Source organism: Neovison vison, chromosome 8, assembly GCF_020171115.1.
Source record: "Neovison vison isolate M4711 chromosome 8, ASM_NN_V1, whole genome shotgun sequence".
Classification (NCBI taxonomy): Eukaryota; Metazoa; Chordata; class Mammalia; order Carnivora; family Mustelidae; genus Neogale; species Neogale vison.
In genome coordinates this window covers 92,158,556-92,230,644 of record NC_058098.1, presented here as the reverse complement: position 1 = coordinate 92,230,644, position 72,089 = coordinate 92,158,556, and the positions used below count along the sequence as shown (strand labels likewise).

Here is a 72,089-nt window from a genome sequence, read left to right as displayed (position 1 = left end):
ACCCAGGTGCCCCAAAGATTTCTTTCCTTAAAAAGTAACTGGACTGGGGGGTGCCTGGGTGGCTCAGTGGGTTAAAGCCTCTGCCTTCGGCTCAGGTCCTGATCCCAGGGTCCTGGGATGGAGCCCCACATCAGGCTCTCTGCTCAGCAGGAGCCTACTTCCCCCTCTCTGCCTGCCTCTCTGCCTACTTGTGATCTCTCTCTGTGTCAGACAAATAAATAAAATCTTAAAAAAAAAAAAAAAAAAAAGTAACTGGACTAAGTGCTTGAGCAGAACAATTGTGTCAACCAAATCAAGTTCTAGGTAACAGGATCCAAACCAGGAGAGAGGTAAACCAGGATTATAGCTATGCACCAAACCTAGAAGACTTTATCTTTATCTTTCTGTCCTTTTTTTAAAAAAATATATTTTTGAAGATTTTTATTTATTTATCAGAGAGAAAGAGAGAATGAGAGGAGAGATCAGAGGGAAAAGCAGACTCCTTGCCAAGCAGGGAACCTGATGTGGGACTCAATCCAGGGACTCCAGGATCATGACGTGAGATGAAGGCAGTTTCTTAACCAACTGAGCCACCCAGGTGCCCCTACCTTTCAGTCTTTCTATTCAGAATTCCATTTTGGCTATCATATGTTTAATTTCAGAGAACTCTTTCTATTTCTCTGATTGTTTCTTTCCATAGCATCCAAACCCTATTTCATGGGTATAATCTCTTTTCTTAACTCTTTAAATACTAATCTTTAGGTTAGTTGCAAACCTAGAAATAGACAAGATGTATGTGAAGAATGAGACCTATAGGAAGAAAATCTTATGGAAAAAATGAAGCTGACAGAGTCTTCTAATTGAGCTTTTGGCAGCATTTGAGTACTTGGAAAAAGCCAAAGACTGATAGAAAATTAGGTAAGTGAAAAAAAATATCTTTATCTTTTGGCTCAAAGGCTAGTCATGTTTACCTAATCATAAAAATATAAAATCTAACTACTGATTTAACTAAATGTCAAGATAAAATCTCAATTGAGAGGATGGAGGAAGTGGAAGTAGAACAGAGAGAGAGAAAAAAGGCATTAAATCTTCATCATAAAGTATCAATTCTCAATTTATAAAAAAATAAAATAAATAATAACTAAATCATTTAAGTTAAGAAATAGTTAAAAATTATACTTTCACTTTAAGACTTTAGGAGGTAAATACTACAAGAAAAAATTAAGAGTTGAAAGTAATTGCCGGGGCGCCTGGGTGGCTCGGTGGGTTAAGCCGCTGCCTTCGGCTCAGGTCATGATCTCAGGGTCCTGGGATCGAGGCCCGCATCGGGCTCTCTGCTCAGCAGGGAGCCTGCTTCCTCCTCTCTCTCTGCCTGCCTCTCTGCCTGCTTGTGATCTCTCTCTGTCAAATAAATAAATAAATAATCTAAAAAAAAAAAAAAAGAAAGTAATTGCCTCAACAATGAGAAACAAGGACTTAAGACAAATGAATGTGTGTCTCATATTTTTGTGGCAACTGCTTTATTTTTAAGAACTGCTTTATTTTCTTCAAATATATATATATATATACACATATATGTATACATTCTAAAATTAATTAAAATTAATTTAAATAATAATTTAAACAATTTAACAATAATTTAAATAACTCAAATAATTAATTTATATAATTAAATATTTAAATATATACATTTTAAATTTTTACTTCAAAATGTATATGTTATATATATGTGTATATATATGTATATATATGTATGTATGTATACGTGTGTATATACATACATATATATATATATTTGATTTTAAAGTAAAAATTTTTTTTAAATGGGGCACCTGGGTGGATTAGTTGTTTAAGCGACAGACTTTGGATTTCATTTCTGCTCAGGTCATGATCTCAGGAGGGTGAGATTGAGCCCCCAAGTCAGGTTCCGTGCTCAGCACAGAGTCTGCTTGTCCCTCTCCTTCACCCTGCTTGTGCTCTTCTTCTCTCTCAAATAAATAAATAAGATATTTTTAAATATAATTTAATAATATTTAAACTGGAAGTTTTTACAATTCCATATGCCATGTTCAAGTACACTAAGTGGTTTCCTCTTCACTCAGCAAGAGTGCCTTGTACTCAACAACCCAACCATGAAGAAAACTTATTTTGTTTTGCTTAAGGTCCTTCTCCTTTCTTTATACTGTCTCTATGTTCTAACCACTTTTTTAAAACAACCTTTTATTGGGGCACCTGGGTGGCTCAGTCAGTTAAACATCTGCCTTCAGCTCAGGTCATGATTTCTGGGTTCTGGGATTAAGCCCCACATAGGGCAGGGAACCTGCTTCTCCCTCTCCCCCTATCTTTCACTCTCTCTGCTTGTGCTCTCTCTCTCTCTGTCAAATAAATACATAAAATCTTAAAAAAAAAAAACTTTTATTGAGTATGCTGTGTACTGATATGAAAAAAGTCTCCATGGTACACTGTTGAATGGAAAAACCAAGGGAAAAAAATGGCAAATATATCCAAACAGATCTGTTTAGACTCAGATATGCATAAAATATCTCTGGAATGATAAGCAGTGAACTAGTAATAATGCTCACCCAGGGTGGGAGAATTGGAGAAATGAGAATTGAGGACATGAAGTACAAGGGAAAGAGGGAAACTTTTCATTGTATAATTTTTGTTTTACATTTTGATCTTTAACCCTGTAAAATCATTGTCTACTCAAAAATATTTTAATTTTAAAAGTATACTTCTTTATAATCTTTATCTTGGTACAAAATTACAGTCATTTTACACATTGAACTCTCACATTTGTATGCTGACTTGAGAACTTAATTACCAGGCTTTTAATCATTATATAAATTAATCTGTTAAGCTGTATTAAAATAACTAAGGCTCAGATAAAATAGAAAGAATAAATCTTGGGGATGAGCAGGGACATATGGATAATCCCCATTTATCTCTAGGAATTTGATGATTATTTCAAAGACAGAATGGTTTCAATGCCTACATTCATAAATATAGTTTTTGCTTTTTTCCTTCTTTAATCTTAGCTCAAAGGTTTTTAAAGTTTACTGTGCAGAAGAATTTCTCTCAAAATGACAAGGCTGAATATTAAAACAAGCATAATCTGTACTACACTTCAGAATCATTTTATACTTCTTTCAACCAAAATGGAAAAATATTCATACCTTTTAAGTATTTTTTTACCCTGTATTATATTATGACCGTCTTTTGATTTTGTCAGTTTTTTTCTACAACATGACTAGTAATGGCTACATTTACATTGTATTAATATATTAATCCTAATATATTAATATATTAATTAATATAATACAATATCAATATTGCATTGTATTAATATATTAACATAGTATAATAGTAATCATTACATTGTATAGATATTCTCTTATTTAAATTATTTTACCATTTCCCTATTTTGGGACATTGAGTGTTTTCAAAATTTCACCATAATGAGCAAAATCACAACAAATACCCAAATAACTAACCCTATGTACATATCCATTATTATTTCCTTAGAATAAATTCTTAGAGGTAGAATTGCTGGGCCAAAATATATCAAATTTCAAGAATTTTAATAACAATGGGCAAAATGGCCTCTAAAAATCTACTTAACTGTTAATAGGAAACTAAATATACATAAGGGAAATGACAGGATGCTTTAGATTCAACGTGAGTCCTTAGGTACCCGAGTGAATCCCCAAATCTCAAGCTGTGAAATATTGCACACATAACACATCAAAAAGTCAAAAAAGAGGGTAATTAACCTTAACATTAAAACCACAGCTCTTGGGTGCCTGGGTGGCTCAGTGGGTTAAGCCTCTGCCTTTGGCTCAGGTCATGATCCCAGGGTGCTGGGATGGAGCCCTGTATCAGGGCTGCCTGCCTGCCTCTCTGCCTACTTGTGATTTCTCTCTCCGTCAAATAAATAAAGTCTTTAAAAAGAAGAAAACAAAACAAAAAACCATAGTTCTTACACTAATGCTGCAAGAAATGTAGAGGCTTCAGAGAAAGGGGGGAAAGAACTCTTAGTAATGACAGACACATCACTGAAAAATGGCAGATTCGAGTTCTCAAAGCCCTTCAATTTAATGTCATTGTAAAAGTCATAGTATCTCCTGTTAGTTATAACATTCAAAATTATTAAAGCATTTTTTGTCATCACATCCATATCTTAAGGGAGAAAATGCCATAGAAGTTTCTGCTGGTGCTGATATTCCAATGGAGAAAAATAAAATTGTTAACACAACCAATAAGCCCCACACTCCCTGAGGTTGCATATTCAACACCATAATTTAACACTGTTCAAAATTTGGAGCCTGAATATATACATAGTTATGGGCCAAAGCAGGCCTAAGTAAACTGGGAAAAAATAAACTTTCAAAATTGATGACTCAAAACCCCGTACATGGATTTTTCTCTTATTTTTCTGCATTTTGCAAATTTTCCTCAATAAAAGAAAATGCATAAACATACATTAAGAAAGCTAAAACTTATCTAGGAAACAAAAATGTGAGTGTTGCATTCAAACCATTACCCTGACATCAAAAACTATTTTTAAATGAGATACAGCATATTATAAAATTGTAGAAATCACAAGAAACATAATGTAACTTTCTTTTTTTTTCATAATGTAACTTTCTTAAAAAGAGCAATCCCTACAAATTCTTTAAACCATGATATTCTCACAGATCAAAACTGAGTAAGTTTTCCTTACTACCACAAAATGTCCCCAGAGGCCAAAGGTAAAAAATCACACCTGTGATAACTCACTCAGCTCTCCTCTCTAAAACACACTTAAGGTTCAAAAAAAATTTTTTTGATTGCAATTTAAAAAGCACCTTTGTTTCAAAAAGAGGGAAAAAACCTTAAAGTTCAAATAAGAAGTTACTAAGAATCCCGATGGCTAGGGACAGCAAAACATTACTCAAGTCCTTTAAGCATATGCAAAAAAAAAAAAAAAAAAAAAAGATATACAGAAAAGATGAATTAAGGGTGCCTTTTGATTTTACAAAACAATTCATAGCAACATCCACAATTGTAAAAGGGTGTATTTCAAGTACATACACTTTTCCTAATTACTAAATAAAATAGAGCAACATTTTAATTTTCCAATCCCCAATAAGAACAATAATTACAGTATTCTCCAATCTCTGATGTGCTCTCATTAAAAAAAAAAAAATCCATAATCTTCTGATCCTTGGAAAGCAGCAAACTAAATTCCAGCACCTTTTCCCTCAAGCCAGGAACTCCTTTCCCTAATCCTTATGGAAGAAGAAATAGACACTCCTTTTCAATTTAAACCAATAAACGGGGTCTTGGGAAAGAGCAGAGCAAGCTGAAACAACGTCACCAGAAAGTAGATCTAGAAAGGAGCGCCAAGAAGCGTGACAGAACACTGGTCCAGTTCGATTCTGCAAAATGTCTCTCTTTGTCCTCTCTGGACTCCCATCGACTCGCACAAACGCCACAAAGATTGGAGAGGGCAGCACAGCACAGATACGGGGTTGTCAGAGCAATTCACTTAATAACTAACTCTAAGCCTCGATTCAGTCTGCTCCAGAGAGAGGACCAGACGCGGACTCCGGCCACAGAGCGAAAAGAGCTGATGCTGCTACGGAGAACGCGCTCCTGGGCGCCCCCCGCCCCCTTCCACCTCCCCCGGCTGGGATGTGACCAGTATCCTAACAGGTATGCAGCTCGCCTTTCTGGAGACTCTCAGAATGAACAAATCGCAGCAAACAGCCGGCCCGGGCGGGCGTCCTCTTGCCCTGCCGGGACAGCTAGACAGCCTCTTGGCGCAGGGACAGCCCGGAGTCTGCAGGCGGAGCTGCTGTCAAGTGGGCTGGGGGCGGGGCCGCCAGTGCTATTTACACCATTCCAAAGTCTGGAACCTGGGTATGCAGTTGTGGGTGAAAGCAAATCGAAGCAAAGTGGAAAAGCAAAATCCCTCAAAACGGATGACTCAAAAAAAAAAAAAAATTCAAAACACTATCCACGGCTTTTTTTTTTCCTGTACTTTGAGAAATTCCTTTCATTAAGAAATCTATTACTCTAAGAAAGCTCAAACTTACTATTTAAGTAACAAAAGTGTCAACGTTGCATTCAAATGACTACTACCCTGCGATCAAAAACTACTTTTGGATGAGATACAGTGTATTATGCAATGCTACAAAGTAATTTTTTTAAAGAGCAAGCTTTAAAAAATAGCTGCGGCTCGTCGGATCTGTTCCTTTGATTGAGAAGCGAACACCACGCTGTTTGAAGACTCATCACCGCGGCGCCGTGCCCCTGCAGTGTAAACGATCGTTTACTTAATCGTGCTCTCTCAAGACCCGCCCGCACAGCGCCGCGTCCACAGAGCCTGTCCAGACCCGGGGGAAAGCTGCTAGGACCGCGAAGCCAGCGACAAGTGTCCGTGAAGCGTCCCACCGCTATTCGCTGACCGCCCGAAGCCGCCGCACACACAGCTTGGGCGGCGCTTCAGACTGGCCTGCTGGAGAGGTGACAGTCACGGAGGGGAGGGGGGAGGAAGCGGAATTTGAACCCGAACCCCGTGACAGGAGGATGCCTGGGCACCGACCCTGACGGCCCGCCGGCTCTCGCCAGCCCACCCACTGCCAATAGCCCCAGAGGACGCAGCAGGTCGGGGAGCCCAGGGGGCGAAGGAAGCGCTCACCGCCTCAGATGGTCCGAAGCCCGCCGAGCTGCGGTGGTCGCGGAGACCAAGCTCTGCACCGTAGCCCCTGCTGCAGCCCGGGTTGGAGCCCCGGCCGGAACCGGATCCCGGGGCATCGCCTGCGGCTAACACAGCACCCCCGCTGCTGGAGCAGCTGCGCGCACGCAGCCTCTTGGGCCGCAGGGCACTGGGCTCCCCGGCGCGCCCCGCCCACCCCCGAGGAAGGCCAATGGGCGCAGAGCGCGGGAAGCCGGGGGCGGGGCGCGAGAGGCCCGGCCGCCCCGCGACGCAGCGGGCTGAGAGGTTCTCGCCCACCCGCACAGAGCAGCCCTGCTTTCCCGGTCCCCCTCCTTGGTATCATGTGTGTCGGGAGAGTGTGGACAGGGTAGGGGAACCACACTCCTGTGGAGTTAAAGGATCTGTGAGAGTCTGAGACGTTCGGGACACACTTCTGATTTTGCGGGGTCTCTTTTTTTCTTTTTAGACTTCTTCGACCGCTGTTTCCAGATCACCAGCCACCGTGTTTGGAGATGCACAGGAATGAGAAACAGCCCCTACTTTCAGGGGTCTCCCAATCAGTCGGGTGGAGGAGCAGATTGGGAACAGGTAACTAGCAGAGCCTTCTTAAGATGCATTCCAAAATCAAAAGTCAGGTTTTGCAATGGGGAATGTGGGGGGAGGTTCTGCCAGGGGAGAACTAAAAGGCTTGTTACTCTCCAATACTTGTAGCCAGGATTCGCAGTGAACAGTGCATGCATCTTTCGGTTTTCTTTTCTTTTCTTTTTTTTTTTTTTAAGATTTTATTTATTTATTTGACAGAGAGAAATCACAAGTAGATGGAGAGGCAGGCAGAGAGAGAGAGAGAGGGAAGCAGGCTCCCTGCTGAGCAGAGAGCCCAATGCGGGACTCGATCCCAGGACCCTGAGATCATGGCCTGAGCCGAAGGCAGCGGCTTAACCCACTGAGCCACCCAGGCGCCCAGTTTTCTTTTTTTTCTTAATGACATCCAGATAATATGCATGACAGTTAAATATTTCAACAGTATCAAAAATACATTTATGCAATGAGAAAAAAATTTCCATTATCCACTGCTCCGTCCTCCTCAATTTTCTTTACTGTTAGAGTATCCCCGCTAATTTGTTGTATGACCTTTCAAAGACACTCTGTGCAGTAAATACATGTATAAATACATAGTATAATAAATATAATAAAATAAAACTAATTAATAAAATAATAAATGACAAATAAGTAAAAATATACAAAATATATAAGTATATATATATATATAACATATATGCGCTGTGTATTTATATATATACTCTTCCTCAATCTCCTCCCTCTTCCCTCCCTCTCTTTTTCTCTCTCTCATACACGGTACTGTACACAGTTTTGCCATCTTGGTTTTCTTCACTTAACACTATATTTTGGCAAATTTTATTATTTGTGCTGATTGCATAGTATTTCATCAAATTATTGTTTCAAGTTTTTCCCATTCTTTTGCTTTTACAACAATGTTGTAGTCAGTAGTTATATTCTTATTTATAGCCACTTGGCATGTGAACAAACATCTGTCTAGGCTAAATAGCTGGCTGTTGAATGCTGGATCCTAAGGTATGGACTTTAAAAATTCTGATAAATGTTGCCACACTGCTCTCCATACAGTTTGTGTCAGTTTATGTTCCCATAGCAATTTATCAGGGTGTCTGTTTCCTCACATCTCTTTATACAGTATGTTATCAAACTTAATTTTTTAAAAATTGCCATTCTGTGAACTGTCTGCTCATATCCTTTGCCCATTTTTCTGTTCAACTGTTGGTCTTTTTTTCTTCAATGTTGAGGATTTATTTATTTATTTGTTTATCCCTCTCTCTATATCAATAAAATTAGTCCATTGTGAATCAATTGCATATCTTTCCCCCACCTGGTCTTTTGGTCTTGTTTATTGTATTTTTTGCAATGAATTGATTTTATTTTCATATAGTCACATTAATTGATTTTTATTTATGTTTCTGGGGGTTTTTTAAAAAATATTTTTTTCATTTATTTGACACAGAGAGAGAGAGAGATCACAAGTAGGCAGAGAGCCAGGCAGAGAAAGAGGGGGAAGCAGGCTCCCCAGTGAGCAGAGAGCCCGATGCGGGGCTCAATCCTAGAACCCTGAGATCATGACCCAAACTGAAGGCAGAGGCTTTAATCCACTGAGCCACCCAGGTGCTCCCGGGGTCTCTTTTAAAGGGCGCTAATACCACCATACATGAAGTCTCCACCTTTATGACCTAATCATCTCCCAAAGGTCCCACCTTCAAATACCATTACCTTTGGGATTAGGTTTCAACATATGCGTTTTGGGGAGATGTAAACATTTCAGTCTGTTGCAGCTGACAAGTATTATGAACTGAATTTCATCTCCCCAAATTCATACGTTGAGGCCCTAACCCCCCCCCCATGAGACTATATTTGGTGATAAGGTCTTTAGAAAAGTAATAAAGATGAAATGAGGTCATAATGAGTTCATTGAGGCCCTAATCTAGTGTGACAGGTATGCTTAAAAAAAAGGAAGAAAAAAAAGAGAGGAAAAAAAAAAAAGGAAGAGACACGAGAGATATGCATGGATACACACAGAAAAGGCTTTGTGAGCACACAAAAATGTGACTATCTGTAAGCCAAGGGGAGAAACCTTAGGAGAAACCAAACTTGTTGACATCTTGATCCAGAACTTGCAGCCTCTGGAACTATGAGAAAATAAATTTCTGTTGTTTAAGACGCCCAGCCTGTGGTATTTTGTTTTGGCAGCCCTAGAAAACTAATGCAGCAAGAATGTGCAGAAATCGGAACCCTCATACACTACTGGTGGGAATATAAAATGATGCAGCAGCTTTGGAAAACACTCTGGTAATTCCGCAGTTAAACAGAGAGTTACTGACCTTATGGTTAAACAGAGAGTTACTGACCTTATGACCTAGCAGTTGCACTCCTACTATATACCCCAAAACACATATCCACGAAAAACTTGCTTATGAATGCCTGTAGCAAATTTACTCATAATAGACAAAAAGTGAGGAAAACTCACATGCCCATCAACTTTATGAATGGATAAAGAAATGTGATATAACTGTACAACAGGATGCTATTTGACAATAAAAAGGAGTGAAGGACTGATACATGCTATAAGATGGGTGAACCTTGAAAACGTTATGCTAAATTAAAGAAGTCATTCATTAAGGACCATATATTATATGAGTCCATTTATATGAAATGTCCAGAACAGGCAAATCTATAGAAACAGAAAGATTCGTGGTTGTCTAGGTCTGGGGTGGGATAGGGGGATTATGGGGTAAAGGCTAGAGGTACAGGGTTTCTTTTTAGGGTAATGAAATGCTCTAAAGTTTATTGTGAAGATGAATGCATAGCTCTCTGAAAATACTAAAATTCATTGAATTGTACACTTAAATAGATCAATTGTATGGTATGTGAATTATATCTCAATCAAGGTGTTAAAAATCCGTACCTAGACTTCGCTGGACAGAGGTCAAAGTATCCGACCAAATATTCCATACATGGAATAACTCAGAGAAGTAAATTTTGGGGAAATGATTAACCTTGTTGAGAGGTTAATTGAAAATCACAAAGGAGAGTGTTGGCAGAGCCAAACAAAATGGCTGAACTCGTAAGTTGATAAAATTACTTATTAGGACAACTTTTGATGAACATACTGAGGCAAGCACAAAATCTATGAGATTACTCATATTTGTCCCATAATCTACATTTGGGAATATATTCCCTCAAAACAATCCAAGTGAGAAAACCAATTTTCACTAAAAGTTTATAGCACCACTCTTTATAACACAAAACTAAACTGGGAATACCTCAAGTACCTGATAATTGGGAGGGTGTTTATTAGAGTGGGAAGCCTGGGCTGCATTCATAAATGGGAAAGTATATCCAAAATAATGAAAAAAGTAGAATTCAAATGAGTCTGGGAGTGCTGTTAAGTGTACATAAATAAATGTACATTGTTGAGTATGAGGAGGAAATGTAGTGTTAAATGGCACCAGGATTCCTTTTCAAAAGAAACTGTCTTCATTTGGAAAAATAACCTGATAAGCTCTTCCCAGTATTAGGTAAGATTCTAAGGTGGGGGGGGGAATGGGAGCAGTTAAAAGCCCTAGCAATACCAGAAAAGTTGCTTTCCATGTAGACACTGGAGGAATTTACATCTGCTCTTGAGAGAGAGGAAAGGAGCAGTGAGAGGAGAGGGACCACACAAGGAAGGGAGGGTGGGAGAGAGGAGTCAGGAGGGCAAGCTGGTCCCTGCATGGAGTGAAGGGCTACTGGGAAATCTCTGGTGACTGGGCAGAAAAATGGACCTTAAAGAGAAGACTGTCTAATGTATAAATTTTTAGTTGTTTTCTCAAATCTTAAAATCTCACTAAAGCTGTGAGTGAATGGGGTTTTGTAGAAACTGAAGAAGAGGCTGAAGATGGGACAATTGGAACAGGGAAAAACCAGCAACCACAGATACACAGACTCAGGGCAGAGAAGACAAGAAAATGAGCCCCCTGGGGGAAATTACCGGTAATCTTGGGAAGGGCTCTGAACACCTGGATTGGATGTTTGGTCCAGTCTCCTGGAGATTACAAGAGAAGGGAGGTTCTGGCTGACATTTGCCTTACAGAAAGAATGGGAAAATAACATGAAGTAAATGCAGGTGTTTTAAGTTTATGACAGGCTTAAAAGTATGATTGATTGATTGGTTGGTTGATTTTAATCCTCATTTGGAACACCTGGGTGGCTCAGTCAATTAAGCGTCTGACTTCAGCTCTGGTCATGATCTCAGGGTCCTGGGATCAAGCCCGACGTTGAGCTCCCTGCTTAGCAGGGGGCCTGATTCTCCTTCTCCCTCTGCTCCTCCCCCTGCTCATGTTCTCTTTCTCTCTCTCAAATAAATTAGTAAAATCTTAAAAAAAAAATAAGTAACAAAATTCTCATTTGTTCTAAAAATACTGATCCTCATCCAAAGACCAAAACAGAACGAATGGATCCTGGCCAAGCCCCTGTCATGGAAAAATCAAGTGGGAGTGATGTTCAGGTACACCCTGGCTAATGGCTGGGGGAATGGAAATAAGTGTGTAAAATAGAAAAATTTATCTTCATTCTCTCTTAGCAGTAAAGTCTGAAGGGTTGTAGTTAGGCTGTCGTATTATGGAAACATTGTTCTATGTGTTCTGCATTAAAGTGTTATTAGAGCAAATATATGATCAAATGTTCAAGAAGGCTGGTCTGTGGGAAAAGTTCAAAAGAACCAATGTGCAAATCACTCTCAGTGAGCATGCTGAAGTTCTTAATTGCCCAACTCCAGAATTAATGACTTCCACTGACTTAGCCAGAGGAAGGTTACTAACCAGGCCTAATTTACAGATGGCAGGTCTGTGGCAGAAGGCCTAGAAGTGATTTTCCCAAGGTTATAGAGCAAGCCAGAGGGTAAGCCGAAAATAGAACCGTACCTCACACTCCCATGCAGGCTATATGATAACTTGTGTACTGTCAGCAAAGAGTGGAGGAATGAATGTCCTGGAGAGGTTAGCATAGTTTTACCGCTAAAGGAGCCTTGCTCAACAATTGCAAATGCTACCTGACAACAGCAAATGACCTACTTAATCCTATAAACAGTGACAGTAGGCAATTAAGCAAAAGTTTTAAGGAAAAAATTGCTTTTTGAAAATAGCAAAATTTTAAAAATACACAGCTCCATGATCACGAAGCCACTACTTGTGTAATGCGTACACCTTAGTGATAGTCACCCTCTTCCTCTAAAGACTAAACTTCCAAATGATAACTCTCTTTTTTTGAAGATTTATTTTATTTATTTATTTGAGAGAGACAGAGAGAGAGAGAGAGCGCACAAGCAGGTGGTGGGGCAGAGGGAGAGGAAGAAGCAGGCTCCCCACTGAGCAGAGAGCCTGACTTGAAGCTCCATCCCATGACCCTGGGATCATGACCTGAGCTGAAGGCAGACATCTAACCAACTGAGCCACCCAGGTGCCCCCCAAAGGATAGTTCTTAACACGTAATACCAGCAACCTTAGAGGATCTGACAGAACTGCCTAAACATTTTCAGAAGTGTAGGATTTTTCTGGATTTCTAGAAGGGTAGGATTTTAGGTCTCAATGATAATGTTCTGTAAGTTTCCTTACTGAATTAAAAGAACTGGAAAGTATAATGGGATAGTCAGGTAGTTAGAGTTCCAGGGCTTAGCCATGAAATTTATGTTTCTTGGGTACCCAGAAGATGGGTTTGCTTATGAAGGGATTGCTTAGCCAGCTGCTCTGCTTGGGCTAGTATGCTCATATTTTTAGGAAAAACACTAGAGTGAGTATCACTGTTAGGTGACCCTTGTCTAGAGTAGATTTTTACGTTGCACTGATCTAGTCAACAAAAAGCTTTACAAATGTATGTTTTCAAGAGTGTTGCTAATCCCATTCCCACTTTTCAGAAAGGTTCTTTGATGATTGCTGTGCTGGGTTAATAATTTTGGGCCGGGGGTGCCTGGGTGGCTCAGTGGGTTAAGCGTCTGCCTTTGGCCCAGGTCATGATTTTAGGGTCCTGGGATCGAGCCCCGCATCGGGCTCTCTGCTTGGTGGGGGGCCTGCTTCCCCCTTTCTCTCTACCTGCCTCTCTGCCTACTTGTGATCTCTCTCTCTCTCTCTCTCTCTCTCTCTCTCTGTCAAATAAATAAATAAAATTAAAAAAAAAAAAAACTTTGGGAGGCACCTGGGTGGCTCAGTGGGTTAAAGCCTCTACCTTGGGCTCAGGTCATGATCTCAGGGTCCTGGGATCCAGTCCCGCATCGGGCTTTCTGCTCGGCAGCGAGCCTGCTTCCACCTCTCTCTCTATCTGCCTGCCTCTCTGCCTACTTGTGATCTCTGCCTGTCAAATAACTAAATAAAATCTTTAAAAAACAAAAACAAAAAAAACTTTGGGCCAGCTCTAAGAGAATATCACAATCACAGACTATGGACTTCTTGACTGCAAGTTTCCTTCCTTTCACATAAAAGGCTGCAGCATTACTATTTAGCTCAGTGCTTCGGTGGCTCCTTCTATAAGACCCTGACCAAAAAGATAAAATCTAACTGTACAGCAGAAAAAGAAAGTGATACATCCAGCCACTATTTCTCAGAGAACTCTCACTTAACTGGGAAGAGTAATGGAAGCTAGTCCCCTTTCCATAGCATAACATCATATTTGAAACCATCTTACAGATCAAAGTGTTCACTAATAAAATCCAGGTTTTAGTATATGTGCTGCCGAAGCGAGCACTAAAATCCAGGTTTTAGAAGTAGTTATCTTTTGCAGGTATTTTATTTTTATTGTTACTTTATGTTATTGTTATTTTATGTTTATAGTTACCTATTGCCGGTATTTTATTAATATATTACTAAGCCAGTTATTGTGAGGTGAAGGAAAAATCCAAACACCCAAATTTGCATGAAATTTTTTGGCTCTTTCAATCTCTTTTAACATAAATATTTTGACTGCTACCATTTTTTTTTTTCCTTTTAAGCAGTACAGTGACATAGGTTAAGACTTTCTGGGTTAAATACACATAAATACTTAGATTAAACACATTTGGGGTGGGAAGTTAATCCAGCGTTATTCAGAATACCTTTTGAGCACTTTGGCCATTCTGTCTAAATTCTGGCTGTACACAGGGTTTGTTTCTGCTCACTGAAACAGGTAGCCTATGTTTCACACAGAAGGAAGAGAAATCTGAAAAGTTCCAAAGAGTCAATAGTGTATCTGGGTCATCCCTTTGCTCACTTCTACTCCACCCTTCTCAGTTGGACCAATGCTCTATTGTCCAGTTTTATAATGAACCTTGGTTTAGCAGCTTCTGTACTCACAGTTCCAACATATGGACTATTTAATTGATTTCACATAGTCATCCATTTACTCAGCAAGATTTTTGTCACTCCAGGGCACATAAGCATCCTCTACCCTTTTTTTTTTTTTTTTTTTTTTTTTAAGATTTTATTTATTTGGGACGCCTGGGTGGCTCAGTTGGTTAAGCAGCTGCCTTCGGCTCAGGTCATGATCCCAGGGTCCTGGGATCAAGTCCCACATCAGGCTCCTTGCTCGGCAGGGAGCCTGCTTCTCCCTCTGACTCTGCCTGCCTCTCTGTCTGCCTGTGCTCACTCACTCTCTCTCCCTCTGTCTCTGACAAATAAATAAATAAAATCTTTAAAAAAAAAAAAACCTGTTTAAAAAAAAATAAAAAAAGATTTTATTTATTTGTCAGAGAGAGCGTACAAGCAGGGGGAGCTACAGGCAGAGTTAGAAGCAGGCTCCCCTCTGAGCAAGGAACCTGATGCAGGACTCAATCCCAGGAATCCAGGATCATGACTTGAGCTGAAGGCAGATGCTTATCCAACTGAGCCACCCAGGCACCCCAAGCATCCTCTATGCTTAATAAGGCTGCAGTTGTGTGACAGAGATAGCCACCATGATAAACACAATGTAAGAATATACAAAATAAGTGCTAGAGGTAAGCTTTGGGGTCAGAAAGACTTAAGTTAAAATCCGGCTGTGCTATTCCCTGACCAAGTGACCTTGGTAGAATTATTAAGCCTCACTGAGTATCAAGGTCACCATGCAGGGAAATGAGTGTGGCAGTTCTCTTTTAAGATGGTCCTCAGGGATCCTGGTTTTCAGGTGCTTGTATAATCTTCCAAATGTGGGCTGGACCTAGTGACTTGCTTCCAAAAAGAGAACACCATAAAAGTGATAGGATGTGACTTCCACGACGAGGATTCAAAAGACTGACTTCTGTCCTCCTGGCTTTTCTTTCTTCTCTTCTTAGCTTATGTGCTTTAATGAAGCAAGCTGACATGTTGGAGAGCCCCACGTGGCGAAGAATGCAGAGAGGCCTCCAGGCTCCAGCCAGCGAGGAACTAAATCCTGCCAGCATGACTGTAAGTCAGCCTGGAAGCAAATCCTTTCCCAGTAGGGGCTTGCCATGACCATAGCCCAGTGTGATACAGCCCTTGCAGCTGGAGACCCCACTAAGCCAGCCCACACTCTTGACCTTACAGAAACTAAGAGAAATGTTGTTGAAAGCCACTAAATTTGGGGGTAGTTTGTTACAAAGCTATAGATAGCTAGTACAATGGGATAGCATGTTTCTTGAAGAATTACCATGAGGATCGGAATGTATATGAGGAATAGAAGAATGACAATAATGATAACAACAAGGACAATAGAGGATCCCAGGGATCTACGCTTAAATTAAGATTCAGAACCTGGCAAAACGCTGCTATTGTGAAGTTATTTCTAGTGCTCGAGCCCCTGAGGAGTACAAGAGAAAAGAAAGTATGAAGAACTGGGTATCCTATTTCTCAACCAGGCACAGACTATGTCTGACTCGAATAGAAAGGGGCTTGTGATCTGAGCTAAAGTAGCAGGTTTGTGAGAGCCAGTGAACAAGAAGCTTGGGGGCCCAGGTGACAGAGTTTCACCAAGACCTGGGGAGGGGGTCATTCTCCCACTTCTGCTCAGATTGGAGCATGGCTACAGCTATAAACTGAAGTCAAGGGATAGTGCAGTTGTTTAACTCAAGATTCCTGCTTAGGGAGCGTGGAGTGTAGGACCAGGGGGGAAGGGTTTTCATGAGGGACATTGGTCACAGTGGAGGTGACAAGGCCCTCCTGCTTCTCCTAAGATTGGCACATAGCTCTTTCTATGTTTGTGGTTGGTGGGCAGTAAAAGAGACTATGGGAAAGGAGCTTAAGCACATTTGATGCAGGGCAGCTTCCATAAAGGGAAGTTGAGGACTGTTGTCACCATAAGCCAGGAAAACGGGATTATAGGTGTTTTAAAGGACATTCTGAGTTCTGACAGGCAAAGAAAGGTAAATAGACAAACTAGGAGAACAGCACATGGAAAGATTCAGAGCTGTAAAGAGAAATCATTTCTTTAGGGAAAAGCAAGTAGTCCTGGTTGATCAGAGAAACATCTTGTTAACATCTCCTATTCTGATTCTGTATTGGTTTCTAAACTAGTGATTCTTAGACATTGGGTGTTGGTTTCCCTTTACATTCTTAAAAATAAGGGGCAAACTCAAAGAGCTTTTGTTTATGTGGATAATATTTTTTGAATATTTACTGTATTAGAAATTAAAACAGATAACTTTTTAAAATATGTAGTTTGTAAGCATCTAAAATAATGATAATAAACCTATAAATATAAATACCACATTTTTAGGAAAATTAACTGTATTTCCTTAAACACAATAGAAATAAGAGAGAAGAGTGGCATTCTTTTACATTTTTGAAAATCTTTTTCATATCTGGTTTGATAGAAGGCAGCTAGATTTTCTGCATTGATCTCTTGCTATCTCACACATCACATCGCCTCTGGCAAAGGGCACTCAGTGCTCCTGAGAGAATGACAAAATAGGTTTTCATTCATGAAAACAATTTCCCCAGACCTTCTGAAAGAATTCAGGGGACCTATGGAAGTCCCTGGGCCACACATTGAAAATCAGTGCCCCAGAGCAGGAGCAGTAGATGTTCCTGAGAGAAAAAGCCAGAATTTACAACTGTAATTGGTGATGAGAATACTATTAATAATATCGATAGCTCATATTTCTTGGGTGCTTACTCTGTGCTCTTCTAAGCACTCACCAGAACCAAAGAAGAGGTTATAATTATATTTTCCAGATGAGGACAAAGAAGGGGGGGTAATTTGCCCAAGTTGCCATAGGTCCTGAGCAGTAGTGAAGCTGGGGTCTGAACGCAGGCTGGCTGGCCCCAGGGTCTGTGCTCACCACCACTGTCCTGCCTCTCCCAGGGACAAAGGCCTGCAGTGTAAATCACAAAGGATTGAGTCATCCCACTCAGCCACCCCTTCTCCCTCCCTCCCCCTGCCATTTTAGATTTCAATGCTCTTTTCTCTTTCCCTGCGTGTTTCGGGAACTCATATTCCTTTTCACTCTGCAGTAAGTCCTTGTACACTGCCCGTTGTTCATTATTCTCCTCACTCCACAGAAGCTGCTCTCTCTAAAGGCACCAACGACCTTATAATGACCAGATTCAGTGCCGCTTTTCAGTCCTCATCCTCCTTGCTCTTTGAGACATGGGATATTATTGATGATTTTCTTTTTTATTCAGATTCTCGCCTCTATTGGCTATTCTGACACCAGACAACTTCTGCTTCTCCAGTAAACCCTTCTCAGAAAATTCTTGATGAGGTCCTTTACCTTGGCCTATACCTTAAACATCTTCCTTCTTCCATGTTCGGTCCCAGGCCCCTCTTTCTTCTCATTCGATAACTTATCCAACTGCCACATCATTTACCTCCCTGGCTTTAATTACCAAATAAACGCTATTAACACCCAAAGACATTACTTACAGCCCAGCCTGCTGTCATATATCCAAATGATGTCTAGAGATTTCTCAGGTACCTTAAGACATGCAAATCTGTTAGGATGGATCATCTCTCCCTTCAAAATGATTACTCCTACTGTGGTCTCTCACCCAGGGAATTACACCATCATCCTCTGTGAGCCAGATGCTTGAAAGTCATTCCAGACTTCTCTGACCTCACCCTTGTTTAGCATCTGCCCGGTGGTTCTTCTGGATCGACCTCTGGAACATTTTTGCAATATCCCTGACCCTAGCTCAAACCATCCTCTTCTCCTACCTGGATTATTACCCAAGCCTCATGGGTAGCGTACTTTCTTCTGGTTGTGGCTGCTGACAATTCATGCACAGTGGCAGGAGCTGCTCCCTTACATGTCTATAGGGACTGTCATTACATCAGATCCCGTATTACTGGTACTCCCTGGCCTTGGGCAGCACTCAGGCTTTGTACCCACTGCTGCTGAAATATGTCTTCTAAATCCCGTGCGTGACTAGGTTCCTCCATAGCCTGAAACCACTCTGCTCTGTTGCCTTCAGGTTAAATCCCAGACCCCAGCACACTGTTCCAGTTATTATGGCAATGTAACAAATAACTCTAAATGTAGCAGGGTAAAACACTAATCATTTTGTTGGACTTGTAGATTCTGTGGGTCAGAGATTTGGAGAGGATGTAGCAGGAATGGTTTGGCTCTGTTCTTGATGTCTAGGCCCTTATCTGGGGGTGTCTCCAGAGTGGTTTACTGAGATCATCAGAAGGCTCAATCCTCCACATCTGGAACCTGGGCTATGTGGAGAAGATTATTAGGTCTGCAGACTAGAGCACCTTCATGTAGCCTTTCCATCTAGCTTGGTTTCCTCATAGCGTGGTGGCCTCCTGCCTTATGTGACTTTTCAGAGTTCCAAGTACAAGTGCTCTAGCAAATAAGGTGAATCTACATAACCCTTTATGAGGGTTCACACAGTGTCATGTCTAAGTTCTGTTGGTTATAGGCAAATTTATCCAGATTCAAGGTGAGGGGACATAGACTTTACCTCTCCATTGAAAGAGTATCAGGTCACACTGTAGATTAGCATATGAGATGGGAGGCATTGTGGCTATCTATGGGAAATACAATCTTCCACACAAACTATACCAAATCCTGCTGACAAGTCCAGCATCCCCTTATGCCATCTCTCCTTGACCTCTGTACTCTGGTCACGCAAACTTCTGGCCGTTCCCTCTGGCACCTGTTGCTTCCTCTACCTGCACACTCCTACAGCTCCTTTAAGAGTTAGTTCAAGCATCACTTACTGAAGACAGACTTAGAAAGGCATAAATTAAAAAAAATAATAATCCTATAAGCTTCCAACCAGAGAAACAAAAAATGAAAACAAAACCCAGGTGGCTTTAGAGAGTTAAATCCCATTTCAGGAATGGCAAAAGACTAGAGATAAGGATCCCTCAAACAAAACAGAATCCAGGAATAGACTCAAAGATACACTAGAATTTCTTATTTGACATCTGGGTGGGAGGGGAAAGATAGATGCCCAAACACTCATGAAAGAGTCAGCTTCGTCTAGTAGGCATTGGAAAAATCGACATTTGTCGGACATCCCCCTTATCTTCTCTTGAGTTATCTATTCTGGCTCTGCTCCTCCCAGCTTGCCACTTGTCCACCTGGGGCTCCTAGGCACATCCCCCATAGAGTCTGCTCCTTCAATGTCCACACCACCACCACAGAGGACCCTCCAAGTGCGTTCCACTCTATTGAAGGATTGGGGAAAAGGACAGGAAATCACAATGTAGTGAGGGGAACTTAAGAGCTGAATGCAAAATAAGATTTTTCTTCCCCAGAAAACACCTATGATGTTTATTTAACATGTGAACAGTATTTATTTAACATGTATTTATTGAGTATTTTCTATGTATCAGTTCTAGGTGTTGGGGGTAGAATAATGTAGCAGATGGTGTTATGGCTCTACCCTGATACCTTGGGTCTTATAGTGCACCCCATCCCACTTCTCATCTGCAGTATCTGCATCTTTTTGCCTGTTGACTTTCTTCAGCAGCCAGAACATGGCATGGCCAAGGGCGAGTAGGTCCCTCAGGCCAGGAGTACATAAGAATTAATATACCCTAGAAAGAGCCATTCTTTGGTGATTAACAGGAATTGGTGTATGACTATGTCAGCAACCACACCCCCCAGGGTATGTTCTTAGAGGGCCAGGTTCCTCTGCAGGCCCAGTTACATGTAGTGAAGACTTGTGGATAGTGCATTCTTTTTTTTTTTTTTTAAAGATTTTATTTATTTATTTGACAGAGAGAGATCACAAGTAGGCAGAGAGGCAGGCAGAGAGAGAGGAAGGGAAGCAGGCTCCCTGCTGAGCAGAGAGCCCGATGCCGGACTCGATCCCAGGACCCTGAGATCATGACCTGAGCCGAAGGCAGCGGCTTAATCCACTGAGCCACCCAGGCGCCCCAATAGTGCATTCCTTATTGGGAGTCTTCTCATCTCTGCCTCACTTCTCCACACTCCTACTGGTATTCCCTGGAGGTGTGGCTCATAGAAGCAATCACACTCAAACTTTCATTTCAGGTGTACCTCTAGGGAAATCCAAACTAAGGCAAATGATTGAGAAATACTTGAAAAAAAAGGCCAAGTCCTGACCTCTTGAAGACAAACAATAAATAAGTAAACGAATGAATATATGAGTTTAAGAAAGGAGCAGGGCTATGAAGAAAAACAAAGCAAGGTAAAGGATAGATTAGTGGTTTTAAGAGGATGGGATACTATTTAGATAGAGTGATCAAGGAAAGACCTCTGAAGAGGTAATATTTGGAAGAGGCTTAAATGAAGCCAGGGAGGGAGCACTGTAAATGTTTAGTAGAACATTCTTGGTAAAGGTTAAAGATGCAAGAATGAGTTCCAATCTTTGAAATACAGCAAGAAGGCCAGCGGGGGGCCCTTTCCTCCTCTGTATCTACACTTATTCCTTTGGTGATGCCATCCAGTCTTGTGGGTTTGAACACCATCTATAGACTTTCAACTCCCATAATCATATCTCTAACTGGACCTCTTTCCTGGAATCCACACTCATAAATCTAACTATCTACTTGTCTCCATTTGGATGTCTAACGGACATCTCAAACTTAACATGTCCAAAGCCAAAATCCTAGGCTTCTCCCCAGATTTTCTCCTCCCATTGAGATTTCTTCCCCCATCTCAGTAAATGGGCAACTTGGGGGGCGCCTGGGTGGCTCAATGGATTAAGCCTCTGCCTTCGGCCTGGGTCATGATCTCAGGGTCCTGGGATCGAGCCCCGCATCGGGCTCACTGCTCCGCAAGGGAGCCTACTTCTCCCTCTCTCTCTGCCGGCCTCTCTGCCTGCCTCTCTGCCTGCTTGTGATCTCTGCCTGTCAAATAAATAAATAAAATCTTAAAAAAAAAAAAATGGGCAGCTTGGTCCCTCCAGTCTTCCATGCCATGACCGTGGGGTCACCTTTGACTCCTCTCATTCACCTCTCTCATCTAAGCCAGCTACAAGTCTTGTCAGTTCTGCCTTGAGAATATATCCAGAATCCAGTTCCTTCTCACCACCTTCACTGCTGCCATCTCGGTCCAAGCCCCCATCATCCTTGCCTTACTGATCTCCCTCTTGTGCCCCTTGCTTCTCCTATAGTTTATTCCTGCCCAGCAACAGAAGAAATCCTTTTAAAATGAAGTCAGATCATCTCATTCAGAGTAGAAGTCAAAGTTCCTACAATGACCTACAAGATGCTACCCTATGTTCACTCCCACTTATCTCGGTGCTTACTACTCTCCCTCTTACCTACTTCATTCCAGTCATGTGAGCTTTACTTGCTTTGCCTTAAATATGCCAGGCTCATTTCCATTTCAGAACCTTTGCACTTGCTATTCTCTCTACTTAGAATGCTCTTCCCCCAGTTGTCCTCCACCTCCTTCAGACACTGGTTCAAGATTCTCCTTCTAAAGGATATCGTCCCTGCCTGGGGCCACTGGCCAGAGGGACAACTGGGGCATTGAAATCCAGCCTCAGTACATGAGACACAGTATGCACTCCGTAAGTATTTGTTGAATAAATGAATGAATGGACAAAAGAAGGAACTATTAAATCGGACATATGTGACTCCTGATTCAGTATAAACCCTCAAAGAGGACAGGCATTTCTTCACTTGAATATCTAGAGCCTCTCACACTTGTGTCCAAGTCTCCCATTATTATGCAGAATGCTGTTCCTTCCTCTCCCCTTTCTGGCCTCCCACGTTGTGCTCATTCTGGCTTGCTGAGAATAAGAAGCCCAGTAGCTCTTTATGGACTTTCCTCAGTTGCACAAAGACTTGGCCAAGGCTGTGGAGATTACTATAATGTTCTTAGTGACTGAATTACATTCTTAACCCAGAACAACATCTTCCTTGGTTTCTATAAGGGAGTAGGGAGAGGGATTGTATTATCCTTTTTCTTTTTCTTTTTTTTTCTTTTTTTTTAAGATTTTATTTATTTGACACAGAGAGAGAGAGACAGTGAGAGAGGGAAAAAAGCAGGAAACAGGGGGAGTGGGAGAGGTAAAAGTAGGCTGGGGCTCGATCCCATGACTCTGGGATCATGACCTGTGCTGGAGGCAGATGTTTAACAACTGAACCTCCCAGGTGCCCCTGTATTATCCTTCTTAAGAAACAGATTATTCGAGGGGCGTCTGGGTGGTTCAGTGGGTTAAAGCCTCTGCCTTCCTGGGATGGAGCCCTGCAAAGGGCTCTCTACTCAGCAGGGAGCCTGCTTCCCCCTCTCTCTGCCTGCCTCTCTGCCTATTTGTCATCTCTATCTGATAAATAAATAAAATCTTAAAAAAGAAAGAAAGAAAGATTGATTATTCTAACCCATGCTATTGGGACAACTGGTTAACCAGCTTGAAAAAAAAAAATTAGTTGGATTTTCTACCTCAATTTCCAAATCAAATAGATAAATTTCAGATGTTTTGGCACTTAAATGTAAAAAATTAAAACTGGTCCTAAAAGAAAATATAGTGAATATATGGATGAGAGAGACATTTCTAAGCACAAAACAAAAGTCATAAATCATAAAGGAGAATAGATTAGTTTGACCTACACAAGAATTTAAAAAGCTTCTATGTGGTCATTTAGGAGTCATTATAGGTGGGGTAGATTATAAAGAAAAACAAGAAATGTTTAGTACAAAATTCTTTAGAAAGGTAACCTTTGGGGAGAAAGTTACTCGGGATTTTGCCTCTATAAATTATTGTATGGAGTGAATAATACAAATATCTAAAGATATATTTGCAAGAGTATTAATGCCAGTATTATATATTATATATATCATATAGATAATGAAATACATATACTATATATAAATGAAATGGAAGTTCATTAATAGGGATCTGGTTAAATAAATTATGACTTATATACAAGCAATGGAATTCTACACACACATTAAAAATGATGTTAGTCTGCATATATTAACATGAAAAGATATCCACAATATTTTTCCACATGAAAAAGAGGATTAGAGAACATCATGTGTACAATGGTCCTGCCTGTGTGTATGGTTAAATAAAAAGAGAGGTATGTGGAAGGAAATTTAATAGTTGTTATCTCTGGATATTATTATTTGTGGAAACATTTGCCGCCTTCTTCATATTTTTTGAATCATTAGATGTTTATTAATACAACATACCATTTTGTCCATAAAATAGTTTTTAGCTTTTAAAAATTGAAATACTAAAACAGTGTTTCATTAATTAAATTAAAAATGATTAAACATAATCCCATCCCTATTGACCCAGGGTTTTCATATACCTCTAGCATTGAGGCATTCCCTTCCCTTTTCTCACTGTATATCTCAAACCCATGCTGACCCCCACCCCCACCCATAGGTTTGGGTCCCTGCATTATATCTTCTTTCTTTTGGTAGAACTGTATAATCTCCTGTCTCATTACTAGAGCCATTCTAGAAACCTTGGTTGACTGGACTCCTGGCATACCACCTAACTTTTACATCAGTAAGAATAACTATGTGAAAGAAACAGACTATATTCCAAAACATAAAGGATAGCACAGAAGGGGATCTCACCCTCTTAGATGTTAAAATGTATAACAAAGTAACTATAATCAAAATAATGTAGTATCCTTCTGTAAATTGGACTATGGTAAATGGTATCAAGTATGTCAAAATTTAGTACATGATGAAAAGAGACACCACTGAAATAAGTGAGGATTACTTAATAAATGTTATTGTAGTAAGTGGTTTATAGTCCAAAGTAACCTCCAGATGCATGAACAAGCAAAATATTAAAATGTAGTAAAATATATTTAAAAAGTAATGAAATAAAACAGAAGTTAGTATCAGATCCTGGAAAGAAAATGCTTTTAAGCATTAATGCAGTATTATAAATCTAGTCAGCAAATCAACTCTATGAAAATTTGGATTTTGTACTCAAACCAAAATGGTATCACTAAATTGCTACACTTGAAATATGTATGTAACAAATATGACTAACAAGGAGTTAATATATACCCAATTCATGTAACTGATATGAAAACCTATTACCTCTGTATTTAAATCTTTGAAAACTACACAGTGAAAAAGATGGAGGACAGGATTGAATGATGTTAAGATAGAGAAGGCCTTTCCAAGGAGTATGTGAAATTCAGAATACCTGAAGGGAAACATTGAATAGATTTGACTACATAACATTTTTGAAATTTCAAATAGCAAAATGAATAAAGTTAGAGCACAAATGTGAAGAAAATATTTGCAACGAACATCGAAGGATTAATATTCATGACATATTAATGGCTCCTATGAATCAGGAAGATATCATAGGGAGAAAACGAGCAAAGTTATGAAGACACTTCTTAGAAAAAAATTCAAATGGCTATCTATATACATGGGCTTGAACGTCACAGATTAATTTATACTTGGATTTTTTTTCAATAAATACAGTACAGTATTATAAATATATTTTCTCTTATGATTTTTAATATTTTATTTTCTCTAGCTTTATTGTAAAAATACAGTATATAATACTCATACAAAATATGTGTCAGTTGATTGTTTATGTTACTGGTAAGGCTTCCAGACAACAATAGGCTGTTAGTTAAGTTTTGAGGGAGTTAAAAGCTATATATGGATTTTCTTTACTGCATGGGGATATGGGTGCTGCTAACCCCAGCATTAAAGGGTCAACTATATATCTGAGTGTGTATATATATGTAATTTTATAACCTCACTAATAATTAAGGATAAGCAATTTAAATAAATAGTACTATTTGACTATCAAGTGGGAAATATTTTAAAAGATTAAAAATGTGTGGGGCACCTGGGTGGCTCAGTGGGTTAAAGCCTTTGCCTTCAGCTCAGGTCATGATCCCAGGGTCCTAGGATCGAGCCCTGCATCGGGCTCTCTGCTCAGCAGGGAGCCTGCTTTCCCTGCTTCTCTCTCTGTCTGCCTCTCTGCCTACTTGTAATCTCTGTCTGTCAAATAAATAAATAAAATCTTTTAAAAAATGTCCACTGAGTAGTATATATATACTGAACATACAGTATACTGAGTAGTAGTATATAATTAGCACTGTGCTTACCACTGTGTGGAAGTACAGGACCATCACGATCATCAAGTAAGGAATCTCGGGGAGACAAGATTTATATACATGCAACACCTAAATAGCTATCACAGGCTCAGTACATCTTATAGGCTAAAATAAAATGCATGAATAGCATGTATCATCAAAATTTGAGAAATTTCAGTTTCCTGGTCAGATAACAGAAAACCCCAAAGAAGAACTTGGAAAGTATTAGTATGCTGAAACAATTAGCAAATTTGGCTCCTTAGGGCAAAGGGACAGGTGGAAACTCTTTTTTTATTCCATTCCTATTTGTACGTCCTCTCTATGCTCCATAAAGTCCAAAACCTGTTGTTGCTCCTATTTGCATTTTGGTTTTTTTCCACTCCCCGTGTGTCCCTCAAAGACAAGAACCATGTCACATTCATCAGTAAGTCCCTGGCATGAAGCTCAGCAGCTGGTATAACATAGATGGTCAGTAGGTGGGTGCTGGATGGAGGGATGAGTGAACGAGGCAGCGTCATCTAGATCCAAGCCATCTAGACCCACAGACCATTCCTGTTCTTCCTTACGACACTTCCTAACTTTGCTCTCTGCCATACAGATGCAATTAAAACATATGTCATTTGCCAGGATACAAGATGCGAATAAGCAAGTGCTGGGGAAGTAACAAATTAGAATCAGTGTCCTACCTATTTCCCTAGGCCTTGAAGTCTGAGCTCTGCCAAGGGCTCCCTGCCCAGGGACAGAAGCTGGTGTCTCTCTCTTGCCAGCTTGCTGTGCTGACAGCTTTAATTGCTAAATGAGCAGTCTGTGTTTCTAGTGAGAGAGAGGTTCTTAAAAGAGTGTTTGCTCCTGCCACCCTGGGAAGGGAACACAATATTGTGCAATCAGAAACTACCACCTCAGCAGGAGAGGTCACTGCTGCCTTTTCCATTACAGGAGGGGTAAATTTGGAACCTGGAGGCATTCTTGGAATTTTTGTTCCTATAGTATAGAGATCCTTCTTGTCACTGGGAATGTGGATAAGCTTTGCTTTCAGAATGCAAGCTATTATATAAAAATAATGGTTTGCAAAACAAATTGTGTCACAAGTAGTAGAGTTTTGTGGGTTCTGCAAACATATTCACAATATGAATCTTTAAAGGCCATCCATAAATAAATATTTTTGGGATATGTGCATGGGGGGGTAGAGAAATCAAGAATTCTAAATTGTGACCCTTAAGGAAGTGGCAGTATTATTGAGTAATAGATTAGGGAGTCACAACAACATAATTAAAAATGCTAGGCAAGGGATGCCTGGGTGGCTCAGTTGGTTAAGCGGCTCCCTTCCGCTCAGGTCATGATCCCAGCGTCCTGGGATCGAGTTCCACATCGGGCTCCTTGCTCAGCGGGGAGCCTGCTTCTCCCTCTGCCTCTGCTGCCACTCTGCCTGCCTGTGCGCTCGCTCTCTCTCTCTCTCTCTCTGGCAAATAAATAAATAAAATCTTTTTTAAAAAATGCTAGGTAAAAAATGATAAGAATCACAGATATAAACACTCAGAAGAAGAAAGAAGTCATCACTCCCAATATCCTTAAGATAAATCAATTTACAAACAAATATTTAGATTATTAAAATCAGGAAACACCTATGAAGCTGTTGGAGAACTTAAGAAAATATTTTATCAGTCAGATCTGATTCAGATTTAATCTGCAGAGTCTATGTTAAAGACATTTGGCCAAAAGTTTCTGGTCAGTCCTCAACAGCCAAACTGGAAGGAGCTTAGATGCCCTTCCTTCAACAGATGAATGGATAAAGAAGATGTGGTTCATATATACAATGGAATATTTACTCAGTCATCAGAAATGATGAATACCCACCATTTGCATTGACATGGATGGAACTGGAGGGGATTATGCTAAGTGAAATGAGTCAAACGGAGAAGGACAATTATCATATGGTTTCACTCATATGTGGAACATATGGAATTTCAGGGAGGACGATAGGGGAAGGAAAGGAAAAGTGAAGAGGGAGAAATCAGAGAGGAAGACGAACCATGAGAGACTATGGACTTTTGGAAACAAACAGAAACAGGGGGTGGGTGGGATGAGGTAGCCAGGTGAGGGGTATTGAGGAGGACACGTATTGTGAGGAGCACTGGGTATTACATGCAAACAAATCACTGAATCATTGAACGATATATCAAAAAAACTAATGAGGTACTATAATAACCTAAAAAAGTTTCTGGTCAATGTTGATAATTGATAACATTTTCACCCACATAGTCTTGATTTCTCGTGAGTATAATCAATAATTTATTACATAGCTGTATTTTAGTTTCTGATTCATCCACTTATAAAACCTAATGTTTTAGCTTTCTTATTTTAAGTTTTATTAAGAAAAATATTGAAGTAAACAGAAAATTAGAAAGAATAGTACACCAAACAGCAATATACCCATTACTTGATTCCAAAACTAGTTAACATTTTGTCATATTGACCTTCTCTAGGTATATGTATGTGTGCATTGTTAAACCATTTCAAAGCTAATTTCAGGTATCATGACAGTTCATCCTTAAATATTTTATCTTGTAGCTCTAAAAAATTAAGAATTTTCTCTTTATTAACCAAATGCTACCAATTATACCAACAAAGGGAACAATAATTCTCTTATACTAATATCTAGTACACACTTATATTTTCCCAAGTATTTCAAATGTATTTTGCAGCTCTTTTACCTTGTTACTTAAAAGCTCACGGAAATCACCATTACCAATAAGTAATTACTGTTAGTATCACTTTTATCACTTATATTCTAAATTACTTAATAATCCCTTCTATCCTGTGTTAGGCCAAAAACTAACACAAAGGAAGTTTGGGTATCTCGGTCCAACTTACAAGCCCTGGCTAGACTTTTCCCCCATCTTTCCCCTTTGGTCCTCACCTTTCTTTTACCTGGCTCCCAACTTTTTAGTTTTACCTGCTTTTTGCCATCCTTCCAACCTGACACCATGGACATTTATAGTCGTGGTCTTGGCTCACTTCTGAACAGTTTTTAGACCTTCCTCTGTATCTCTTTTCCTCAGCCATTTCTATTCCACTTGACCAAACTGGTGCCAACATTCACCAAGCTATGCCTTGGAGATGTTCCAGCATCCCCATCTAGGGGGATGGGACATTTTTGTATTTAGCCCATGGTGAGTGGGCTAAATACAAAATGCCTAGTGATTCTAGGCACCATGTAGATTCATCTTGCCCTGCCTTTGCTGTGGCTGACCACTCTTTTATGGCTTCATTGTTGCTCTTATCTCTCCATCTAGCATCTTCAGATTGATGCTTCATTTAACTATAGATCTGGTGTGCTTCAGGCCTCAACTACAAGCAGAGTTTTTCTGATTCCAACTGTACTTGTGTAGAGTTTCCCTACTTGTGTAGGGACAGAAGGTCCAGTTCAGGATACACAGGGGCCCAGGGAAGCTGATGATTTGATGCAGCATTAAATCAATGCTTAATAAATATTTGTTCAATGTTTCTTTAAAAAAAAAAGACTTGGGGTACCAGGTGGTGGGTATTATAGAGGGCACGGCTTGCATGGAGCACTGGGTGTGGTGAAAAAATAATGAATACTGTTTTTCTGAAAATAAATAAATTGGAAAAAAAAAGACTTTATTTATTTATCTGAGAGAGAGAGAGAGAGATCACAAGCAGGGGCAGGGGTAGAGGGAGACTCCCTGCTGAGTGGGGAAGCTGATGCAGGACTCCATCCCAGGACTGAGGGATCATGACCTGAGCCGAAGGTAGATGCTTAACCCACTGAGCCACCCAGACACCCTGCTCAATGTTCCTTTAGAGGAAAAGTTACACACTACGTGGAGTGGTGTGGAGAAGGACAGTAGGTAATCACATACCACTTGCATACTTGACTGAGGAAAACAAAAACTTTCAGCTAACTGGATCCACTCTTCTTTAAATAGTTGGAAGGAAGAAAGGAAGCAATGTTGCTGAAATTGAAATAGAGGGAGGAGCAGTGACCCAGAGGACCACTTCATTCTAGCTGTTCTTGGGGGCAGAATGTCCAGAGCCAGCTGCTGTTAGTCCCATGCTGTCCTCACTGTCTGAGTTCCTTGGCCTCTCCAGACTGAGGTCCAATGAGCAAAGCATCCCTTGAAGGACTCATGCCTCCCACCCATCAGCATTGATTGGGTCCCTGGAGCCAGATGGACATCCCCTACAGAGAGCCTGAGGAGCTGCCCTGTTAGCACCTCCCTCTCCCTAATACAAGCGTTCAGTTGAACAGGTGCTCAGCCTGAGTTTCTGCCAAACAGCTGCATTCCCTCTTCTAGCCTGCAGCGGAAGCTCTTCTCACTAACCACAATACCAATTTCCCCCAGTGAGACCCCAGTGACCTTGGTAAAGAGCTCCTCCCAGGGTTACTGAGGCCCCAACAAAGCTCATCACCATATCTGGAGGCATCGAATATTAGGAATGTTCCTTTACTCCTCTCATACTCTGAAAGTACCACCTTTGACTCATTCAGAAGGCAAGGTGATTTGGTAGCTCCCTGGAAGCTGCCTTACAATCCAGAGCTGTAGGCTTTGTTTATCTAACCTTCTCTAAGCCAGTCTGGCATTTTATAGTCTCTAGACCCACAGCTTATAGCAAAGTAATAGAGACAACTATATCCCAGAGGAATGTCTGGTCGGGTACCTTAACCGTGTGCCCATTTCTCACAGAAGATGACCCCAGTGCAGGTCAAATATTATTCCAGAGGATGGGAATTCCAGCCTAAAATCCGCTTGCAGGCATGGTTTCCATCTGAGGGTAGGGCACCCATCCTGTCACAGCCTCTGGGCAGCAGCCACAATTCCGCAGCTGCAAAAATGTTTTGTTCACATCAGGAAGGCTGCCTCTTTAAGTGTTCAGAGTTTTCAACCTCATCCAGTCCAGATAGCCAAAACTGCCAGCTAGACTATCTCTTTCCCTAAAGTTCAGGAAGCATGTGCTCAGGGTGATGCTCTGTCACCGTGCTCCTTGCCTAACTTTTTTTTTTTTTTAAGATTTTATTTATTTATTTGTCAGAGAGAGAGGGAGAGAGAGCGAGCAAGGGCAGACAGAGAGGCAGGCAGAGGCAGAGGGAGAAGCAGGCTCCCTGCCGCTCCTTGCCTAACTTTAATGAGCCCTGAATATGGTCTCCGAAGTACAGAATCAAAGTTGACACCTTGCACATTACTGCTATATGAGACTCACCCTCATGTCAAGAAGTGCCTGGGAATCCCAAGGACTAACGTATTCTCCTAGTGCTTCCTTCTGTGTTTCTGACCCAAACCCTATTGGACATTTTCCATATCGGCCCCTCTGTTCCTCCAGCAGCCACTGTGTTCATCAGTGAGGACCCACTTGTTATGGTACATTTGCTTGTTACCCCTGGTCAGGGCCCACTCCTGTGCCTCCATTCCCTCTGTCACTCCTTGCTCTTGGAAGAAACTTCCATTCCTTCCCCTATTTTCTCATTCCATGTTGGCTCTACCACCTGGCTCCTACTCTTCATTGTCTGTAGGATGAAATTTCCGCTATATGATGTCTACTTTTGCCCCTGATTCTGGTCTCTGTTTGTGGCTCCAGGCCACATAAATATGGGAAGGAGGAGTTCTGCCCACATATGAGGCCTGGAACACACCAAAGCCTAATCTGACTAATCTGGCATTAGTCCTTGTCTGGTTTAGATACCTTCTGACAAGTAGAGGTTTAGACACCCAAAGTCCCAGACTTGCAGCTGGAGGACAAATACCAAAGCTGTGTCCAAGGACTGGTGCCAACACTGAGGAACTCAGCCAGTCTAGTCATCATGCAAGGAGCCAGAGGCGAGTAACAAGATCCGGAGACAGAGACAAGGTCAGGGCTCTGGGGAACATGAGAGTAGAGACCAGCAGGGAGGACACTGCAAATAGAAACTCTACCAACAGGGTTCCCATACTCACACCTTACGGCTTTCTAATTAAATGTCTGTAGTCAAAGCTATGCCTACACATGTTTTGCAAAATCAGCTAGTTTTATCAGTCTTTAAAAAAATTAAAAAAAAAAACCATGGGGTGCCTGGGTGGCTCAGTGGGTTAAGCCGCTGCCTTCGGCTCAGGTCATGATCTCAGGGTCCTGGGATCGAGTCCCACATTGGGCTCCCTGCCGAGCAGAGAGCCTGCTTCCCTCTCTCCCTTTCTCTCTGCCTGCTTCTCCGTCTACTTGTGGTCTCTCTCTGTCAAATAAATAAATAAAATCTTAAAAAAAATAATAATAATAAAATAAATAAAAAAATAAAAAAAATAAAAAAAAAACAAAAACAAGCTTTTAACAAATATCACCTCCTTGGCCCTTGCAGCAACTTTTTATTTTTCAACATTTTTACAGATTGTGTGTACATCCCTATTTCTCTTATATATATCCTCATATATTAATAATTTGGCCATATGCTTATTCTTAGAATTTTTTTAGTTTCAGACTATTTAGTCTGTCACTTTTCTGCTGTGAAATATGGGGAATTAGCTCGATTATGTTACTCCGAACATACTTCCTTTCTCCCTGTCTTCCCAGTGTGTTTAGTTCCCAAATTTTGTTAAATCCATTATTTAATGTTACCATGATTGTGACTATGTAAATATTGTCATAGAGGCAGCAGAGAACAATGCTTAAGAGTAAGAACTCAGAAAAAAAAAAAAAAAAGAGTAAGAACTCAGGGGGCGCCTAGGTGGCTCAATGGGTTAAAACCTCTGCCTTCAGCTCAGGTCATGGTCCCAGGGTCCTGGGATCAAGCCCCACATCAGGCTCTCTGCTCAGCAGGGAGCCTGCTTCCTCTTCTCTCTCTGCCTGCCTCTCTGCCTACTGGTGATCTCTGTCTGTCAAATAAATAAATAAATCTTAAAAAAAAAAAAAAGAGTAAGAACTCGGAAATAGATTACCTAGATTTGAATCCTGGCTTTGCTGCTAGCTGTGTGTAATATGCTGAACAATGTCTCTTCAAAGATGCTCACACCTTAATCTCTAGAACCTATGGATATGCTACCTTATACAGTTAAGTGGACTTTGTAGATGTGATTTTGAAGTGGAAAGATTATCTTGGACTATCAGGTGGGTCCAGTGTCATCACCAAAGTTCTTATAAGAGAAAGGCAGGAGAATCAGTCAAAGAGAGACAGTGAGAGACAATGGAAGGATGGAAGCACAAGTCAGAGGGAGAGAAGATGCTCTGTTGCTTGCTTTGAAGATGGAGGAGGGCCACAAGCCAAAGAATGTGAGTGTCCTCTAGAGAGGCAAGGAAGTGGTTTCTCCCTGAGAACCTCCAGATGAATGCAGGCCTGTATTCAGACACCTTGACTTTAGTTCACTGAAACTCATTTTCGTACTTTTGGCCTCCAGGACTATAAGATAATAAGTTGGTGTTGTTTTAGGCAATTAGGTTTGTGGTATTTGTTGAAGTAACAAGAAGAAACGAATACACTATTTGACCTCTTTGCCTAAGATTTCTTATCTACAAAATAAGTTGTTGTGAAAATTAAATGAGTTAGTAGATGTAAAACATTTAGATCAATGCCTAGCATATAGAGCTATATGTATATTTGCTCTCATTCTTTGTAGCTAATTCACCAAGAGTAGTATGATCATGTGCCTTTTCTTTTGCCCTTTCTTGGTGCTCATAATTCCATCTGAGTCTTCTGTGATTTACCACTAACTCTTCCAGCTGTGAAATAACCTGTCCATATGGCTATAAATGTAGGTGACATATTCACTCCCATTTTTTCTGGGAGCCATCCCTTCTAGAGACTGGAGTTCTCCTCTTCACTCCAAGCAGGTTGCTCTTTAAGCCTGCTGCACACTATCCCTTCATTGTCATTCTAGGGATTCCCTTCATTCTTCTCTTCTGTTAGACCTGCTTTCTTTAATTCTATGTCTTCCTCGTTCATTCTTTTTTTACTCCCAGATTAACTGGGATAGAATTGTGTCCTCTTCTTTCTTTCTTTCTTTTTTTAATATTTTATTTATTTGTTTGATAGAGAGAGAGAGAGAGAGATCACAAGTAGGAAGAGGCAAGCAGAGAGAGGGGGGAAACAGGCTCACTGCTGAGCAGAGAGCCCGATGCGGGGCTCGATCCCAGGACCCTGAGATCATGACCTGGGTTGAAGGCAGAGGTTTAACCCACTGAGCCACCCAGACACCCCCTGTGTCCTCTTCTCTCTTGATTTACTTTCTAACTGTCGTGGTGCCCATCCTCTAATAGTCCCTGATAAGGGATACCTGAGAGATAAATTTGTTGAGAACTTGATTGTGTGAAATGTTTTTATTCTACCCTCACACTTAATGGATGGTATAGCTGGGGACAGCTTCTAGTGCCATACACCTGTGTCACCCCAAAATTGTTGAAACTTAATCCCCAATGTGATGGTACTTTGAGGTGGGGCCTTTGGAAGGTCATGAGGGTGAAGACGTCATGAATAAGATTAGTGCCATTATGAAAGAGACCCTAGAAAGTTCCCTCATCCCTTCTGCCATGTGAGACTGTGGCAGACAGACTGCCATCTGTCAGTCAGGAAGATGGCTTTCACCAGATACTGAGTCTGCTAGCACCTTGATATTGGACTTCCCAGCCATCAGAGCTGCAGACAATAGATTTCTGTTGTTTTAAAACCATCCAGTCTATTTTGTTATAGTACCCCAAATAGACTAAGACATCTAGATTAGAGATAGTTTCTCTCCAAATTTTGAAGGTAGTGCTCATTGCTTCTGTCTTCCTGTGTTACCTATAGAAAATCTGATTTTCTTAATTCCTAATTTTATGTATGTGACCTATTTCTCTCTGGAAACTTTTAGGATCATCTCCTTATCCTTACTACTTTGACTTGAATTTGACTTGTAATAGAGAATCTGTCTCCATTTTTTACATTTGACTGCTGATGATTTTTGATCCCCAGGCCTTCCTCTTCTCCTCTTGCCCCACTTGCAGGCAAAGCAATAAGCCCAGTGCTTCCCTCCTTTGGGAAGCTCAGGTCATGTGAGCCACCACCAGTCTGTACCTGAAAACCCTTATCACAGCACTACTCCCTAACCACAATTAAAGCCAAAGTCAGTTCCCCCTCCTGACTCTCTCAAGACATTCTGCCCTGCGTGGGAGCCTGAGGCATGAAAGACCTCATTATATGCCTAATAAATCTCTTAATGCACTCTTAGTACATGTGTGGTATCATCAGTATTGACATCCAAATCCGTTCATCATCTGCAGAGGGACCACAGTGTAGCTCCACCACTAATGATTCGGTAAATTACATAATTGTTTTTACTTCAGTTTATCTGTTTGAAAATGGGGATAATAGGGGCGCCTGGGTGGCTCAGTGGGTTAAGCTGCTGCCTTCGGCTCAGGTCATGATCTCAGGGTCCTGGGATCGAGCCCCGCATCGGGCTCTCTGCTCAGCAGGGAGCCTGCTTCCTCCTCTCTCTCTGCCTGCCTCTCTGCCTACTTGTGATCTCTGTCTGCCAAATAAATAAATAAAATCTTTAAAAAAAAAAAAAAAGAAAATGGGGATAATAACAGTACTCATGTTGTTTTGAAGATTAAATGGATTAATCCATGTTAAGGACTTAAAGCAGTGCCTGGTACATAGTAAAAATTTAACAAGTAATTCTACCGGTGTGAACCTTTTTGATTTAAAGTTTGGGGCACTTGTTGAGTTCTTTCAATTAAAGGACTCAGGTTAATTCAGTCATGACACATATTTTTGGTATCATTTAATCATATCCCTGCCTCTGTTCTCTACTTCTGAAAACTTTCTCACACTTTGTCTCCTATTTTCTGTCAAATTTGCTTTTTGTTTCGCCTTATGGGACATTTCCTCAACTTTATCTTCCAGCTTTATTTTCGGTGGGCTTTATGTCCATTCTCCTTTAAAAAAAAAAAAAAACTATTTTTAAGTCATCTACACCCAACATGGGACTCAAACTTACAACTCCAAGATCAAGAGTCACATGCTCTACTGACTGAACCAGCCAGGTGCCCCTCCATTCTCCTCTTTTTAATTAATAGTAGATCCCTGGTTTTTAACTAGCCTTGATCATTCGGACCTGGCACAATGAGAAATACTTTCTGAGCATCAGAGACACTATCAACAGAGAAAAAAAGCAACCCACAGGATGGCAGAAAATGTTTACAAATCCTGTATCAGAATAAGAGCTTAATATCCAGAGTATGTACAATACATCTAAAACTCGAAAACAAAACAAAACAAAAAACAACTCCATTAAAAAATGTGCAAAGGGATTATTTATTTATTTATTTGACAGAGAGAGACACAGTGAGAGAGGGAACACGAGCAAGGGGAATGGGAGAGGGAGAAGCAGGCTTCTCACTGAGCAGGGAGCCCAATGCCAGGCTCTATCCCAGGACCCTGGGATCATGACCTGAGCCAAAGGCAGATGCCTAACGAATGAGCCACCCAGGCACACCCAAAAATGTGCAAAGGACTTATATAGATATTTCTGCAATGAGTCTGAAAAACATATGAAAAGATGTGCAACATGACCAATAATTGGGACAGTGCAACCAAAAATGCAAGATACCACTTCACATTCATTAGAATAGGCATTACCACCAAAACAGAAACAAAAACAAAAACAAACAAACAAAGAAAACGGAAAATAACAAGTGTTGGTAAGGAACTGGAATCCTTTTGTACTGTTGGTGGGATTGTAAACTAGTACAGCTGCGGAAAATAGTATGGAAGTTCCTAAAAAAATTAAACCTAGAATAACATATGATCCAGCAATTCTACTTCTGGGTATATACCCAAAAGAACTGAAAGCAGGGACTTAAATAGATACCGTACACCAATGTTCATAGCAGCATTAGTCACAAAAGTCAAATTTCATTGATGGATGAATGGATAAACAAAAGGTGTTATGTATTTACAGTGGAATACTGTCCAGCTTTAAAACAGAATGAAATTCTGTTATATACTACAACATGGATGAATCTTAAAGATATTATGCCTAATGAAATAAGCCAGACACAAAAGCATAAATATTATATGATTGTGCTTATATGATGTACCTATAATCATCAAATTCATAGAGACACAAGTAGAATGGTGATTTCCAGAGGGTAGGGGAAGGGAGGATAGGAAGTTACTGTTTACTGGGTACAGATTTTCAGTTTGGGATGATGAAAACATTCTGGAGATGGATAGTGTGATGGTTACACAACAGCAAATGTACTTGCAAACCTTAATGAGCTGTATATTATATATTAAAAGGGAAAAAAATTTATGTTATATTTATTTACCACAATAAAAATAAAAGATACTCTTGGAGGATGAAGAATTATCACCATTACAAAAATGGGATGTGTGGGAAGGATTGGTGGACTCCTCTTGTTTTCCTCTCTCCACTGACAGCATCCCCTATAACTTTGTGACTGGTTATTGTCTACTGTCTCTCACTTTGGACACCTATTTGTCTGGCATACAATTATCAGATATCCACCCAGCTACCTCCGTCCTTCATTATCTTTTCTTCCATAGTTTCAGATAGAGAGTCTGCTGTAATTCTTATCTTCCTCCCTCCCACCTCTGAATGTTATGTACCTTTTTTCTCTACTTTTAAGATTTTCTCTTTGTCCTTGGTGATATCCAGTCATGAAGTTGTAAGACAGTGTACATGGTAGGAAGAGAAACAACTGGAGCCCACCAACACCTCCCTACATCCCATTGCTATCCTGTAGTGTATCTTCATCCTTGGAGAGTATTTCTGATTGTACAAGAGCACCATATGGACCTAAGCACCTGTTTTTCAGTTTTGAGATCATGTAAGCACCTCTCTCACCAAATAGCTGAAGGTCACCTTAGGAAAAGAAGCAATGAAGGGTGGCGAAGTTATTTTGTAGTAGATTTTTTCCCCTAAGGAAGATAAGTGTTTCTTGTAGGATCCACTTACATTATTTAACCAGAACAAATTAAAACCAGAGCAGGCGATCCTAAAATTATACCTAACAACATAAATGGGAAATACATGAAGTAGTGTGACTAGTGATCCTGTTGTTCAACATAGTGGCCCTGCTTACCAGCCTCCTTCCTGCTCTTCACATTATTCATATCTTTGCGGTGGTGTTTCCTCAAGCAGATCTTAAAATGACCATTCTGCCTAAAAAAGCCTTTCCTTCAACCAGTCTTTAACCCTTGCTTTATTTTTCTTTGTAGTACTCAATCACAACATGACATTTTATTATTTATTCGTTACTTTAGTGTCACTCTCCCCACTAGAGAAAAAGCACCATTGTTGCATTTTCATTGTCTTACTCATATCATATATCCACAGCCTAGAAGAGACGCCCAATAAGATTTGTTGAATGAATGGGGGCACCTGGGTGGCTCAGTGGGTTAAGCCTCTGTCTTTGGCTCAGGTCATGATTTCAGGGTCCTAGGATTGAGCCCCACATCAGGCTCTCTGCTCAGCAGGGACCCTACTTCCTCCTCTCTGTCTCTGTCTGCCTCTCTGCATACTTGTGATATCTGTCTGTCAAATTTAAAAAAATTGTTTTATGAATGAATTTGTGTATTCGCTTATTTATATTAAATATATATTTAACATTGTTATTTAATCTGAGACTTTATTTCACTCTCCTTTTCATTTTTATCATTTACCCACTCATTGTGTAATCACTTACAAAGCCTCTACTTTGTGTTATGTGTGCAGTTAGCATGAGAGGTGGGGGGAGACAAAGATGTATAAAGATATCCATAAAGAAATCCCTACTTCTGAGGGATACGATTCAAAGAACTTAGCAAACAAAAATGGGATACCCTTAATTTAGGGGGAAATTTAAGAGCCCTCAAGAAGTCAGGTTTGTTTTTAGACGTGTGAGAGAGTCCTCTGCTTCTTTCCAGCCCTTCCAAGTACCCCAACTCCCCAACTTCCTGATTGTGAAGCACAGCGAGTCCTATACAGCTTAGCTCAAAGCTCCTCCCTTGCTAATGGACAGTTAGGGAAATCCCACTGAGACCCGCCCCCATGTTCCTCCTTCCTAGATTGAATGGCGCAACCCGGTAGGAGGGGCCGCTGGCCCAGCCAATAGACGGAAGCGCCAGCAAGAGCCTGTGTAAACAAACCCAGAGGTGCTGCGCCTAGGGCTCCTCCCCACGTGGGGGCTGGACGCATCGTTGGCTTCATGCCTATCCAGGACTAGCGTAATATCCTTTCAGCCAATCAGAGCCGATGTCTCCCGAAAGGGGGCGCTCCACCCTGAGAGAAAGAACGAAGGGAGCGAAAAGACAGATGTTTATGCCAATCGGAAGCTGGAACTTCTGAGGGAGTGGGCGGGAACTGATTCACATTTAGGCCAATAAGCAACACACATGCCCTTCTAGGTGACTGAGAGGCATCATCTTCGGTCCAATAGGCGAATGGGGCGGTGCCCAGCAACCAATGGCTTGGGTTCGGAGGCGGAGTAAGGAGCCAGTGTGCTGTAAGAGGTAACCTGGCGAGTGGCAGCGGCTCTTCTCCCGTGCTGTGGCTCACGCTTTGGTACTGGAGGCCGAGACTGTTCTGGCGACCGCGACTTCTGCGGCGACGGCTGAGGCTCTCGGGGAAGCAGAGGAGTACAACCTGGAGGAAGGGCTTCTGGTCAGCCCAGGTGGGCTCGGGGACCCGGGCTGCCGGGGAGGAGACCCGCGGGAAGCGCCGCTCTCCAGGCTCTGGGGGCGCCCTGCGCCTCCCTTTCCGCAGCCGTCGGGGCTGTGAGGGGCGACACGCGCCTGTCCGAGCTCCCGTGGTGAGGGTAAGCCGGCGGGTCCCACGTCGTGGCCATTGGCGAGAAGGGGCGTCCGCTGGGGTTACCCTCTGCCTCCCGCTGGTGTTAGGGGGTCTTAGTCCCTTTCTCCCCGCACAGGCGCGCAATTCTTCCCCCGCCCCTCAACTTCCCAGAGCCCCCTCAGCCTCCTTCAGACTGAAACCTCTGGCTTGCGAGTCCCCTCACTACCCCAGCGCAACACGGCGAGGCAAACTGACCGGTGTTGCATCCCCGGATCTCCTCCCCAGGCGAGTAGGGGGAGGAGTTGCGCGTTTTCACCCCTCCCCCATTCGCGGGCCGGGGTGCGTTATCTGCGTTTCTTCTACTCCCTCCACCTCCCACTTTACTCCAGCTTTCGTTCTTGGTACCTAATTTCAATTAGTCCTGGTCACTTCTCTGCTGCCTTCCATTCTGCCAGGGAGCCCCTTACCCTACCCCTCCCACCCCTTAAATTTCATCCACATCTCTCATGGAAACTAACATTTTCCACTTGGTCCTTCCAAGCAGCTGGAAGGTGAACGCAAGAGACGCAGAATACACAGTACAGGGAGCTTTGCAAGGTTGGAAAGTTTAATCAGTTTTGTTAATGGTAAACTATTTTTGCCTTCCTTAAAGTGGCATTTGATCATAATATTCTCTCTGAAATCTTTGTCCTAGTACAGTTGTTTTGGTGACAGTTCCTGAAAGTGCAGGTGGGAAGGGTTCACTGGCCACGGGAAATTTAAAGTGTATTATTTTAAGTAGGCAGTTTTCATTATACTTTTTTTTCTTCTTTTTTTGCTTAACATTATGTTTTAAATAGCCTAACTTCAGTGGCGCAGAGTTTGCAGTGTAAGGGCCTGTCGTATATTTATCATAAAATATACACCATAGTTTAGCTGTGTAGCGCAATGTGATTTGCCCACACCAAGACTATGGATAATGTAGCATTGAAACTGTTTAAAAACAATATTCTCTTTTCCCCATTCACAGAGGATTCACATTTATAGTATATCAGTTTGTGTTTTAATGGTGTTGCTTCTGGATAATAGTGCAAACTATGTTATGCTTAAATAAAATTATGCCAAGAAATTTATGGGGAAGAGTCACATTAGAGTTTTGAAAATATTTATTTAGATACTGGACTGTAGAGGTTTTTTTTGAGAAAATGGAAGTATTGGATTAAGAGTGATGGGCCCCTTAGGCTGCGTGTGTTTGAGAAAGAGTGTGGAAGAGAAAATACTCGTGTACAAAACTTTGTAGGTTCTCAAAGTACTTAGTTTTGTGACTTCATCTAAATTGGAATTGTTTTTCTCAGTTTACAGAGGCGAAATGTAAGCAGTGAGTTTAATATGTACACTGTGTTTGGGCCCGACTTTTGCAAGTTTTTGTGAAAAATTCTCATTGTTTTCTTTAGTTGTTATATTTATGTGTATATATATTTATATATACACATACACACACACACGTTGTATTTTACTATGGTAAGAGACTGTACCTTGTATATAGAGAAATAAGTCTAGTAAAGTGAAGTAATAGGAATTTTTACTCTGAAAAGCCAGCACATTGCATTGTCTATAGACCATATGTTTGAACCCTGTTAATAAATCATGTGAAAAGAGGAAGATCTTAAAGCCATTCTAACAAATGCCTAGGTACTAAGAAAAACAAAAGTATTAATTACAGAATTATTAATGGTCATCAAAGAAAAATCCTGGAAAAACTGCAAATCTCTGAGTTGGTTGCTATTTTGAGTTGGTATAGGCTGTGGTTGAAAACCAAAGTTATTTTTTTTACAGTCTTTTCAGGTGTATTTGTGCTTAGTAATTACTTGTTTGCAGATTTAAAAGATTATAACTATGATTTTTTCCTAGAGATCTTGTCTTTAAGGAGCCCACAGTTTAATGGGAGAGAGACCTGTAAACCAAGCATTAAATGCAGAGGGAGAGGTTCTGCAGTGCAGAATAGTATGGAAGGCACAGAGAAGCACTGTGACCCCCTGTTCTGGCCTCATCTCCTGCTCCAGACTTTCTGCAGGGCCATTTCCTAAACCTACCTGTTTGTTACACACTTGGGTTTCTCTCTGTTTGTGCTGTTCTCTCTCCTTAAAAGCCTTATCCATACCTTGTATGCCTGGTGAGGTTCTATTTCAGAATCTCTTGAACCCTAACACTGACCTGAACTCCATCCAAATAATTGTGTTCTATATCTTTCTGTTATTTCATTGCAAATGATTATTTTTGGTTCTCATTACTTACAGCAATTTTCTATAAAATCACCAAGATTAGTAAATACCGAACCACTGCTTCTAGGGAAAATATGTCCATATATACATCTTACATAGATTATAATCTTATATAAATACAGTTCATCCTGGTAAATTCTATTTTCTTTATTTTACAAAAGAGAAAAGAGGTTCCAAAGTGTTAAGCGATTTCCCTGAGGCTGCCCTCTAACAAGTGCCAGAGTTAGGCTTCAAACCCTGTTTGATTGATTGGCCCCTGAGCCAGAGTTCTTTGCACTGCCCTGCACTGCCCCCTACCATCTGTGTCCTCTAGTTATCCCTGTATGAGGCTGGAAACACAAATGCAGAGCCCTGCCTTGTTCTACTTAGCTTGGAATGTGTTGCAGAAGTGACTCAATTTTTGCACTTTGGGCATGTCTGTGGATGACTGAGAAAGCACGGAGAGTGTTGATTTTGTGGTTACAAAGACATTTTAGCAAGGAGGAGAACTTGCAAATACCGGATCCATAAAAAAGTGAGGATCAACTATACTTGTAAATGACCTCTGGAGTTTATTTCATGATAACCCTTCTTGGAGTCCACAGTAGAATGTTCCTATAGCTTCTTCAAGAATTTGTTCACTTACTCAAATATTTATTAAGCATTTACTGTAAGCTAGGCTTTGTTTTAGACTCTGGTGAATAGATAGATTAAGCTCCTGCCCTTACTGATACTATATTTGAGTAAGAGAAACAGACAGCTAACAGCTCAGGGGAGTGGTCCAGGTTGGAATGATAAACTAACTTGATCAAAGTAAAATCTGATGTGCCCCTCTCACGTCACATTTCCTAGCATATTGACTTCCAGAACATTTCTGTTTTACTCTGCGCATAAACTCTTCCTTTTAAGCCTCTCTCCATTAACCTTTGTCAACTTTTTAAGTGTCCTCAGTTGCTTTTGAAGCCATTTACCTAGCAGATTTTCAAGAAAAATCAGATTTGGTCTTTGATTTCTGGCTTTGCCACTTACTAGCTGAGGGACTATGGTCAAGTTGTAGAACTTTTAAGCCTGTTTCCTGATTTCAAACATAGTGATATGGTATGTTAAGCCTTTATCAATTGAAAGGAAGAGGCATGCATGTATTGCCTCTGATGATGAGGGTTTAATGTAAATTTAAATAGGAAATCATCTCAGCAGCCATATTGTCCCTTGGCCTTACTGCTTTCAAAACCTTAAAAAACAGGAACTAAACATTATTTAGAATAGGATTTGGACCTGGAACCCTGTCTTCTTTTACTTTGCTCACCTAACATTTGTATTTCCCAAGGGGAACTTCGCTGGGTTGGTTTGTCACCTGAAACAGAGGACCCCTATTGGGCAGAATTTTGAGCCAAGACATGTCCTAGGTGTTCTCTCTCAAGTTCAGCCTGTAGATTATCTTTAGTTAGGGCTCTAAGTGCTAGTCCGTTTGCGTGTGGCCCAAGAAGCAGGGTTGGTTTCATGCATTATCTATTGTATAGATCTTAGCATATATAAAAAGAACTGCTTTGAGACAGTTTCTTCAGAAGACAGTTGAGAGTATAGCAGTCTTTAGAGCTTTGATGTCTAATGAAGAATGTAACAAAGTAAACATATGTCAACTATTCCATAAGTCTTCCTTTTGATATTATATTTAGTATTATTACAGTGTGGTTATTTGTTTATATGGCTATCTTCTTTCTTACTAGACTGTGAGCTCCATGAATGTGGGGTCCACATCTTCATTTTCTTTTTCTTTGTTTTTTTTGAAGACTATTTGTTTGAGAAAGTAAGAGAGTGAGGGCGCAAACAAGGGAAGGAGCAGAGGGAGAGGGATAAGTCAAGTCCACACTGAGAACAGAGCCCAACATGAGACTTAATCCCAGGATCCTGAGATCATGACCCAAGCTGAAATTGAGAGTTGGATGTTTAACTGACTGAGCCACCCAGGTGCCGCTCCACATCTTCATCTTTCTGTCCATGGTGCTTATGTAGTAGTAGATGCATAAATGTGTGACTTGAGAAATTTCCTTACTCTTCCTGGAAGGATGGGAAGATATGAAGGCTTTTCCAAAGACGTATTGTTTAACCTGATTCCTAAGGATGAGTAAGAATGTTTTCCAGGTGCATAAAACTTTGAGACAGCATTCTGAGCAGGGACCAGCAGGTACAAAGGCACAGACATATAAACAAACAAAAATCACCTAAGGAAAAAACTGAATGGGCTCGACTAGAAGACATGTCACAACTGAGTTAACTCTGACTACTGTTGCTCAGTAATGGATGCAAGTTTTAGGGAGAGAGCATAATATTCTCACGCTGTTGGCAAGGTTTTGCTAACAGTATAGAAATACAAGAATTGAATTCTGGGGAACTGTTACACCTGAAGAAGTGACTTTGTTTACCTGCTTATCGTGAAGCTCATGTGTGCCCTACAGTGTTCAAGGTGCTGAAAATACAATCAAACTTACTCTCAAACTTACTCACCATCTAGCAAGGAGACAGATGAACTGATTTATCATGTGTTAAGTGAAATCATAGAGATATAAATAAATGCTGCATAAACCAGGAGGAAGGAGCAATTAGTAATATAGTGAGCACTGGGGAAGATTTCTCAAATGAGATATTTGAGCAAGGCTTTGGTGGGTGATGAAGAAGGAGTTCACTAGATTGAACCTAGGAACTTTTTAAAGAATTAAGACTTCTGTGTTAGGAAAGATTTAAGAACTACCCATTTTTGGATGTCTGTTGCAGGTGTTCATTTAATAGCTACTTTTATTCAAGCAGTTAGTCTAAACATGAGATGTAAATAGTTACGCTACAGTAGAAGAATTCTGTGTCAAAATAAACTGGGTTAAACAGAGGTTTCTGTGACACAGGACTTCTCTAGAGCCTTCATTATATTAATGTCCACTGTGAACTGTGGATCCCCAAAAGGGGTGCATTGTATTTAACTATGGTCTTTCCTTTTCCACCTTTCTGAAACATATCTAATCATATTTTGGAAAAGAGTTATATGAGACATAGTTTGAAGAATAATGAATTAAATATATTTTGGGGCACCTGGGTGGCTCGGTCACTCAGGCATCCAACTTTGATTTTGGCTCAGGTCATGAACTCAGGGTTGTGAGATCGAGCCCTGAGTTGGACTGGGCTCTGTGCTGAGTGTGGAGCCTGCTTAAGATTCTCTCTCCCCGGGGTGCCTGGGTGGCTTAGTGGGTTAAAGCCTCTGCCTTCAGCTAAGGTCATGATCCCAGGGTGCTGGGATGGAGCCCTGCATTAGGCTCTCTGCTCAGCGGAGAGCCTGCTTCCCCCCTCTCTGTCTCTGCCTGCCTCTCTGCCTACTTGTGATCTCTGGCTGTCAAATAAATAAATAAACTCTTTTAAAAAAAAAAAGATTCTCTCTCCCCTATCCCTCTTCTCCTTCCCCACTCCCTCTATTAAAAATAAAAGTAAAATTAAAAAATAAAACCTTTCAGGGCGCCTGGGTGGCTCAGTGGGTTAAGCCGCTGCCTTCGGCTCAGGTCATGATCTCAGGGTCCTGGGATCGAGTCCCGCGTCGGGCTCTCTGCTCAGCAGGGAGCCTGCTTCCCTCTATCTCTCTCTCTGCCTGCCTCTCCATCTACTTGTGATCTCTGTCTGCCAAATAAATAAATAAAATCTTTAAAAAAAAAAATAAAACCTTTCAAAAACATACTTTAACAAACCAAGATTTATCAGTGGTCTCCATGTATATTATAAAATAACCTGTATAATTTTTTTTAAAGTATTTTATTTATTTATTTATTTATTTATTTGGCAGAGAGAGAACACAAGCAAGGGGAGTGGGAGAGGGAGAAACAGATTCCCTGCCAAGCACAGGGCCCATCACAGGACTCCATCCCAGAACCCTGCAATCATGACCTGAGCCAAAGGCAGACACTTAACTGATGGAGCCACCCAGGTGCCCCTACCCTGTATGATTTTATAGGAAAGAAGGAGAGACAATGGGGAGAAAGAGTACATCCTAGTCAACTTATTATCATCTTGGTCCATAAGTCCCAAGCTTGAAAATATGTATATTTTATAATCACCATCTTGAAAATATGGCTTATTCATATTTTGAAATTCCATGAGGAGTTTGGAGACCAGACTAGAGCAGGAGTGAAAGACAAAGGTTGTCTTGAAGGTGAGAATCTTCCAACTTGAGAGGTTGTTACTTTTATTAGGCATTCATTTGGGGCCATATTAGACATAAACTTTGCCAGTTAAGTAATTTATTTATAAACATCCCTCTCCTAACTCTGGAATTTTGGCAGTTGTATGCTAGCATTCTCCCTTCAATAAGATCTGATTATATGATCTTTCGGAACTGAGGCCTTGTACTGTATAATTTTAATTCATCTGTCAAATTCTGATTATGTGAGTAACTCCTGAAATATTATTAAAATTAAGGAAGCAACAGTTATGTTTTTAAAAGTTCACTGAATCTGCATTCCAAAGATCTAGGTTTGAAATTTGTCTCTGCCAGGCTTTCTCTTTGAATGACCTTGAGCACAACTGCCTAACCATTTGTTGCCTCCTTTTCCATTTTGATAGAATGAAAATACATAAGGTTAGTGTAAGAATTAAATGAGGCACATAAACATATTTCAGGAACTCTGAAGCACTCACTGTACAAATATAAGACAGATCAAAGAAATGTATCCAGATTAATTTGAATTAACATTTTACTTACCATTTTTAATTTTATATTACAGAACTAGTACATTACTTTTGTAAAATTAGAAAGCACTGATGGGCAAAGAGGTGGGGAGGTGAGCTACAAAGCACTCTGTAGATCTACCATACTAAGGCAGTGGTTCACATTTTGATAAGTATATTTTACACTTTTTATGTACATTCATCATTTTTTATAGAAATGCGTTCATTTGCATGTTTTAGTCATTTTATTTTTATAAGATGAATCCCCTCAGAGTACAATTGCTTGATTCATGGAATTGTTCCATCTTTTGCTACATAATGCTATGTATAATGAGAACTAGAATAGGGGCTAACTTCTCAGCCTGGTGAACGGGTGACCTTGTAATCATCTAATATCTTGAACCATTCCAGAAGCTTCATCAAGGCACTTTCATGAACAAATTTGATGTATGCTTGTGATTATGGTAGGTATTGTTTGTAATAGCATGGTAGGGATGACCCCAGTGTTTGTCATCCAGGTACTGGTTAAGTCAACTGTGGCCCATGTAAACCATGGACTATTGCATAGTTGTAGAAAAGAATGAGGGAGACTATGGACTGATGGGATGGAAAAGAGCTCTAAGATATATTGTGATTTTTTAAAAAAGAGGCACAGCATGCAACCATGCATTTCATATGCTACTTTCTGTGCTGAGAGAGAAAGAAGGGTGGAATAAGAATATACACATTTATATATGCTTATAATTGCAAAAAGAAGTTCTGAAACCATAATATAAGAAACCAATGGGAGATACAGAGTGGAGATAGGATTTCTCCATATGCCTTTATATATATTAGAACACTTTGGGGGGCACCTGTGTGGCTCAATTGTTAGATGTCTGCTTTCTGATCCTGGGGTCCTGGGATTGAGCCCAGCATAGGAGTCCCTGCTCAACAAGGAGCCCGCTTCTTTCTCTGCCTGCCCCTTCCCTATCTTGTGCTCTCTCTCTCAAATAAATAAATAAATAAATAAAAATCTTTCAAAAAAATTGTTTTAATAACAGTTTTTTGAATCATGTGCTTGTGTTTTTTACCTTTTCAAGAAATGTGTGAATGAATGAATGAAATGGGATTATGAGAAAGGAGAAAGGGTGTGAGGGGCTGCCCATTTTCTTGATATCAGGTGAATACATAGCAACAGTAGCAAAGATTGAGCAAAGATTGAAAGAGTGGCCCCAAGTAACAAGAGTTTGGCAGGGTTTTTTTTTCCTTACTTTACTCCTTTGTATATTTAAAAAATACTTTGAACACAATAAAACAACTGAAAACAGTGTTTCCAGATGGCCGCCCAATGGCTTCAATAGCTGCTTTCTTTTTCATGTTCAATTGTAATATTTTTTAATGCATACATATTTTTTTCGATTGTAATCACACTTTTCGTATTTGTAACTTACCTAATTTTTTTTTTTTTCTGTGTTGCTACTGGAGGACCTTTAAAAATAATTCAGATAAGGGTGCCTGGGTGGCTCAGTTGGTTAAGCATCTGCCTTCAGCTCAGGTCATGATCCCAGAGTCCTAGGATCACAATGGGGCTCCCTGCTCAGTGGGGAGTCTGCTTCTCCCTCTCCCTCTCCCCCTGCTCCCTCTCTCTCTTTCTCTCAAATAAACAAACAAACAAACAAACAAATAAATAAAACTAATGAAGATAGGGCAACTTTGTCCAGCGCACATCCCAGAAGTTTGCTGTTCAACCTCAAGAGACAGGAATTCAAGCCCTGTTGTCTATGTGTGACACACATACATGAGGAAAATAAGAAAGAGATTTAAATATGTATAAATGAAAACATTCCTCCCTAATTGTAAAAGAAGCCATACTCTTCTTTTTTTTTTTTTTTTAAAGATTTTATTTTATTTATTTGACAGAGAGAGATCACAAGCAGGCAGAGAGGCAGGCAGAGAGCCCGATGCAGGCCTCGATCCCAGGACCCTGAGATCATGACCTGAGCCGAAGGCAGCGGCTTAACCCACTGAGCCACCCAGGCGCCCGAAGCCATACTCTTCTTTATAATAATTAGGAAACAAAATATAAAGAAAAATGATCTATAATTTTGCTACCCAAAACATTCTAGTTTTTTGCTTTTTAGCCCTTTATTGAAGCTTAGAAATATCTTTGAAGGTAGACTTGGGATATATATATTTCTGGCAACTACTGAGATTTTCATGTAGGGTTTTTTTTCCCCTTGCCTGTTAATATGAAAAACTACTTTTTTATATTTTGTTATTTTAGACTATCCTTGCATTTCTGGGCTGAACCCTATTGATCAGTGTTATTGTTTTGTTTTAAAATAAATTGCTAGACTTTATTTGCTCTTGTTTTATTTGAAAGTGCATGTCTATAGCATGGAAATTGGTCTGTGGTTTATCTTTTGTGCTGTTTTTGTTTCTGTTTAATGTATTGAGCTGTAAGCTAATCATTTCAAGGCTCACTTCACTTGTTCTCTGAAACAGTTGCATGGGAACTGTTTGCTTTTTGAAAGTTGGTGCTTTGTGGACTGTAGACTGGTGTTGCCCCCTTCTTTAAAATGCAATAATATTAGGGCAAGTGAATTTTTATCACAGTGATTTTAATATCAACAAGAGCAAAACAGGATGTAATTGGATTTGTGCTATAGTGGTATTCTTGGTGTCTTTATTACCTAGGCCAGTGCCGAGGTATTAACACTCACTATCTGAGGTTTTACGGGATCTTTATTTCAGTATGGAACAGATGTGACCGTTTTATTCGGCAACCTTGCAGGTATGCAAAATGGACCTCCCAGGACTCTGCTTTATCCCCACTAAAAGCAAAAAGTAATGCAGTGAAACTTTGCTTAGCTAGAACCTTTTAAAGAATGGGGTGTTCTGGTTTATTGTGTTAACTTGGAAGTATAAAAGTGAAAAGAAACCCCCAATTCCCTGTTGAATACAGTTCTGAGATGTAGCAAATAATTCCATTTTTTTTCCTCTAATAAACTTGATATATTCAGACCTAGTTGATGTTTTATTACACAATTCCTGAAGTGTCGGAAGCTTACATTATGAAGATCCTTTTTTGGAACTTTAGATGTAAGAAGATGTAAATGGCATTGTGTGAAATCAAGCTGGAAGGGAACTGTTAAGTATATGTTTTTTACTAAATCTCAGATTGCAGCTTGTTTTATTATTTAGCTCACAAAAGTAAAATACTCAAATGAGGGTAGGAGTTGTGGGGAGAGCGTGTCTTTTAATTGGATGTCTTTAATCCTACCAAGATAGAGTACAGGATACCTCTGGCTTTGGACCAACAGAAGGAATCTCGTGTTTTTTACTTGCTGTCTATCACTGGTTCTCAAACTTGAACAGGCTTCAAAAGCACGTAAGGGCTTATTTCAACACAGACTGCTGGGCCCCACCCACAGTTTCTGATTCAACAGGTCTGGGGTGGGGCCTGAGAATTTGCATTTTAGCAAGTACTGATGCTGCTGGGCCTGGGATTAAATTTTGAGAACCATTGCTGTAAACTAACTCAGTATTAGAATTCTGGCTCTAGAAGAAAGCTGAATTTGGTCTGGGAGTATAAGAAGTAAACTGGTTATGGAGCAAATCATGAAAGATTCACTTCTCTTGCTGCCAGCATAGTGTTGAATTTAGGTAATCAGCAATACACAGTGACATAAAACAATTCTTGTTTTGTGATTGGAAGTCCCAGATGAGTATCAAATGAGAGATGCTGTTTCATTTGCAAAGCTTAGAGACCGAGGGATTCTGGTCAAATAGGGCTTAGTGATTAATCCCATCACAATAGGAGTTCTTTATATGTCCTGTCACTCACCATTTAGCCTTATTTGAGAAGGTTCCACTAATTTTTTTAGCTGGGACAGAAGTTTGATAGCTTATTGAAAGTTTTGTGTGTTTTTCAAGATATTATAATAGCTATGTGTGTTCTTAAGAATTTTTAAAAAACAATAGCGAGAGAGTAAAACTTTTTGCCAAAAAAAGAAGATATTATTGGAATTAACTTTATCTTTTTGAACTTTTTTTGTTTTTTGTTTTGTTTTGTTCTGTTTTAGAGAGAGAGACACACACAGCAGAGAGGGAACACAAGTAGGGGGAGTGGGAAAGGGAGAAGCAGCCTTCCTGCAGAGCAGGGTGCCCAGTGTGGGGCTTGATCCCAGGACGCTGGGATCATGACCCAAGCGGAAGGCAGACGCTTCACGACTGAGCCACACAGGCGCCCAACTTTTATCTTTTTGGAATGTTGGAGAATGTAGCCTGCTGCATCAAACATCAAGCATGCTGTGGATTTTCCATTGTTTTTATGATTTGTCATTGTATTGTTTGAGGTAATAGTGATTTTTGTAATCCCTCTAAAAATGAAAATTGAAAGTCAAAATCAGGGGCGCCTGGGTGGCTCAGTGGATTAAGCCGCTGCCTTCGGCTCGGGTCATGATCTCAGTGTCCTGGGATCGAGCCCCGCATTGGGCTCTTTGCTTGGCGGGAGCCTGCTTCTCTCTCTCTCTGCCTGACTCTCCACCTGCTTGTGATCTCTCTCTCTGTCAAATAAATAAATAAAATCTTAAAAAAAAAAAAAAAAAGTCAAAATCATAGACCTGGCACAGCAGCTGGACACAGAAGACAGCTATGAAGGATTAGATAGAGACAGACATACACATACATGTATAAATACATATTCATACACACATATATTTTTTAAATTATTATTTTTTCCAGCAAAGACAAATACACCTGTGAGTTAAGTTAATCTTTGAGTTAAAGAGAAAGAAACTCTGGAACTCACACTTTTTCTTAGAGGAGTTTTGCTTCAGCAGGCTTTTCTTGCTTGTCTACTACCTAATTTCTGTTGTTCTCTGCTAACAACCTCAGTTTGCAAGTTGACGAGCTGGTCCAGCATTGTCTGTTGGAGGAATAACTGGTGTTATAAAAAATAGGTTGGGCAGGCTCCCTACTTGGAAACATTTCTGTTTTCCTCTCCTTACTCCCTCAGAAAAGAATTGAGGGGAGGGGGGAAAAAAAGGTGGAACTAGATCCTACAGACCAGACCAGTGATTCTGAAGCTTGGCTACACATCAGAGACAACCCACAGGCTCTCTAAAACACAATATAGATGTGGCCTGGACTTTCACGTAGGATAGATCTGCAGGGACTGCACTCTTGACCATTTCCTGAAGCAATTTTTTTTTGTAGACAGCTGGGCTCTATGCCTCTAACCAGAACGGTGCTGGTCTCCAGTGAATTTTCCCCAGCCTGTGGTGAAATAAGAAAAATTAAGACCACAGACATCAAGTTAAATTTTCCATCAAGTTAAATTTATTCAATTTAAAGAATTGTCTTTTGCATTGAATTGAGGCCTACCTGTGTTTTTTGGTGTTGAAAATATTGTTGATAGGATATTTTTTATCATCCTTAGTTTTTACCATACTTAGTTTTTAAAAATTGTAACTCTGTGTTGTCTTCAAAATAGTTTTAAAATTTACTGGCCTGTGAGATCCTGAAGATCAAGTACCTCTGATCTAATCATTCTGAGAAATAGTTTTTAAAATGCTTTGGAATACAAGCCCATAGAAGGTCTAAAACCTTTGCCTATATGAATTTCAGAATTTAGAATTTTTCAATTTTTAGAGAGATGCTTTCTGTGTGCGTTATGTAATGCCCCCGTGGTCTGTTGCAGCAGCTTTAGTCACACACATTAGTATTTCTGAGCAAAACAGGAGTATTCATGCTAAGTGGGATAAATGCAGGCTATATCTAGCTTCACATCATTTCAAGTTTTAATGTCATCTGAGTTTTGACATAAAGCATATGGAAAATTTTTAGTTTTTAGAGCTTTGTAGATGCTTGGAATTGTGCATAAGGGATTATGTACATGTTTGGGGATCTGCTTCCTCATCCTAAAAGGACTAGCAAGCTTCTAATTAAATGGAGCTTTGTATGTTTATGGTAGAGAACACAATTTATTTTTATTTAAATGCACCAGCATGTGGTATGACCTTGTTCAGTTTCCTTCCAAGACCTAGTCCTTTTGTTGAATAGCATTTTTCTTCAGCCTGGTTCCCCCACTTCCATTAGCAATATCTGAGAAAATTTCGAGTTTTATATCGTAAGCATTCTGGAGCTAAAGTGGGAAGTATAAGAGGGTAAGGTAGTAGCTAAGAGCATGAGCTTTAGGAAAAAAAAGACCTAAACTTAAGCCCCAATTGTGGCTCTTACTACATTATCCCTTAGGCAAGGTATTTAATAAATTTCTGAATGGTGGAGAATTCATTTGAAAAGCAGGGATAATGTCAGCACCTACCTCATATAATCTTGTGAACATTTAAGAAAGAAAGTGAAGTACTCAGAAGAGCTGTTATTTTATTATCTTTTCCCCTTGTATTTGGGTAGATTACTTGTTTCCTCTTTGTAACTTAATTGTCCTGTGGTGCCCTCTTTTTCCCTTAGACATCTGGGTAAACTTGCTTCAAGTACTTTCCCAGTTCACAACTGACTTCTGTTCTGCCTCTGTAATTTATTTATTTATTTATTTATTTTTAAAATTTTATTTATTTGACAAAGAGAGATCACAGTAGGAGAGAGGAAGGGAAGAGATCACAGAGAGAAAGGAAGGGAAGCAGGCCCCCTGCTGAGCAGAGAGCCCCATGCGGGACTCGATCCCAGAACCCTGAGATCATGACCTGAGCCGAAGGCAGCGGCTTAACCCACTGAGCCACCCAGGTGCCCCTGCCTCTGTAATTTAGACATCAAATCCTACCTCTTCAATGGTTCCCACACCAAAAAATCCATCAGCTCCTAAGCTTTATATGGCCCTAGAAGTTTGCTAAACATTGAAAGTCTTAGAGTGGAGACCATATTACGCAGGATAAGGCCTCCCACTCTCTGAAATATACCACTCTTGACTCATTTTTTTCTTCTTTGTTGTGTTCCAGCACTGTGTCCGCCTTAGTCCCCCTAGGGAAACATTCCCCTCTCTCCTGTGGAGCAGTTCTCTTACTCTGGTCCTTCAAGGACGCTCCTTCTACCCCAAATTAATTTTCAAGGACTTTCCTCACCCAAAATGGTACCTTTCCTGAAAAGTCACAGAGTAAAGACAGTTTTCTTAATCTCATTACATATGTATTTAGAGTGGTTGGCTCCTTTCTTCCCACTTTGCTGGGGCAGACAATCCTTTTTTCCAAAAATATTTCAGATTAAATGAGCATGTGGTCCCTTTTGGTGATACCTATTGAGAATCCCTGATATGGATTTCTTCCAGTTTAGATAATTGCACTGTGGCAAGCTTTTATGCCTACTCATGAGAAGACTATTATAGCCACCTGGTCTTACTAAATGTTAAAATAGTTCACAAGAACATATAAAAATACTTCCTAGAATAGAAATAAGAATTTTTTCCACCTCAAGAGTAATTTAACCTGTCAAAAACAGATTCCTGAGTTATGTTGTCACTGGCTATGGGGAATATCTGTAACACTCAATGAAGAATGCTCAACCACGGATCATAGCCCTTAAGGGCTTCCCCTAAGGTAGCCCTTCCTAGGAAATAAGATTAGAATACAGCACTCTGGGGACGCCTGGGTGGCTCAGTTGGTTGGACGACTGCTTTCAGCTCAGGTCATGATCCCAGAGTCCCGGGATCAAGTCCCGCATCGGGCTCCCAGCTCCACGGGGAGTCTGCTTCTCCCTCCATAGGGAGTCTGCTTCTCCTCGCTCATGCTCTCTCTCACTGTCTCTCTCTCAAATAAAATAAATAAAAAATCTTAAAAAAAAAATACAGCACTCTGAAAATGGCACTTAGTCAACAAATTATGTATTGAGGACCTGGTGGGCACACAGAGGCATGCTAAAAGCTGTAAAGACTTGATTCTTGCCCTCAAGAAACTTCTGAGGTTATAAATAGATTGGTCTCAAAACAAATGAATAATAATCACTCAAGGATAGGTATAATCAAATGTGAAATGGTGGAGGTATGGAGAGACCGTGGGCAGAGATTGTATTCAGGTTTCTACAGTGGCATTTCTGTATTACTGTGCACTTAAAAGTCAAGTAAAAGTGGCATCAGATTAGTCTAAGACATTTAAGGTCCTTTATTTTGTGATTGGGAAAAGTTACACCTATTTCATATGTAATAATTTGCCCATAATAATGTTTTCAATTAGCATAATCTGCTAAAGACTTCAGTTTGCATTGTTTCTGCTATTAATAGCATATATCCATCTGGAGCTGGATATGGAGAAGTCAGGGTCCCTGTGATGACCACCATTTGATGTTATCCTGGGAAGAAAATTGATGGCCTTTACCTGGGGAAGAAGAACTTGAGGGTTGACCTCTGGGGTACAGAGAGCTTACCACTGATGTAGGCAAGTAGGTAGGCAAGTCTGTTGATTCTACCTTAGAAGTGAGTTTAAATGTTTTATGGAGTGCATTTTATATCTGTTTCGTACATTTCCAGTAGGATAATATCACAGGCATCCTTGAGGCATTGTTTCTAGAAGTTAGTGGGTCATTAATAGGTGCCAGATTAAAAATGTAATAAATGAATATTTAGGCCATTAATTGATTAGGGAAATGCTGGGTAGTTAAAAAAATGGGTCTTCTCAGAGAAATGAATTCACTTGACTGTGTTTTTGGGCTCTTCGTTTGTTTTTTTGAAGATCATTCACTAATTTGGGAGCTGCTGATGTAGGAATTAGGGTAATTGGGATTTGGATTATTCCATAGAGAATTTGCAACTTTATTGGAGAAATTATTCTTAGTCTTTAGTCCTTCTCTACTTGTAATAACCTGTGGCAGTTAACAGGCAAAAATGCAAATGTTGGGTGTTGGCTTGGACCTAATAAATTGTAATGTCTGAAAGGTATGATGCAGGAAAGCTTCCAGGTGAGTCTAATGTTTAGACTAGAGATTGAGAACTACTGGATAGAGATTCAGTAGTTCTTTAGAACTACTGAATTCTAGAGAAATTGAGAACTACTGAAAAAGAATAGAGATTGAGAACTACTGAATAAGAATATGCCTTCTGGATATTTTCTGACTGCATACTTAATCCTGTTTGAGTATGCTAATAAGCTTTTGAAAGCATCTTGTCAGCTTCTAATTACAAGTTAAGTTTTCTGCATGCTTAACAGGCACATTGACATTCTATTTGTAAGCCCTTTTCTTGCATCAAAGGGGAGATAACTATAGCCCTTTTCTTGCATCAAAGGGGAGATAACTATTGGAGCATTTATGTATTGAGGTCAGCAAAGGAAAGTTTAGCAAGGTGACTACTTACTTATTTTTTGTTAAAGTTTGTGCAGCTTCTCCAAGAACAATGAAATGGAAATAAAAGGGACAAGATCATTCTAATTAGAGGTTGACTTGGAACCTGTTTTTTAACCACCATGTACATATTCTACATGTTCTTCCCACCTCACTCCCCCAAAAAAGCTGAACTACTCATCCTGCTTCTTTCTACCTGGATCGTCCACCAAATAATAGAGAAAAGCTGATGGGTTTATTTACTTAGTAAAAAGAAGGCTTTGTTGAACAAGGAAATAGAGAAATTATTTTAGTGCAAAGTATGACATGGTATTCAAAAATATGTTCTACGTGAATTTAAAAGGCTTTATGAAACTATTTCTTATACTGCTTATGTATCTTTATTTTTTTTTTAAATCTTTTTTTTTTAAAGATTTTATTTATTTATTTGAGAGAGAGAGACAGTGAGAGAGAGCATGAGCGAGGAGAAGGTCAGAGAGCGAAGCAGACTCCCCATGGAGCTGGGAGCCTGATGTGGGACTCGATCCCGGGACTCCAGGATCACGCCCTGAGCCGGAGGCAGTCGTCCAACCAACTGCGCCACCCAGGCGTCCCTGCTTATGTATCTTTAAAATACAATACACACACTCACATACACTCAACCCTGCAAAAAATTAGAAGAGGAAACCCAGAAAGTTGGAGTTTGGTAGGTTTATCCATCAACTGTGCAAGTAGGGAGACTTATTCTTGGGGGATGAAAGGGAACAAGTTTAGTCACCCCAAGATAGCCCTTTGGCGGGGCGCCTGGGTGGCTCAGAGGGTTAAGCCGCTGCCTTCGGCTCAGGTCATGATCTCAGGGTTCTGGGATCGAGTCCCGCATCGGGCTCTCTGCTCAGCAGGGAGCCTGCTTCCTCCTCTCTCTCTCTGCCTGCCTCTCTGCCTGCCTCTCTGCCTACTTGTGATCTCTCTCTCTCTGTCAAATAAATAAATAAATAAATAAAATCTTTAAAAGATAGCCCTTTGGCATCTTAGTCATTTCAAGCTGTTTATTTTTAAGAAACTGCAGATCCAAAAGAAGCTCTGAAAACTGAGTAGAGACATTTACTTTTATAAGGGAAATCTCTATTTGTTGTAGTCTCCCTCAGTACCAGGAAGAAGGGGGATAACTCTAAATCTCTAGGAACTGTTATTAATGGAGAAGGGATGGACTTAAATCTTAAGGCAGACTTAAATCTGTGTAACAACCTTATCCCTGTTTACTGTGCTTTTCTTGTAGACTTCCGTAACTGACTTCCTACCGCCAACATTTTCTTTTGTCTTTAGCTGGAGGTGGTATTTAAGGTGATGCCTTTAGCCATTTCAGTGAGTTACTAAGTTTCCCTGGGTCTCTTCCATATCTACAAGAGGTGTATATGTTAAACTTTTGATTTTCTCCTGCTAATCTGTCTCATGTCAGTTTGATTCTTAGACCAGTTAGAAGAACCTTGATATGTAAAAAAAAAAATTTTTTTCCTCCCCAACAAGGGCCTAAGCATTCTTGCCACCAGGGAAATAAAATATCCTGCCATGGAGGAAGGATGTTTCATATGCCTTTGTGATGGATAAAATCACTTTCCTGATGCTCTTCTTCTCTCAGCTCTATCTTCATGCTCATCTTGCAACTATCTATTACTAATTAAGAATCCCTGGCATTTAGATTTTGATTCAGGGAATGTATTGACTATTCAAAAAATGAAGAGTTAAGTATCCCTTCCTGGCCTACACAATCAGTCGTTCCTTCTTTCTCCAGTTTCTGTAGCTTCTCCTTCTCCACTAAGCCATTTCTACGAATATTTAAACAATCTCTAGACTCCCCAGTCATTGAAAATAGTTTCCAGGGATCTCTCACCCCTAGTTTCTGGCCATTCCTTTCCCCTTCCTCAGCAGCTAGACTCCTTGAAGGAGTTATCACATACTTCCTGTCACATACAACTCATATGCCCTCCTTTTGGTTTTCTTCCTTATTTCTGTTCATGGAAACTGCTCTCATTAAGGTCATCAGAGACTTCCAGGGTCCTAAATTCTATGGATGTTCCTCACCTTCCTCTTGACCTTTCAGAAGCCTTCAAAACACTCACATTACTGGATTTATTAGTTTCCTATGGTTGTTTCAACAAATTACCACAAACTGGTAGTTTAAACCAACATAAATGTATTCTCTTGCAGTTTTGGAGGCCAGAAGTAAAAAATCAAGGTGTCATCCAGCCTGTACTCCCTCTGGAGGCTTTAGGAGAGGAAAATCTGTTCTTTGCCTCTTTAGCTTCTGGTGGCTGTAGGCACTCCTTAACTTGTGGCCACATCACTCCAATCTCCATCTCCATGGTCATATTGCCTCCTTCTCTTCTCTGCTTTTCTTTAAGGACACTTGTCATTGGATTTAGAGCCTACTGGGATAATCCAGGATGATGTACTTATCTCAATGTTCTTTATTTAGTCACATCTACAAAGACCCTCTTTCAAATAAGGTGGCCTCACAGGTTCTAGGGATTAGGATGTGGACATATCTTTCAGGGAGCTACCATTCAACTCACTATATGGAGTTCTATCTTCCCTTGATTCCTTTGATGCCATACTCTTCTTCTGGTTTCCTTTTTTTTTTTTTTTAAAGATTTTATTTATTTATTTGACAGACAGAGATCACAAGTAGGCAGAGAAGCAGGCAGATAGAGGGGAAGGGAAGCAGGCCCCCTGCTAAGCAGAGAGCCCGATATGGGACTCAATCCCAGGACCCTGAGATCACGACCTGAGCCAAAGGCAGCGGCCCAACCCACTGAGCCACCCAGGCGCCCTGGTTTCCTTCTTAACTCTATGGCTTCTTCTTACTTTCCTTTTCTGTATTCTCCTCCTTCTCTACCTGACTTTTGAAAATGTTCATATGCATCAGATCTGGGTCTTGGATCCTCTTCTCATCTCACTTTGCCCTTTCTCTCTAAGGAATATCTTCTAACCCCATGATTTCTATAATCATTTATATAAACAACCACTCCAAATTTCTTTATTTAGCCAGACCTTTCCTATTCTTGATGCATATAGATAACCTACTTAACATAGTCACTTGAGTGTTTCAAATTTAACATATCCAAAATAGAACACATCACCCCTTTTATTCCCCCACTCCTCATCAGCACCCAAGAAAAGTTTGCCCTTCCCACAGAATTCCTTAGCTCAGTGAATGACATTACCATCCATCTAGTTGCTTGTACCAAAGTTATACTTGATATTTCCCTCACTCTGTCTCCCCACGTCCATCACCAAAAACAACCTACAGTAGTTCAGAATCTGCCTACTCTCTTCTTACTGCCATTACCTTAGTCTTAAGCAGCCACCATTTTTCCATCTGGATTAGTGCATTAGCTCCCATTATCCACTGTCAGTCTCTCCAATCCATTTTCCATATGGCAGCCAGAGTGGTTTCAAAATATAAATTGAATCATATCACTGTGCTGCTGGATACCCTTTTTGAAGGCTTTTATTGCTTTTAAGATAAAATTTTAAATCTTTCATGTAGCCTCTAATGTCCTGCATGATCTGGCCCCATCTGTCTTAGCAACTTCATCTCTCTTCCTTTCCATCTTCCTTTGACCATTCAACTGTATGCATCCCTACCTTCTTGTGTTCCTTCTTCTGCCTCTGAATCTTTGCACATGTGTTTTCCTCATTGGAAAGGAAGATATTTTCCTTGGCCCAAGGTTCTTCTGGCTGGACTAAGAATTAAATTCACATGAGGCAGATAAACAGGTGAAATTAAATTTAGTTTCATATATATGGGAATCCACACAGACATGAAATTCCAAAGACAGTTGGGTAACTTGAAGCTTATATGACATCCTGAGTAAGAGTCTGAGATTACAAAGGGGAGGAAGACCTTTAGCACAATAGGGAGAAGAGATATTTTGGAAACAAAGGTTGCCCTGTTATACAGAAAAATTTCTTAGGTAAAGAGGAATCTTTGTTAGTAGCTCTCTTCCTGGTACAGGCTCTTCTTTCCAATGTAAATTTAGGCAACTGAGGGGGAGGTAAAGAGCTTTTCCTGAATCTGCTGAGTTTCAGCTGCTTTTATCTCAAAATAATCTTTATGCCAAAGTGGCCTATCTTGGGGTTCTTACACTTGGCCCATACATCCTCTTCACCCTATTGCTAGCTAACTTATGTTCTTTAGGTATCAAAAAAAGTGTTGTTTGCTCAGGGAAACCTTTGCTAACCATCCCCCCACTCTCAGACTTGATTAGGTCCCTCCCACCATCCCCATTGTTTTCTAGATTTACTTTGGCTTTTATAACATGGGTCATAATTATCCTTAATTATTTGTCTCTTTCCTGACAGAATGTGAATACCACCAGGGCAAGGACTATTTACGCTGTTAAAGCACCAGTCAAGCACAGTGTCTAGGGTAAATAGGCACCTGATATTAATGAATAAGTGCATCTAATGACCTGAGTTGCTAAGATGTAACTGAGAATGGACCAAACTGGAATCTAGTACCACATATTTAAACTAAAATAACATTTTAAACTGTTATTCACAATATTTAATTTAAAAATGGTATTAACCAGACTGAACAAAGTCACAAAAACTGTAGGAAACAGAATAGTAGAGATTAGTTTTTATAGCAATTGCTCAATAGACTTTTTCCAGATAATTCAGCCAAAAGTACCAAGTATTTTTCAGAGTCAAGCTGTTATCATAGGCACAATCCAGGTTTATAGCTTCTGAAAAAATACCAGGTTCAAAGAATAGCTAGTTTCTGGTATGAGCACATTGGATTTAAGAGCTGTGGGTGTTCAAATTTTTAAACTAATGAAGCATGTATTGTAGATGTCCTAGGCACATTAAAAGTCCCAAAGTTCTTAATAGTTGGGAACTGAGGCCCCTATTTCAAGCCCAATATTTTAGACAGGAGTCCTTGGTCCCCGTAAAGTGCTAAATCAAATAAATGCCTAGCAGGCTTTAGCACCCCTATTTTGACTCTCTGTCAGCTACATGCTTTCCCATCTTAATCCAAATGACAAGTCTTATTTTTCATTTTCAGGATATTTGCCAAGTAAGAGAGAAATTGAGGTAGAGGGGGGAATAAATTCCAAATAGTTCTCAGATTTCATAATGTAATATAGAGGCACGCCAGATATAAACTCTTTCATCTGTTGTTGATGTTTAATTCTTGAGGAACTTCTCAGGCAATGACCTACTTCAAACTGCACACCTGTTCTCTAGAAAAATAAGAGGAAATAAGTGACAACTAATGGTTCGTATGGTGGAACTAGTTGTCATTTTTTATCGAATGCCTATATTTATTGCCATGTGACAACTTACTGCAAAGCTTAGCAGGTTAAAACAGCAAACATTTATTATCTCACAGTTTTTGTGGGTCAGGAATCTGGGAGCAGCTTAGCAGGGTATGCTTCTACCTCAGAGCCTCTTAGGAAGATCCAGTCAAGTTGTCACTTGGGATGGCTGTCTCATCTGAAGCCTTGATTGGGGAAAGATGAACTAAGCTCACTCACATGGTTGTTAACAGGATTCAATTCCTTGTCACATGGGCCTCTCCATAACATAGCTGACAACATGGCAGCCATTCTCATTTGTGATCCTACTTATGTACCCAGGCAATTCTCCCATCTCTGGAAGCTTTGAGGGTCTTTTCTTTGGCCCCACTACACTAGGATGACACAAAATATACTTTGACGTGGGTGAAGATCAAGTGAAATAATGAACATCAAAGGTCAAAATAGGATAGTTAGGAAAATGCTGGGTACTTAGAGGGCAGGTGTGGTGGATGATGAACCTAGAGAGGAGCTGGGAACAGGAAGAGAATGTTCCATGAAACTCTTGAGGCAGGAAATTCAGGGAAGTTATGCGCAGTGGTCCTGTCTTACCTCGTGTTTTCCCTGAGTTGGAAGGCATTCCCCAAATGCCTTACTTAGGAGTTACCACTATCCAGCAAAATCTCCCCATTCCCACCCCACTACTAAAGTCTAGGGGCATATTAAACACCAGTGCATCGTCACCCAGTGGGCCCACAAACCAGTGTTATTCTTGAGCAAACCCAGCAACTCAAGTTGCTTAACCCTTGAATCTGGTACCCTCTTTGGTCTTACATATAGCACTAGCTTAATGTTTTTGTTTTGTTTAGAATGAAGTTGGACAGATTACGTACCTGAAGTCAGAGCGTAGATATGAAAGTACTAGGGACACCCGGGGGGCTCAGTTAGTTAAGCATCTGCCTTCTGCTCAGGTCATGCTCTGGGACTGAGTCTGTCATCAGGCTCCTTGCTCAGCAAGAAGCCTGCTTCTCCCTCTACTTGCTGCTTCCCCTGCTTGTACTCACTCTCTTTGTGTCTTTGACAAATAAATAAAATCTTAAAAAAAATAAACTGTTAAACATTATACAAATTAAGTTGTTGGATTGCTTCTATTTAGGGTAACCTAAGCTTTCCAGTTGTGTAGAAAACACAGGTAGAATGGTATAAACTGCACATCAACACTGAATATAGCCTGCTGAGAACCACTTTTCAGGTATTAACAGTCCCATATCTCAGTGTTTTCAACTTCTCCCAAGTGTTTGCATTAAATTGGGTAACATCCCCATGTTGGGATTCTGGTACATTTCCGTTCTCTTTCTCATGAATGACAGCATCCTGTGGCTTGCTCTCAGCGTTCCAACCCACTCTGGAATTAGGCGGGTTATTCTATGCTTTGTTTGTCTGCCTTCTCTTTTCCCTATGGTCATGTGCACTTAGGATTTATTTTTCAGGCAAAGGCAGATATTCTGGAAAACTGAATACTGGTTCTCTCTGGGTGATTTCCATGCTGATGGGGAGAAATCGCTGTGCTGGTTGTGACCAACTGCCAAATGAGTCTTTGGAAATATAATTCTGTTTAACCTGCTACCCAGCAAGGGTCAGGTCCTTTAAGAGTTTCTGGGCTTAGGTATACCCTACTTAGTCATGCAATTGCCCTGGCATTTAGAGCAGGCTTGCTTTTGTCATTGTTGTGTTGCAAATGGAGGTGGTAAAATTAAAGAACTGGTTTCCTACCTTCTTTAGGCTTATAGAATTATTATTTTATAGCAGTATTTGGAGTAATCATTGTTTTCTTTTGTCTCTATTTAAAATGTGTTAAACCAATATGTTTTATACTAGGTATGCCCTATTTAAATCAGTAGTGAATTAAATGGGTTTTGTCAATAAATGAAATTCTTTTTGAAATATTAATGAGTTGGTTTTTCATCTAATTCTTCACCAATCACAATTCTACCTTGTCTTTTTTTTTTTTCCTACCTTGTCTTTTAAGAAGATTGAATTTTCTAATGTTCATAACAGGTTAGGAAATTGAAAGAACTTTAAAGGGGAGTAAGAAGTAATTTTTTAGTGTACCCAGAAGCAGAGAAATAAGACTTCTTCATGAATGTTGCCAAGATGGAAATGAGTTAGGAAAAAAATTGTTAAAGAAAACTTAAAGGGACGCCTGGGTGGCTCAGTTGGTTGAGCAGCTGCCTTCGGCTCAGGTCATGATCCCAGCATCCTGGGATCGAGTCCCACATCGGGCTCCTTGCTCAGCAGGGAGCCTGCTTCTCCCTCTGCCTCTGCCTGCCACTCTGTCCGCCTGTGCTCGCTCTCTTTCCCTCTCTCTCTCTGTCAAATAAATAAGATCTTAAAAAAAAAAAAGAAAACTTAAAGATGCCCCAAGGAGGAGAGAGGAAGAGTTGGAATTGAGATTGAGATTATAAACCTCCATCTTGCTTTTCACAAGTCGAAAATCTAAGTGGAAAGAGAAAAATTATGCAATTTTGAATTATGAAACAGAGTTTCATTATTTTGAATTATGAAACAGAGTAGCTAAGTAGTATGAACTCCAAGCTTGCAGGTACAGGAACATAGAGGAGGAAAGCAGTGAGTAAAGACTACAGTGATTTTTGAAGAATGGTTAAGATTTAAATCAAGAACAGAAAAAAGACACATTCCAGATGATAGCAAACACATCAGTGTGAATTTGGAAACCAAGTGTAAGCAATTTAAAAAGCATATATGTACTTGAAAAAGATGAGGGATAGGTAGACACTCACACAAGATATAGACAGAAATTAAGGTCAGCAGAAACTGCCATCAAAAAAAAAAAAATTAAGCAAGGGGCGCCTGGGTGGCTCAGTGGGTTAAGGCCTCTGCCTTCGGCTCAGGTCATGATCCCAGGGTCCTGGGATCGAGCCCCACATCCGGCTCTCTGCTCAGCAGGGAGCCTGTTTCCTCCTCCTCTCTCTCTGCCTGCCTCTCAGCCTACTTGTAATCTCTGCCTGTCAAATAAATAAATAAAATCTTTAAAAAAAAAAAAAATTAAGCAGTCCTTTTTGTCCGACATCTTAGTGAGGCTGCAGGGGTGGACGCTCCTCTCCCAGCTTCGCTATGCCGCCCAAGGATGACAAGAAGAAGAAGGATGCCGGAAAATCGGCCAAAAAAGACAAAGACCCAGTGAACAAATCTGGGGGCAAGGCCAAAAAGAAGAAGTGGTCCAAAGGCAAAGTTCGGGACAAGCTGAATAATTTGGTCTTGTTTGACAAAGCGACATATGACAAACTCTGTAAAGAAGTTCCCAACTATAAGCTTATAACTCCAGCTGTTGTCTCTGAGAGACTGAAGATTCGAGGTTCCCTGGCCAGGGCAGCCCTTCAGGAGCTCCTTAGTAAAGGACTTATTAAACTGGTTTCAAAGCACAGAGCTCAAGTAATTTACACCAGAAACACCAAGGGTGGAGATGCCCCAGCTGCTGGGGAAGATGCATGAACAAGATCCTCCAACTGTACATTTTGGAAAATAAAATTTTATTAAATAAAAAAAAAATTAAGCAAACTAAACAAATATAGTATTTTTAATTTGTAAGTTCTTTTATGAAAAATAAAAATTATGACAAATATAATAAAAGTCCTTATAGCAGATAAAGAAAAGATACATACCCTGATAGAAAAATGGTCAAAATACTTCAGCAGAAAAATGACAAGATAAGAACTCAAATGACAGGTAAGTATATCTCAAAATATTCAGTCTCGGTAAAAATCACAGAAATGGAAATATAAACCATATGCGACAATTTTTCTCTTAGGAGATTAGCAATGTTTTAAAAGATAATACTCAGTGAAGAGGAATAGGCACTGATATCCTACTGGTGGGAATTTAAATTCTCATAGCAGTTTGGTAATAAATCAAGAGCCTTAAAAAAAGCAAACATAGTTTCCATCATAGCAGTTCAGTTTCTAGAAGTATCCTAAGGAAAACATTGAAAAAGATGAACATAAGAAGTTCATCTACTCTTTATGACATGGAAATATTGGAAATACTCCAGAAGACAATATGGTGATATTAACACAGAAATGAGAAAAGGCAAATGATAGAGCATCCATACTCTTAAGGATGGATGCTTGGGGGGGATGTGTATGTGTGTGTCCATGTGTCTACATACACATAGGGGAAGTCAGAAAGGTTATATATACTACATTGTTATTAGTTTTTAACTCTGAGTAGTTGATTCACTCTGGTAAACTTAATTTTCTCCTCTTTGTTTATCAATACAATGAACATGTATTATTTTTTGAAATATGTTTTATAGAAAAACAGCTTGAGAATCAGAATAAGGGGGAGTCGCTCACAGTGTTCATTAAGAATGCATTCCCTTGGGGCACCTGGGTGGCTCAGTTGTTAAGTGTCTGCCTCTGGCTCAGGTCATGATCCCGGGATCCTGAGATCCAGCTCCGCATCAGGCTCCCTGCTTGCGGGAAGCCTGCTTCTCCCTCCCCCACTCCCCCTGCTTGTGTTCTCTCTCTCTCTCTCTTCCTGTGTCTCTCTTTATCAAATAAAGTCTTAAAAAAAAAAAGAATGCATTTCCTCTACATATTCCTTATCATTAAGGAGGCCATGTGACCCTGATTAGGTTCCAGAACCTGCAAAAAATAGACTTGAAAAGATCTCCTCCTCCCACTTGCCTAGAATGGGTAACTAAACCTGGACTTTTTTTTTTCTTTTAACTCTTAAGAGTTAAGGGCGCCTGGGTGGCTCAGTGGGTTAAGAGTTAAAAGAACTCTTAAGAGTTAACTCTGTATCTCTGTTAACTCTGTTAACAGAGGAGGAGGAGGAGGTTAACTCTGTTAACTCTATATCATCTGTATAATTGATAACTGCAGAATATGGTTAGTTTTCTAACAGTTACAGACCAATAGTTTCTGTTCATCTATAGTTAGAACTTCGACTTAGAACTTCAGAAGCTTCTGGAAGAATCTGGATATTCCAGGTTTTCCTTTCCTTGATCCTTTCTTTTGGTTCTGTTTAGGTTCTGTCATAATGAATGGATCCAGTGTAGCAAATACATCACCTAATGTGAAATCCAAAGAGGATCAGGGATTAAATGGGCACGATGAGAAGGAAAACCCATTTGCAGAGTACATGTGGATGGAGAATGAAGAAGATTTCAACAGACAGGTAAAGAAAGAAGTGGAGGGCTAAGACACATGTATCTCAACAGCTGTATTTTACCATCTGTCTATAATGAAATAAATGGGTTTGTTGGCTTGAGAATAATTTAAGAATGCATGGAGGCCTGGTCTGGGCTGACCAAGAAGCCCCTTTAGCTGGTTAGACACCAGAGTAGGGTACTTTGGAGGAAGATACTGATCTTTTCCATCACATTGTTGCAAGAGAATCTCATGCCATAGTGATGTGGTATAGACCTGGGGAACAGCAGCTGTGTGCAGATGGGCCAGCCTGCCACGTTCCCCACGTGGGAATGCGGGGAATGGCAGAATATATGTCTGAGATGGACAAGTGTGTTAGGTGGGGAAAGGCTAGAGAGTCTGAACAAAGAATCAGCAGTAATCCATTGTCCTGTATCTCTGTGACATTAATAGCTCAAGGTAGGCACTCCAGGTTGACAGTGATGTGGCGACCACATGGTTCTCCAATGGTGTTGCTCTGCCCTGGCCAGGGCATTGATCATCTGAATAACTGAAGGGTAACTGGAATTCTAGGAACTGGGAAAAGGGGAGAGCTAAAGGCCAAAGAAGGGATCTCCTTTTAACCAAGTGATGCCCAAGTGTTCACATCCATCAGGGAGGACATTACATGATGAATACTTCCGTGGCCATCGCCAGCATGGGAGACAGGAAATGCGCTTTTAACTGAACAGCCTGGTGCTCTGGGAACAAGGGAACAAGTTTAGCAGAGTGGCCAGCAATTCCGCTCCTCCCCCACCCCCTTAATCCTACTGTGTCATAATTTGTGTGACTGGCACACAGATCATGCTTGCAGTCACATCACTATGCCCAGGTAACCATTTCTGTGGGTTGTACCTGTGAATCAGGGTAGATTTAATAAGGAGGAGCCCATTGTCGTGCTCTTGGGTAGAGGCAAGGCAAATCTTGAGCAGTCATGTTAAATCTGATGGCTTGGAAATATTTTGTGGTGGTTGTTACTATAAGTACTTTGTAACTATCTAATTTACTTGAGATCAGTGTGGCTAATTGTAATGTTGAAGACTATTTTTACATTGTGCTACTGGTGACTTTTGAATTCATGAATAAGTGTAGGGGCTAGTTTGGGTGATTATTATTATTATTATTTAGATTTTATTTTATTTTATTTTATTGGCAGAGAGATACCCAGCAGGAGAGGGAACACAAGCAGGGGGAGTGGGAGAGGGAGACGCAGGCTTCCCAAGAAGCAGGGAGCCCAATGCGGGGCTCACTCCCAGGACCCTGGGATCGTGACCTGAGCCAAAGGCAGACTCTTAATGACTGAGTGCCCTGGGTGATTATTTTACTTGACTTCCCCTCTGATGGTGGTGCTAGTGAGCTATGAATCTGTCCACCACTAACCTGCTTGAAAGGGATGGCCAGATGTGAAGCTGAGGGCCTGTTAAAACCACACTTAATCTGCAGCCTGGACCATTTTCTTTAGGAAGAGTTAATGATGTCTGCAAAGAGGTGTACAATATCCTAGATCATAGTGCTTTAGTTTAGGGCAATCTTTAAGAAATACAGAGCTGTTTAAATATTCATATTTTTCCTTGTTTTGGAAGGATACCTACATTGATGACATCCTTTTCTGCTGGTTTGCCAAAAAGTGTTCTTTATATCTTTCTTAGGTTCTGAAAGTATTTTTTTCCTTTAGGGGCCTCATTACCAGAAAAGAGGGCCAGAAGCTGAGAGTTGATTTTGATTTAATCTCCACTCTCCAGGTAGTGGTCTAGTTCTGTAATTCCTGTGCCTTTTTCGTACTTACAAAATGAGAAATTTAAGAAATGTGGCTTCTGAACAAGATTGAGAAAAGAATCTCAAGCTTTAAAATGATTTTCTGTAAGTGCCATCTGGATGGAACATGTCTGTGTCACACAAAGATGTTGGAAGAGTTGTGAAGGCCTAGACTTTCTGCTCTTCTATTTTCTTAGTCTTTTTGTGGATGGAATTTGGTTGAAAAATCTAAAACTTGTATTTTCTCTAGCCAGTCATTTGAAGCATCTTAATTCTTAGTACATAACATCATTCTGAACCTCAGACCAATAATCTGTGAAAGAAAGAGGTAGGAGTGGCAGTATCGTAGCCAATGAGGTTTATCCGAGGCGCGATTATTGCTAATTGAAAGAGGTAGGAAACTGGAAGGGGCGAGTCACACCAGGACAGTAAGTGTGAGCTCCTCGCCCTTTGATTGCTAGGTGGAGGAGGAACTGCAGGAGCAAGACTTCTTAGACCGCTGCTTCCAGGAGATGCTGGATGAAGAAGACCAAGAGTGGTTCATTCCCTCACGGGACCTGCCTCAGGCCATGGGACAGTTGCAGCAGCAGTTAAATGGACTGTCGGTCGGCGATGGTCATGATTCTGAAGATATTTTGGTAAGAGGCATATGTAGTTGCACATGAGACATAGTGAAAAGAATATGGGATTCGGAGTGACAGACTTCCTTTCTGGCCCTCCTACTTTGGGCAAGTCTCTGGCCCATGTTTCTTCACCCATCATCCCATGGGCTTTGATAAGAGGGTGCATGGAAGACACCTTGCACCACACATTGCAAAGGGGCAGCATCACCAGCTTTCATTTCCCGCATTGGGCCTTTCAAAGTAGAATTGGGATCAAGGATAAGAATTTGAACACAGAAGAGGTCTGGTATCAAATAATCACTTGCTGTTGTTCTTTCCTTTTACTGTTCCTCAAATCTGTATTTATAGTTTTGAATGGTGTGGTTTTGGAAGGAACATTCTCCTAAGAGGCCATCTTCCACTTAAAATTAGAAGACTGGATAAACCAATTTCCTGCCTTTTGTGTTTACTTAAAGTCAGAACTCTGTGAGTGACTTAGTTCTCACAGAACTCACGTTCCAGATGACTGTGCCCTGCGGTTTGCTCAGGTTTTGGACATTCACTAGAGGGTAGATAGCCCAAAGAGAATACAGCGAGGTGGGAAATAAAGGGCCTGTGGTCACCAAACTGCTTTGGTGGAAAACTTGGATTCTCATCGCGTTAAGGTACCCAGAGAACTGAAAAATTATTTTTGGAGTCAGGCTTCCAGACCTCTAATGAAAGCATCATGCGGCGAACAGGAGTCTAGAGCAGGAAGGAGAAAATGAGGTTGGTCAAGGCTTAGTACGTCAGGAGCCACTGAGAGCAGCCTGGCAATAGCAGCCGGAGCTTTTTTCCCTCTTGGTGGCTGAGAGGAAGGTGCTGGTAATAATGAAGCAGGGAGTAAACAGCTTTTGAAGTGGGATTTATTATCTCTTGGTTCTTATTTCAGAGCAAAAGTAATCTGAACCCGGATGCCAAGGAATTTATTCCAGGAGTGAAGTACTGAGCTGACAGAAAGCTTTGAGGAGAACTTGTATGTCCCCACACCTTGGGATAGCGCTGCACAAAGAGGCAGAGCGGAAGAAGGGGGTGGGGTGGGTGAGGGGTGCACAGTGGGGAAGGGGGATAGTGGTTTAACTTGACACTGTGACTGGAGTAACTAATGTGCTCAGTCTTACTCTACAAGCCTCTGAGTCTCTGAGTATTTCTCTTTTGTTCTACTGACTTTGGTTTGATGCAGTTTCCTATTGTTATTATTATTATTCTTAGCTTTTTGAGTTAAGGAAATCGCAGTCTTTTTTTCCCCTTCATCAGGAATGTTCTGCTGTGTGTGTTTAAACAAAATAAGCTGACCAAGAAAATCTGGGTGTTTAAGAATGCCCTTCTCACCCTACTGTACACTTACTGAGGGCAGTGTTCATTGCCTAGAGAATTACTTACTGAGTCTGCTAAGCTGGATGAGAAGAGGGACGAGTGGAAGAAGGAGGTGTTGCAAATTGGGGTTCACAGCCCAGCTCCCCTGACCCCAAGGGCTTTCCTGTGATGAAGCAGATTACCATGGCCTGCCAAGCCGGCGTGTCCTTGCCTGGAACCCCGTTCAAGAAAATCCAGACTCCAAGGACTGGTTTCTGGTAACTCTTCTGATGGTTCATGAAAGTTACAAATAAGCAGTGGTGGGCTGTGACAGTGATTGCCATTGGGGGTCACTCTGTCACTGCTGGCCTGTTCTTAAGTCTCTGCTTACAGCCACCATCAAAGTCATTATTCATTATTTGTGAGGTCAAAGAGCTCTAGGGTGGGTTGGTCACTTTATCCCTCATGGCATCTAGTCCCCTGTCTCCTTTCCATACCAACCCTGTTCTGTTTTTGAGAAGAGATATTGTTACCAAAGGGAAAGGAGAGGCATGCTGTGCTGGCCATCAGCTTCACTCTGGAGTAGCCAACCCTGAGTCCTATTAATTGTGTCTTAAGAGTATTTTGGCAATTTTTTGCCAGCCCCATGAAGACTTGGTCCTCCTGGTATCTTCCCTTAGTAAATTATTCCCAGTAATTTTTACCAAGTAAACATTTTTCAGGACACCAGCAAGAAACTCAGTTTATAATTTGGATGCTTTTCCCCACCTTACAGATTTATGCAAAAGAACTCAAAAAAAGCCTGGGAGAGGGAGTCCTGCTTGACCCATGTGACCATGTGACCCACCAGGACAGTTTCTGTAATTATAAAATTTTGCTGTTGCCATATACCCAGCTTTACAGCTTTTCTAGGTTGAGCTCTTTGGGTATATTCCTTTTGTTTTTCCTGACTGTAAAACAGCTGATACTCATAAGGGATTAAACTGGGCACCAGAAGGTGCCTTTGTGTGATAAGAATGTATGTGGCAGAGTCAGGTCTAAAGGAGACCATGTGGAGTCTTGGCCGTTCTCCTAGGATGGGGGTTTGCAGAGGCCTGAGGGGGACAGTGGCTTCTGTATGACTGCTGCTGTGTTGTGTTAGGCTATCAGGAAAAGACCACGTAATGAAATAAAGTCTGTGTAAATTCAGTATGTGAATATGGGACAGAGGTTGGAAGGAAAGGACCGGTGTCTAGAAAGCTTAGAAATTTCTCCCTTTTCTTAGGTACTCCCTTGTTGACTTTTTGAATAGCCACAGGCTAATGTCAGATTTAAAATATGAACCCATGTCTTTTTCTCATTAGAAGTCTATAGGATGGCATCGTTTAAAGAATGGCCTTCCTCGTTAGGACACATGTCGGAGGAGAGTAGCTTAAGGAGCTCCTATTGCTGGGTGTGCACATTAAATCCCAAAGCCTCTACCTCGAGAGAATGGAACATTTAATTCATTTCCAGGGAGGGCTATGAATAAAGAAACTAGTTTATTGCACCTTCCGCTTTCTTAAAGATTTATTTATTTATTTATTTGACAAAGACACAGCGAGAGAGGGAACACAAGCAAGGGGAGTGGAAGAGGGAGAAGCAGGCTTCCCTCGGAGCAGGGAGCCCAGTGTGGGGCTTGATCCCAGAGCTCTGGGATCATGACCTGAGCCGAAGGCAGACGTTTAAACCAGCTGAGCCACCCAGGCACAGCTTCAGCTTTCCAACTGGGGTCATCACCTCTAATGGGGAGAGAGCCTTGGAAGTGCAGGAATAAAGAGGTCTGTCTGTCCCAGGGGCTCCGTTTCCTCCTCCTGTTAGCGTGTCCGAGCTCAGAGTTCTGAAGGTTGCGCAGGGAATATATTGAGACTGCAGTAAGAGCCATTTTCTAGAGCGTGGTCGTCTCCGTCAGAAAGATACAGATGATTCTAGTGTGGCTCCTAGTCTGGAGAGCCCTACAGGGATCCAGATGGAACCATTTCTTCATCTTTTTTTTTTTTTTTTTTTTTAAAGATTTTATTTATTTATTTGACAGACAGAGATCACAAGTAGGCAGAGAGACAGGCAGAGAGAGAGAGAGAGAGAGAGAGGAGGAAGCAGGCTTCCCGCTGAGGAGAGAGCCTGATGCGGGGCTCGATCCCAGGACCCTGGGATCATGACCTGAGCCGAAGGCAGAGGCTTTAACCCTCTGAGCCACCCAGGCGCCCCCCATTTCTTCATCTTGAAGAAGGGTTGCTCTCCTGACCGGGATCAGCTGAA

General features: G+C 40.7%; 2 protein-coding genes across 3 annotated transcripts; both read left to right on the top strand.

Moving 5' to 3' along the window:
• Positions 1-39,134: 39,134 nt before the first annotated feature.
• Positions 39,135-71,424, top strand: PAIP2B (poly(A) binding protein interacting protein 2B). 2 transcript variants are annotated; one of them, XM_044261339.1, is made up of 4 exons: positions 39,135-39,301; positions 65,961-66,109; positions 68,337-68,513; positions 69,409-71,424. In XM_044261339.1, the coding sequence occupies exons 2-4, from the start codon at positions 65,972-65,974 to the stop codon at positions 69,463-69,465; spliced, it is 372 nt and encodes a 123-aa protein (XP_044117274.1). In that variant the 5' UTR covers positions 39,135-39,301; positions 65,961-65,971; the 3' UTR covers positions 69,466-71,424. The 2 variants fall into 2 exon arrangements, with proteins under 2 accessions (XP_044117274.1, XP_044117273.1); XM_044261338.1 differs by lacking the exon at positions 39,135-39,301 and adding an exon at positions 67,796-67,862 and having other exon boundaries at positions 65,965-66,109.
• LOC122914973 (40S ribosomal protein S25) lies at positions 63,973-64,463 on the top strand. Its single transcript, XM_044261337.1, has one exon. It carries the CDS (start codon positions 64,046-64,048, stop codon positions 64,421-64,423), a length of 378 nt encoding a protein of 125 aa, XP_044117272.1. The 5' UTR covers positions 63,973-64,045; the 3' UTR covers positions 64,424-64,463.
• Positions 71,425-72,089: the final 665 nt, after the last annotated feature.

Bases quoted from the DNA above. Each gene is read 5' to 3' on its own strand.
- LOC122914973 (XM_044261337.1), top strand. From the start codon at position 64,046: ATGCCGCCCAAGGATGACAAGAAGAAGAAGGATGCCGGAAAATCGGCC.
- PAIP2B (XM_044261338.1), top strand. From the start codon at position 66,036: ATGGGCACGATGAGAAGGAAAACCCATTTGCAGAGTACATGTGGATGG. The intron at 67,863-68,336 runs GTAGTGGTCTAG...TTTGATTGCTAG, and splicing joins ATTTAATCTCCACTCTCCAG to GTGGAGGAGGAACTGCAGGA. The intron at 68,514-69,408 runs GTAAGAGGCATA...TTCTTATTTCAG, and splicing joins ATGATTCTGAAGATATTTTG to AGCAAAAGTAATCTGAACCC.